This window comes from Erpetoichthys calabaricus, chromosome 13 (assembly GCF_900747795.2).
Source record: "Erpetoichthys calabaricus chromosome 13, fErpCal1.3, whole genome shotgun sequence".
In the NCBI taxonomy this organism is placed as follows: Eukaryota; Metazoa; Chordata; class Cladistia; order Polypteriformes; family Polypteridae; genus Erpetoichthys; species Erpetoichthys calabaricus.
This window is the reverse complement of record NC_041406.2, coordinates 111,883,245-111,955,333: the sequence shown is the minus strand read 5'-3', so window position 1 is coordinate 111,955,333 and position 72,089 is coordinate 111,883,245. Positions and strand designations below refer to the sequence as shown.

Here is a 72,089-nt window from a genome sequence, read left to right as displayed (position 1 = left end):
CTAAAAGTCTTGCAAACAGCACAGAACTGGTGTTTAAAGAAACTGACAGTAAGAAGACAACACTTTCCATTGTGCCACAAGGCCAGTTTATATATATTACTAGTCATTTAGCCTGTTAAAATAACGGGCGCTAGAACAGTAGTGCATAAACATTAGTAGGAACAGTCCATATTAAATGGCAAGGGACTTTGACCTCATTCTTTTTGTTGGTCGTATTTTTCTTTCTTTCAGCCTTTCTTTTGTTGATGTTTACTTGCTGAGCTGAAAGTTCTTCGTGGGCTGCCGCTGTGTATTGTATGTCTTTAATTTTCTGTGACAGTAATACTGTCTTGTACGTCCGCTGGCTTGTACGTCCGTAATATACCTTTAATTTTCTCTGGTGGTTATACAGGCTTGCGTGTCGGTAATATGCCTTTAATCTCCTCTGACAGTAATAATGGCTTGTATGTGGCTGTAATATGTGTCACTGTATTGTGTACCTTTAATTTCATCTCGCAGTAATACTGGTTTGTATTTCCGTAAAACGCCTCTAACTTTCTCTGACAGTAATATCGCGCATCGCACCGTGCCCCGCGCATGCGCACTTCACCAGAAGACACACACACACGGACACCTGGACGCACACAGGGATTTTATTAAAGAGGATTACTGGAATTGTTATAATATAAACCTTAAGAATGAGGAAACATTGACTGATAAAATGAAATAGCTTTATTTGAATAAGTACATGGACATATTTGTTTCAGGGAAGAAAATTTACAAAATTATACCTTTAATGTTAAAAACCTTTCAAGAATAGTGTAAAAAGCATTTCTTTTAATTATTTATGTCACTTTAACCACATCATGGACAATTTGTACACACAGTAAGGATTTAAACTTTGTAATAATAATCTTGCGCTTTGATACCATCCATCATTTATACGTTTCATCAAACTATACTGACTACAAGAGTATACTATTTCTGAAACTACAATTATTTTTTAAAACTTTGTATATACCTTTTCATTCTTTCTTATTTTATGTTGAGTTCTTGTTTGTTTTGTAAGTTGTCTTGTTATTATGCTTGCTGTAAATGAGGCAATATGAATTACATAAAACAGTCAAGGAATGAACAACACAGAATTCATATCAATGCTGCAAAGGAGGTTTGGCTGGAATATCTTTACATTATATTTAGCTTGCATGTGTTTTACAATACTCTTTATTGCAATTTCATTTTGTTATTTATTTGTTAGCTTAATACATTGCCAAGCAAATAAGCGGTCACTAACATACTAACTATTGTAACTAATTTACGCTAAAAATAACAAACTCTGCCAAAAACAAGTATCTCATATCAAAAGTCAAAGGGAATGTGGCTTCCCACCTCCTCCATTGAAGAGCAAGGTGGCAGTAATACATGTTTGTTGGCTCCAGTTGGAGGTCTTTCAAATATGAACTTTTCTCATAATTTTTTTAACATGATTAAATGGAGCTTTGCTGGCTCCACAGGGAAAAATGTGGCTAACACCACTAACACCAACAAATTGCATTACAGTAGGTGAGATCCTGATACATCATCTGGCATTTTATTTATTTTACATTACTATATGATATAGTGATTTACTTTATTTTCTTACACTTAAGTTGTATGAAACAATTTCAGGAGGGCACACAATTTGTTTTTTATTTGCAATTGCTGGGAAAATAACCATTTCTTCTTCTAAGCCTGTAATAAAATTGAAGCCATCGACTTCAGTCTCCCAGGATGGCAGCAGCTCCGGACTGTGCAGACACATTAGTGCACTCACTCTGAAGCATTCAGCTGCAAATTCTTGGAAAAGAGAAAATTCCTTCTCACCCAGGTTTTGAGACTGGCAAATATCCTGTAAAAATGATACACATTAAAGCTTTATTGGGTGAAATTCTACCTCTACCAAGGCACTTGACCATGTTGATTATTTAGCAAAATGTATACATACAAGGCCTTGAATTTAATAGGATGAACTTACTTTGTTTTTCCTTACAAAGCTTAAAATAGTTAACATCATACTTTTCTGGGAATTTATTGCTTACTATAATAGGTATTAGTGAGAGCAAAGGATATATACAGAATGACAATAAACACTTTCAAAATCAGACTACAGTTTCATATTTTATGCCTCATAGTGCTGAATAATTTTACAATGACATGTTTGAAAGTCACGGTCTCAAACCTCAAATATTAACAAATGGGTTGTCAAATATTATATGTAGAAAATAAATTTATCAGCATATAATGCTCTTTCTAAGTAAATACAACCTCTGCCTACATTACACTGGGTGATCTGACATGAATATCCATCTGCTTGATACACAGATACAAAGACACAATATAAAACAATTGCCAAATTAAAAAATGGAACATAAAGGTAACAGGGAATCCCCATTTAAGTGCCATGTCAAACATAATTGGCCAAAATTAAAGTCAAGGATCTTCAAAAAACTAAACTTTCAAAGCCTGGAAATTAGCACCACAAGCAACCTTGTGTCCTCTGGTTCACAGCTGCTGCTATCTGACATTGTGGTGTTTGCTCAGATAATTGCAAAGTGAAAGCAAAACAGAGGAACACAATTTAAACACATAGCGTTCATCTTTGAATCCTTGTTGCTTTAAATTCAGGCGCTGTTTACTTTCACTTTCCCAATAAAAGTAGGGTTTACATCTCAAATAGGTCTTCATGATTGGTAGTTATACTAAAGTCATAAAAAAGAGTTTTTTGGTAGTGAAAAGTAAGGAATATTGCTATCTAAAGCCTTTTGTGCAGCTGTGTAAAACATGTAATTCGTACCACACCTGTAAAATCAATTCTATTTGTGTCTTTCATTTACATGACTGTGGAGTCTGTTTTGCAATAATGAGACAAGCTGCATACATTAATACCTCACCCCATGTCAATAATTGGTTCCAAAATTGACAACTTAATTAAAAAAAAAGGCTTAATATGAAAAAACCTCTAAAAATGATTTAGACCCCCTATAAACACCTAATAAGCATTTCCCTTAAATGCATAAACTTTATTAATGCTAAATGAAAGAAAAAAACAAAAAAAAATTTACATGAGTGATGTTGATGTTGCTCGCTGGGGATGACATGGAAGTTGGAGGAGGAGAAGTAGACATGGTATACTGTTTTGTTTAATTAACTATATATAACCTACCGGAGCCTAAATTATAACCTACATTAGCCCTTATTATGCTGTAACTAATATAACTTGGAAATAATCACTGCAAATGAATCATGCTAATATTTCCTTTCCATCTGGACTAAAGGATAGGATATTCAGAATAATTTTATAATTCATAAATAATACATTTTTGGACAATGTGCAATTTAAACCATCTAAATAAATATCCCTATCAGATATATATGAAGAAGTTTTTTTCAGTCTATTCTTTGCTATTTCAATGGCTAACCTATACATATTTTCAATCTAATTAATGAGTTCTCCTCTTCAGGTAAAATCTGCGGAGTGCTAATTACACACAAAAACTGAACCAGGATTTTATTTTTTTGTTTTTTATTGTTTTATTGTTTGTGTAATTTTGGTATGTTTGGTAACATAGCAGTCTAAACCATATGTGTTCATTTTTCCCAAATATTATCGCAACCCCCAGAAGGTGGGTGTGTTGTGGTTGTTGGCTGTTATTTCTGTTTCACAAAACTGTTCAATAAACTTAATGAAATAATTTACTATGCATGGACAAGTTATTATTAACAGTTTTTTTTTCCTTAGAAATTAATCAATGAGTTGTTTCTGCTTTATAGAAATACAGTATATTAATAAGCTGGAAGGAAATATGATAAATTACAATCAATATGCAATTCATTTTTATTAAAAATCTTAATCATTTGATTAATCACAATTACATTTTTTAATTGAGCAGCAACCTTAATGAAAACACTTCCAGACAAGAAAAAATCCCCCACAAAACTCACCTTAACTGATTCCATTAAGAAATTCATGTTGCAGCTCAATACTTTCATTTGTAGAAATTTTTGGTTTTCATGGACCTAAATATAAGATAGAATAATTACATTTTAGTCTGATTTGATGCAAATGCAGGTAACACATGAGAAAGCTGCCTTCATTATTCATTTTTGTCTAATAAATATAGATTTTATTTGAAATGTGTGGACAGGCTAAATATGTAACTGTTTTAATGCTGAACTATCAACATTTCTTTGTTCAGCTATTCTCCTTTCTCCAAATATTTAATTGTTTGGTGACTTTAATATTCACGTTAACACTCCAGGAAGTTCTTTTGTTGCTGACTTTATTATTTTTAGAGTGTGATGGTATTACTCAGCATATTACTTTCCCTACTCATTGTAAAGGACACACACTTGATCTGGTGTGCTCCTCTGGGTCAACTCCCTCTAATTTTACTACTTTTGATTTTCCAGTCTCTGATCATAAAGCTATTACTTTAAATATCTCGACTCAATTATCTAAGACATATTAAGTCATACTCATATTATTTCTTTTTGTAATCTAAAAAATCATCAACCATCTGTTCTTGGTTCTCTGATTCGTAAGAATTCTTTCCCTGATCCTCATTCTTTTACCATTGAATTAACTGCATATTATAATTAAAAATTAATATATAATATAATAAAATAACAGATAATACATTAAAAATGAATGCATGCGTTTGTATTTAGCCGACTAGATTACTGCAATGCTCTCCTGTCAGGATTACCTAAAAAGCATGTAAATCGGCTACAGCTTATCCAGAATACAGCAGCAACAATTTTAACCAAAAGGAAAAAATATGAGCATATATCCCCAATACCAATATCTTTACATTGGCTGTCAGGGTCCTTTAGAATCGATTTTAAAATACTTCTACTTGTATATAAGGCTTTAAACAATCTTGTCACTACCCACATCTCAGAATGCCTGTTTTCTTATGTACCAAATCACAATCTTAGATCTGCATATTCTGATTTGCTTGTTATTCCTAGATCTAAGTATAAAAGAACTGGTGAGGCAGCTTTCTATTCTTATACACCTACAATTTGGAATAAGTTACCAATAGAAATATGCCATGCTAAATCTGTGGAATATTTTAAAAAAGCTTCTAAAAGCCCTTTTTTAATCTGGATATCCAGTAATTATATCATAATATAGTGATGTGATTATAAGTTTAGCACTTTGATGCATTAATAAGTACCCAGTATTAATCCATTGCTTTTTTATGATTTTTGTCTCCCATGCTGTGTGGTGCCGCTATGCGCCACCCACTCCTGCTCAAAGTGCTCTATTCTGCAGTCACCTGGGGTACTGGAGTAAATAACGAGGACTTGGAAACCTTATTATCGACTCTAGTAAAACGGTATCAACTGTGCCCAGGGGAGGGTGGGTGACCAGCTGGCCTAGGCCATTCTGATTTTGATGATGCAGAAACTGATTACCATCACACCTAACTATTTGATTTCTCATTTCTGTCTTCTGACCGTGGCCCTCAAGAGGTTTATTTTTCTAATGTGGCTATTGTAAGAGTTGTTATAGTAGGTTTTGTTATTAACTTTAATGTCACTGTTCTCTGTGCCCACTGTTATGGACTCATTCATACAGGCAGACCAAGTATGGTACACAGGGGCACAGCATCTTCATTTAGAATTGCCGAGTCAAGCACAGGACTAGAGAGCCAAAAACAACTGGAGAATTGAATAGTCAGCCTAAAGACAGACTAGTATATTTCTGTCTTCTGTCAGCACACTCTCCTTGTTGGGAGAATGAGAACTGTATGTAGGCATTGTGCTATTCCTGTATTTTTGAAGGTGGGGTTTGAGTCCTTTCCTGTCCTTGTTTGGATCCAGAGAAGAACCTGCACATGGAGCAACCAGAATATAAGGATGGACCTACGGCCAACACTTTGAAGCTGCCGGGTGGAAGATTATGTCTTCCGTCCGGTGAAAATCCTTTCAGCGTGGCGACGAAAGATGGCAGACTGCATTGATCAAGACACCCACATGCTTGAGAGTCTGTCATAAGCTTCCCGTTTGTGATATCCGCGTGAAACCGTCAGTAAAGAGCTAAATTATCCTTTATACTTCTCGTGTAATCTTGTAACCGTCATATTGCATGATGGGGGGGGGGGGGATACTGTAATACCTTTTTATTTATAATTATTTAAATTCAGGTTAATTAAAACGCTGCAACTGAAAAGAACACATTTCCAGAGAGCTAATGCCTCCTAAGGAAACAAGAGTTTTTCGTTTCCTCTCCTCCGTGTCAGCTGGTCAAACAATCACTTCAAGAATCAAGAATTTCACATACATCCTAAATCAACTGAAACCACTATAGACTGTTTTATTTAATTTTGCATCTTTTTATTAAGTTTAATAGCTGTGGAACGAGCCTCGGACACAGACAGGAGGACATGTTTTAAGCACCCCCACACGTTCATTTACAATAATATTTACAGTCTTAAGTGCCGTACAACCCACAGACTCCCTCAAAGTCCAGGCCAAACCACACTATGCCTTTCTTCAGACCGCCTCCTTCTCTCTCCAGTACCACAGACCTTGTCCTTCTTCCACCCGACTCCAGCCACTGTCTGAAGGGAGGCAGCCCCTTTTATGCACGCCCGGATGGGCTCCAGGTGCTTCCCGACACTCCTCCGCCAACACTTATCCAAGTAAATGTGGTATATCTTTGTTTTTGTTGATAAATCTGTGGAAAGCACCTTGAGTTCCATGTAATATATGATAAGGCGCTATCTAAAAAATGTTATTATTATTATTGTTGCTATTATTATTATTGTTTATCACGGTGTTTAGATAATCTAGCTCCTGTTAAAACATGGAGAGTTTCGTTTAAACATAGGGCACCTTAGTATGCATCTTATGAAAAATGCTGAGTGTCGATTGGAACGCATGTTTAAACGAACTGGCCTGACTGTATATGCTCAAGCATACTGTATGAAGAAAATCTTATTAAATATAAAGATGCACTATCAGCTGCCAGGTCTGCTTATTATTCTACTATCATTAGTACTGGTCAAGGAAATCACAAGGCTCTTTGTTCAACGATTAATAAGTTTCGAAATTCTCATTGTATTTCCTCCTGTTTAGAGTTTCTTCAGAGGTTTGTAGTTCTGTTTTTATTTTTTTTTTTTTCAATATAAACTTAATTCCATTCATTATTAATTCCGCACTACATTTGGAAAAAGATGATCCGCTGTGGTATCCCCTAATGGGAGCAGCAGAAAGAAGAAGAAACATGCTGGTAGTAATCCCAACAATTTCAGCAATTATTGTCCAATTTCCCATCTTCCCTCTCTTGCCAGAATTCAAGAACATATTGCTGCCTCCCAACTACAAGATCATTTGAACATTAATAAATACTTTAAACCTTTTCATTCTGCCGTCTGTTCTAAACAAAGCACAGAAACAGCCTTGGTTAGATTAATAAATGATCTGCTTCTCTTCTGATTCCAGATAACTGAGTATTTTTATCCTTCTTGATCTTAGTTCGACATGTAACACTATTTCTCACATATTACTATTGGAATGCCTGACTTCAATGATTATAACTGGTACAGCTTATTCATGGGTTCAGTCTTATTTAACTAATAGAGTTCAGTTTATTCAACTGAATAACTGTATTTCTCACATTTCACTTGAAATCCTTTTTGTGGGCTGTAAAGCTGCCCTCTCAAAATGTGGAAATGTTAACATCTGTATCAATGACACACCTATTCCTTTACGTCATCGACCTTTAATGATGCATTTGACAGTACTGTCTCTTTTCAATCTCACATTAAGACTATATATCATGCTACCTTTTATCACCTTCATAATAAATCAAGACTTTGTTCCCTCACTTTCCTACTCTGTGGTCAAGATACTAATTCGTGCATTTGTCACATCAAGGCTAGACTACTGCAATGTGTTATTGTCTTAAATCTTGAATAACCTTTCAAGCAAGCTACAATAAGTTCAAGGTTCTTCTGCACGTTTATTTAGTCAAACTAAGGCTAATAATCACATTACACTTAATTATATACAAAGATCATTGGCTTCCATTTAAATACCGTATCGACTTTAAGATTCTTTTCTTCATTTACAAAGCAGTTCAAGATCTGGCTCCCACTTTTCTAAAAGATCTTCTTAAAGCTTATTCACTGACCCACTCACTGTACTCTTCTACTTCTAGCCTTTTTCTTATCCTTATATCTTCCATGGAAGGTTGCACTTTCAGTTATGTTGCACCTCGGCTCTGGAGCTCCCTCCCTCATTATATCCGGACTCTTGATTCTGTTTCTTTATTTTAAAAAACATCTTCAAAACTGCCTTTACAGAATTTCCTTCTCAGTTCCACATATTGTACCTTTCTAAATTGTTCTGATTTCTTGCTGTTTTAAAGTATTCTTTTATAGATGTGTGTTTTATTCTTTGGTTTATTTATGTAATTGTACAATTTTTTGGTTGTATCTTGCAATATGTTCTTGAGTGTCTAGAAAGGTGCAATTAAACAAAGTGTATTATTATATTTACTTGTTATTATATGTAAAAGAAGTGTGGTATTGCATGAGGAAGTCGGGAGTGGCAGAGAAGTATGTAAGAGTTGTACAGGATATGTACGAGGGAAGTGTGACCGTGGTGAGGCCTGTGGTAGGAGTGAAGGATGCATTCAAGGTAGAGGTGGAATTACATCAGGGATTGGCTTTGAGCCCTTTATTATTTGCAATGGTGATGGACAGGTTGACAGACATTAGACAGGAGTCCCCGTGGACTATGATGTTTGCTGATGACATTGTGATCTGTAGTGATAGTATGGAGCAGGATGAGGAGACCCTGGAGAGGTGGACATATACTCTAGAAAGGAAATGTGTGTAAATGAGAGGGAGGTCAGTGAAATGGTGAGGATGCAGGGAGCAGAGTTTTCGAAGGTGGATGAGTTTAAATACTTGGGATTAACAGTACAGAGTAATGGGATTAGTGGAAGAGAGGTGAAAAAGAGAGTGCAGGCAGGGTGGAATGAGTGGAGAAGAGTGTCAGGAGTGATTTGTGACAGACGGATATCAGCAAGAATGAAAAGGAAAGTCTACAGGACGGTAGTGAGACCAGCTATGTTACATGGTTTGGAGACGGTGGCACTGACCAGAAAGCAGGAGACAGAGCTGGAGGTAAAGTTAAAGATGCTACGATTTGCACTGGGTGTGACAAGGATGGATAGGATTAGAAATGAGTACATTAGAGGATCAGCTCAAGTTGGACAGTTGGGAGACAAAGTCAGAGAGGCGAGATTGCGTTGGTTTGGACATGTGCAGTGGAGAGATGCTGGGTATATTGGGAGAAGGATGTTAAAGGTAGAGCTGCCAGGCAAGAGAAAAAGAGGAAGGCCTAAGAGAAGGATTATGGATGTGGTGAGAGAGGACATGCAGGTGATGGGTGTAACAGAACAAGATGCAGAGGACAGAAAGATATGGAAAAAGATGATCCGCTGTTTGCGACCCCTAATGGGAACAGCAGAGAAAAAAGAATTATATGTAAAAGAAGTCAGAAATTCTGAGGTGGGAACTGCAAGATTCTCTCTGCAGAGTGTGGACATTCTTCTACCATTTTCATTTACCTTCTGTCGAGATACATTTGTTATATTGACTATCACTAATGTACCTTTTCAAGAACACCTCTAGCTTCAGATCCTTTTGATTCCTTACTACAGTCCAAAACAAGGGAAGCCATGATGTTCTCTATTCTTTCCTTCATAACATTTTGTGACTTTTCAAAAGAGCTCTGAAGAAAAAGAGAAAATAATTTTGAATTATACTGTATTATAATCTTGTTTCTCTTATATGTAAAGGTTTTAAAGAATAAACACATACATTTTATTACTGAGCATTTAAAGTTATGGCAATACTCATCAAGAGATTCTGACCATCTTTCCCTTTATTGAATATGCTAAATCTCACAGCAATTTTTAAGTCAATAAATATCCAAATACATGCAATTTTGTGATATGGTGGGAAAACTGAAATATACAGAGAACAAATCAGACACATGTGAAGAACAAGCCATCTAAGACAATAACCAAGTCAGGGTTTGAACATGGTGTCTTGGAGCTGTGAGGCAATCCAGTCCCTACAAATAAAGTGCTACTTTTAAATGAGTGATCCTACACAAAGATTAATACTGTCTTTTAATTCAGACAAAAATGTGAATTATTTGTTATTGGATTTGAGTGTTTTGGATGCCTGGTTAAATCCAAATCAGCTCTCAGGTTAGCCTACTACTTAGGTGGGAAGCAAAAACTACTCATTTGGCAGGTTTTTTTTTCCATGGCACTTTCTCACTAATGTTACATTTGTCAGGATCTCTATAGAATCAATATGGAAACCAAACATCCTTGACATGTGTACCCCACACAGAGCACCCAACCCACTAGACCATACCTAAGCCAATACAGCACTTTTATGTAAAGGTTACCCACAGGGGGATCAGTTTTGTGGTGGATCTCATATAATTCCTCTTCTCTGGAAATGAACAAGTTCTTTTGAATTTTGTTAAAGTATATGCATACATATCTTAGTGTACCTCAGCATTTTACAGAGGAGATACATTGGTAGAAATGCTTTAATTGTTCATTGCCTAATATGTCAAGGAGAGGTGGTATGTTTCCTTCATCATTTCTCTAACAAAAGGGTCCTGTGTATATGTTAATTGGGCAGTGGATATAATTGTTAACAATAAAACTTTGTGAGACTGTTGACAGGAATTTATGTTAACTGCATTAGTAGACTGGATGTATGATGATCATTATATTGATGAACCTGAGCTTAAAATTTATATTGATTAGAAGATGGATTTGACATATTGGCAATGTCTGTTAAACACTCATATTCACCTGCAACACTACTAAAAAGATTGGGTGTATATAGGTTTATAGGGTCATTATTGTTATGTGGGTAGAGTAAAGTGAAATTCTTACCTGAATGTGCTAATCAACATGGTGCTGGAGGGTCGCTACTCTATAATGCAATGATTAGTGAGTGATAACTACATTACCTCAAAATTCGTCTTGCTCACCCAATCAATCTCAGAACATGTTGGTAGATAGAGCTACTATTGAATATGCACTTATTGTGATCTATGCATTAGAAGTTCTCTGGTTGTTTAATTTCACTGATAAGAACCACAACATTTTAAAATGAGTTTTCTGTGTTGAGATTGCCTGTGTTCTTAATTTCACAATGTCAGACTATTAACTCTTTTCAGCACTACAGTAAGATTGTTGTATCTAAAACTGATGCTATTAGTTGAACAAATCAAAACCAGTGCCTAACAGAGATATGATTTTTACACTAGCACAATCTAAAGTTAGCCACAAATCAAGCAGAAAAGATCCCAGAAATCTTGAAATTAAATAATGAAAAATAAAAGTCAGCATAATGAACTGTTCAAGACAAACCAATGCCTTGACTCATATGTCAGATTGACTTGGACATTCCATGAGTGCTTACAACAGAAAGCACAAAAACCTACATCAGATACATCACTTAAGTCAAAGAACATGATCTGCTGAAAAGATTAGGGCAGTGCAATCTATCCCAAATTAAGAACAGCTCAAAAGTTCTGATGCATTTAATGTGAATTTAATCTTAAAGTGAAAAGTGATAAATGAAGATGAATTTTTATAACCAGATTAATTTTGACTTAATATGAAGTCCTCTAATAAAAAGTGGTACATAAGTAACCTATATGTTTTTATGTATGTACAGAATACATCAGCTTTCTTATAATATCCTCTATATTTTTGAATCAAGTACACTCCTCATCTCATGAATATTGATATATGTTTTACTTCACACTAAAACCCAAATATCCAGTGTTCTGGAGATATCAGCTTTTCCTGCCACCCCTGTATGACCATGCCACTCTTAGCTCAAGTCTGAAATTATAAGCAAAATATTTTTATCATTTGTATGCATGCCGAAATTGGTCAAATTATGTTAAAAAGTGAAGCTTTTCAAAAACTTATATAGATACAAAAATCCAGCCTTTTATATTTAGTTTACCAATCAGTTGCTAAATCTGTTTAGAGAAACTAAAAGCTTAAAACTGACCTTCATAATAGTAGCACCCAGTCTATTGATCTGCACTGGTTTCCTTTCCTTAAACTGTAAAACTCTGTCTTTCAGGTGGGGCCAGCTCTCCTTCTTCAGCCTTCGGTACATATTTAGGAGCTCTGACTCTCGACAAGGGTCAAAAATGTTTTCTGAAAGATGTCCACTGTAGTTCATTTGTTCAGAAACTGCAGTCTTCAACCTATAGAAATTGTAGTTATTTTACCAATGGATTTTACAAGCATGTGCCCAACATTAAAAAATTACATTAAGAAGAGACATTCACATATTGAATTACGTAGGTAAATCAAGTCAAATCAAGTAAGATTTATTTATAAAAGCACATTTATAAACAGAAGTTGTACCAAAGTGTAGTACAAATGAACATATAAGACTACCGTAAAGCAAACAATTATGTAAAACAGTTTGTTAATGACTATTTCATTTCCATCCATTACCCACAGTGAAAGGTGGAAGAGAAAATGTGTACTTTTAACTGAGTGTTAAAAACCTCAATAGAAGGAGAAAATCTGCTGTGGAATGGCAGATCGTTCCAAAGCCTAGGAGCAACAACTGAAAAAGCCCTGTCACCCTTAGACTTCAGCCGAGATCTTGGGACTGCAAGGTGTAGCTAAGCAGAAGACCTCAAAGCCCTCATCGCTGAGAGGGGATGTGTGACGATGCGGGTTCTGCTCCTTGCTCCCATCTTGCTTCTGGGAGCCCTTGAACCAGACACCGTCGGTAATGTCACTGATGAGCTGGACAGTGAGGCACAACAAAGCAAGGGAATGGTGCAAAAAGTGCTTTTATTTAAAACCAACAAAACAGAGCAGTGTTCAAATAAATAGTGCAGTGCTTTAAATATAAGTCATTAAATAAATAATCCATAAAACAAGTGAAAGGGTGGAGGTTAAAATCCAATAGAAAAAAAAATCCTTTAAAACCCGAGGTTAAAATAATGGCTGGAAGCAGTCTCTTTAAAAACACAGCCCGGTGCCTTCTTTTACTGGTGACTCCCCTGCTTCTCCCATCCAGGCTATGCACCAGGGGAGTCACCCTACCCGCAGCTGACTTTCTTCACTCGACTGGTCTGGTGGCCTCCCGATCCCTGGCTTCATTCAGCCCCTGTCAGACCGAGACTTGGCTTCCCCCAACCGCCAGTATGCTCAAGCTGGGGATTCCACGCCAAATCTCCGACTCCCGCTGCCTTCACTGCGGCAAGCGAACCCTCTCCCAGATACTACTGTTCCAAACAAGCGCTCAGCAGGAGCGACCACTACCGTCGGCCCTCAGGTGTCGGCCAGACACCCACTTGGGCTCGCCTCTCCCAGCTGCCTGCACACATCCGGTAGTCTGCACGCACTCATTCTTCTTTTCTCTCACACACACCGGCTCCTTCACTTCCAGCTGCCTTCTTCCTTAACCTCCATTTCTTTCATTTTTCTTCCCCTCCTAGCCTCCTCGCGTTTCTATTTATCACAGGGATGTGGATCAGGTGTGGCAATCAGCAGCTCCCGGCAACAATTACAGATGCAGACGACTCCTCACCTGTGCACTTAAGTGAGGACCATCCGCATCACAAATTCCCCCGAAAACCGCTTCCAGCCACACTACACGCCCCCTCTCTAAGCCGTGAAGGCGGCAGTTATTAATTTAAAAAGTGACCTTTTTGACTTAAGCTGTGGACCCGCTACACCACAGGATGAAGGAGATTGCAGATGTATTTTGTGAAGCCATGCAAGGCCTTAAAAACAAACAATACAATTTTAAAATTAATCCGAAATCTCACTGGTAGCCATTATGAATTTTTGCTGTCAGTGAGCCTAAGTGAGTGCCAGTTTCATTAGCGAAAGAAGTAGGACCAAAGATAATGAGGAAATTTTGTACCATCCAAAGATTAATGTCATCAATACACGCCATCAGCTTTTTAATATAAAGTAAAAATGATTCAAAAAACTTTTATTGAGTATTCAAGAATGCTATCATGTATGTAGGTCCCTACTACCAGACACAAATCCAGGTTATTCTACAGTGTAACAGTTTTTCTGCAGACAGTACAAAATGAATGTGAAAAACTAAAAAACAAGGATCTTAGCCATACCAGCAGTCAGCATGGTGCTTTAGTTGTTTTGCATAAAATCATGTTTCTGTTCAGACAAACATAGCAAATTCAATGCCCTGTAAAAAGGGACAGACAAACGAAGTCGGATGCCTACTTCACTTCTAAAGGAAATATGAAAAAGGGAACGCAGATAAATCCCGCATCAAGACGAAGCTACTGGCACCTTCCCAGATGGGGCTGTGAGATTCCTGTGTTTCACCACGGAGGTAAATGTGAAGTGCGGAAAAAGTTCTGGAAGGACACCGTGAGTACCTGTAGAGTTGTGTACTGCATATGAGCTCCAACAGGGCCGCTGAGAGAAAATCCGGATCCCGGTGCAAAGAAGGTGTGTGGGCCCTTATACAAAATTCTACACACATGTATGTGTGTATATTATTATTAATATCTAACAATCGTAGATTGCATTGATACATTTAAATGGATGGATGGATGGATATATTTATAATAGTAAAAGACGTTTATAATAGCATTTATTGTCTGCTTAACAAAGGTGCTTTCCTGGTGAAACTCTGAATTACATAATCAAAATTAATCAATTTTGGCTGATGACTTTTTTCTCACTGCACCTGGAACCCCCTTTACGTCGTAAACTGTTGACCGCTGCTAAGTACCCTGTGACCCACGTGCCTTATATAATACGCTACCATGGCTGTCCATTTGTCTGTCTAGGATTTTAAATCACCTGTAGCTCGTAAACCATTTGATTTATTGACCTGAAATTTGGTACACATATACTACATGACCTCTACTGTCCACTTTTGGGGTGATGATTTTTATTACTCTTTTTATTTTTATTTTATTTTATTGTAGAATCAACTCTCTGCAATGGGCAGCAGCATTCTCACCCCTACCACCTTCGCCGTCACTTCCCCTACCTCTTCATATCTTAAATCATTCTTGAGGCAGATGAAATACATAAGTGCCATCTTAAGTGAAACATTAAGAAAAATGTACTAATTGCAACACAAACACTGACTTAATCAGTTTTAACGCGAAAAGAGGCCGACGGAAGAAGAGAAGAAGCAGGCCGCTAGAGTGGAGAAAATGAGCATGAAGCAGCAAGCGCATCAACCTTTGAGCAAATGAATGCTAAAGGTACAGAGAAAGAGGATGAAAACTATAAGTCAAGTGTATTCACTGCACGTTACTGATAATGTATATATCTCGGTATGTATGTATGTATATATATAATTTTATAATTTTTTTTTTTTTTTTTTTTCTTGAATTCTATGTGCGAACCGTGCCTGTGCGGTAACTCGAACAAAGTAACTGAGTTAAGTTAAACTGTGATAATATCCCTTGAGTGGTGTGTTTAATAAATGTGTTTTCTTTCTTTTTTTTTTTTTTGTTTCCTATCCATGTGTGGAGTTACTTACATTGTGGTTATACAATACAATACAGTTTATTTTTGTATAGCCCAAAATCACACAGGAAGTGCTGCAATGGGCTTTAACAGGCCCTGCCTCTTGACAGCCCCCCAGCCTTGACTCTCTAAGAAGACAAGGAAAAACTCCCAAAAAAACCTAGTAGGGAAAAATGGAAGAAACCTTGGGAAAGGCAGTTCAAAGAGAGACCCCTTTCCAGGTAGATTGGGCGTGCAGTGGGTGTCAAAAGAAGGGGGTCAATACAATACAATACAATACACAGAACAGAACAAATCCTCAATAAAAAAATAAAAAAATTTTTAGTACGGAGCAGTAGATGATATCACATAATAAGATTTAGATTATTGGTTGCATTCAAATAAGTGATTATATATGTGTGTGTATGTGTGCATAAAAGGGGAAGGGGCATTTTGTGTAATTAATAAAAGGGTGAGTGTTTACAAATCATTACTTTGAAATATTGTAATAGCAGGGATAAATATAATTGTTTCATTGGACCCATTGGTTATTAAAATTTATTGGAATGTGTTTAATGTGGATCCCACCAGTGAAATTTCATCCTATGACATAGGTAACATACCAGTTCAACGGTGAGAGGGCTACATACTGTATATATTTTACATAACCTTATTAATATTGGCAAACACTTTATTCAATTCCTTGTTTATTACTTTTTCTCAGTTTACTAACTTATTTGAAATTAATTTCCCAAATCAATCTTAGAAAGATACCTACTGCTACTTTATACAGAATCCTAAGCTGTAAAACGCATCAAGGAAAATCTTTTTTGGGAGAGTTCTTGTTAAAAGTGCAAAGAATCCATCTAACAAGTCAAATGTTTCTGTTTGTGTTTGTTATTATTAACTATGGCTTATTTGACCACTGGCTCTACATGCATTCTCTTGCATGCCATGCACAAGGTAACATTTTGTCCTTTTTTTGTCACGAACAAAAGCCCAGGGGAAGAATGTTCAACTCAGTGTGAAAATTGTTCCACATTGTTGCTTTGTGCAGGAATTCAAATGAACAGACTTCCAGTAAGTAATGCATCTCATGAAACAGGTAAAGAGAATTAGTAAATAAACTGGTGAAGCAAATCTGATTTAACTGAATTGCATTATTGATTATTAAATAAAGTAATGTTTGTTTAATACAGAATTCTGTAAAATAAGAAGTACTGCAAAGAGTAATATGATACAAGCAATTGTGTAATTGGAATAAATGAACTTTTTGCAATACTTCTTTTAAAAAAATGAGTGTCTGTCATCTTCTTTTACCAGTTTATTTCTACTAAGAAATTCATTGGGGGTGTTGCTCCCTATCCAGGGTCCACCATTCTCGAGATGGCAGTGCAGGGACACAAATAAGGGTTTCTGGAATTATAAACGGAGATCTCCTTTCATCCAGTGGATGGTCTGGCTGCCAAATGTGGAGGAACTTCTTGCACTACAGTGGCTATCTCTCAGTTGTTTGTCACCCACTCCTCTGGTTGTACTTGCATATCCCTAAGCAAATCTAGATCCGGCAGGCAGAATTTGCTGCTTCTAATTACAGCAAGTTGTGTTCACGTTGTAGTGCTACTCTTTTAGGAAAGATAGCAGCTGGTAAGAACAAATGTTGCCATAATCAAGATTATGCTAAGTGGAGAGGCAAGTACAACCAGAGGAGTATGCACCTTCAAAAAAACTAAGAGAAATTTCTTCCCACAAATGGCATCCATGAAGGCTTTAGAATGGATGAAAAATAACTGTCCACCTAAGTTTTGTAATTGGTTCCTGTGTTTTAAACTTGTGTGTGGCCATATGTTATCATGTTGAAGGAGAAGAGGCACAAATTGCACATCACCACCTGATGTTATTTTGAAAGCCAGTTGTGGGGTACTGAAATAGGTGATGTGAACACTGCAAGGTGAACACACATGCACACACAGCTCATTTTAAATAATCCACCTAAAATGAATGTCTTTGGCATTCCATTTTGTGGAAGGAAACCAGTGCACCTGGAGGAAACTCACATGGACACAGGAGGACATGCTAACTCCACCCCAACTTCCTTGTTGCAAAGCAGTGCTACCTCAACAGCATCATGTTGCCCAAAATGAATAATTTACAAACAAAATGTATTTAAAAAGAATAAAAAATATATTTAACATTTACACTAACCTTTTTGATAAATGTTCAATTTTTTTTTCCTTTTCTTCTAATTCCAAGGTGGCATGCTGTAGCTCCATGTTGTATTTTGTACACTTCCCGCAGCCATCATTTTGTCTTCATAATGAAGGAAATAAAACAAGATTTAACAAAGAAAATGTTAATTGTTAGCCTATGAGTGATTTGATGTAAACTTTAATTATTTGATTCAATTTATTCTTGTATAGGACATATTAGTTTCTTGTACAGCAACTGTGTACTTATTTATGAATATACAATTTAAAATCAAACAGAAAAATATTTAATAAAAAATGTATCATCTCAAAATATTGTGCACTTAAACTAAGTTTAATAGTTGGAATAAGTGGGAATAAATTGGGGAGAAATTAGTGTATAAAAGAAAAAGGCAAAACAAAAAACTGTTTTTAAGCTTAAGCTTAAAAAATAAATGTGGTACTTTTATATTCATGGTTGTTTTTTCACAATTGTGTCATACATTATTTTGCCTGAGGATCTGTTACAGAAAAGAGGATTGGTGTGCAATACTACCCACAGAAAGTGCACACAGAGACCTCTGAGTAGATGTGGTACACTTGGAGAAGTGTCAGCAAAAACTGTAGTGATTTCTATTACAAATCAAAATATGTCTGAACATCCTTCTCAAACACGGGATCGCTAATGTCACACATTGTGGCTTTGAGCTAGCAGTGTGCACTGACCATTGTGGTTTTAGCTAACAGCAGCTTTCACAAGAAAATCTGAGATGTGAAAAGTGCATCTAATTGTGTGTTCATAAAGTACTCTGACCCTTTCACTTTCTGCACACTTTATTGTGTTGTAGATTTTAACTGGAAAAAATTGCCATTTTTTCCCATCCATCTACACTCAACATCCTGTAATGACAAAATGAAAACGTTTTCAGAAATGTTTACAAATTTATTAGAAATTAAAAACTGAAATCTTTCATTTCTATAAGTGTTCAGACCCTTTGCTCTTGACACTCCAATTGTGTGTCAGATGCATCCTGTTTGCCTTAATTATCCTTGACATCTGTCTAGAATTTGATTGATGTCCACCTGTGACAAACTGAATTGGTTACACATTGTTTAGAAAGGCACACACCTATTATATAAGGACCCATAACTCACACAGCATGTCAGGACAACAAATAAACCATGAAGTCCAATGAACACTCAATAGACCTCGGAAATAAAATTGTGATGAAGCATAAATGAGAGCATTGATATAAAACTTATTTCTAAAGCTTAGAGCATTCCCAGGTGCACAGTGGCCCCAATGGGTGTGTAATGGAAGATGTCTGGAATCTCTGGGACTCTTTGTAGAGTTGACCATCCAGCCACACAGAGTAACCAGGAAAGAAGAGCCCTGGTCAGGGAGGTGATGATGAACCCGATGGCCATTTCAGGAGTCCTCTGCTGAGATGGGAGAACCTGTCAGAGGAATGACCATCTCAGCAGCATTCCATTAATCAGGGGTTTATGGTAGAGTGGCTAGATAGAAGCCACTCTTGAGTAAAAGGCATTTGCCAGCCCTCATGGAGTTTACCAAATAGCATTTAAAGGATACTTGGAGCACAATGAAAAAGATTCTCTTGTGTGATGACACAAAAATTTAACTCTTTGGTTTTAACTTCAAGCACTATGTCTGGTGAACACCCAGCAGTGAACATCACTTGCCTAATGCCATAGCTAAGGTGAATCATTTTAGAAGTATCATGCTGTGGGGATCCTTCTCAGTAGCAGGGACAGGAAGACTGGTCAGAATTGAGGAAAGGATGAATGCAGCCAAATTCAGAGATCCTTAAAGAAAACCTGCTCCAGAGAGCATGCAACCTCAGACTGTTCACCTTTCAGCACATCAATGATCAGAAGCATACAGCCAAATCAATGCCTGAGTGGCTTTGGGACAAGTCTCTGACTCTCCTTGACTGGCCCAGGAAAAGCCCAGACTTAACCCTATAGGACATCTGTGAAGAGACCTGGAGATGTCCATTAACAGACATTTCCCATCCAATCTAACAGAACTTGAAAGGAGATGCCCTGAAAAATGAGTTAAACTGCCCAGATCCAAGTGTGCATAGCTTGTAAAGACTTACTCAAGTAGACTCAAACCTGGAATTGCTAACAAAACAGTTTCTACAAAGTACTGAATTAAGGGTCTGAATAAGAAAATTCGTTTTTGATTTTTAATAAATTTGAAAACCTTTCTATAAATACTTGTTTTCACTTTGTCATTATGAGTTGTTGAGTGCAGAGTGAAGGGCAAAGATGGAAAATGTATCCATTAAAATTAAGCCTACAGCACAAAAAAGTGTGCAGTAAGTGAAAAATGTTTTCTGAATCCGCTGTCGGTTGTCATGCTGAAACAGAAATAAGTAACTACCATAAAAGAGGAATTCTAAAGAACCACAGGTAGGGAAATTTAATTGATACGTATTCACCTTTTCTAAGCAAAAATGATTAAGCTTATAGTTCTAAACGCAAACAGTAATGACATAAACATATGAAATGACATGGTATTATGATTAGAGTACTGTATCTGTTGGTAACAGCGAAAACAGGAGGCAGTGTACCCTTTACACGTGGCACTCATCATTGTCCAGCATTACTAGTATATCACTTCTTGAAGATGTTCCTGCAGTTGGTGGTGTCAGTTCTTTTTAACTGTCTTTTTAAAGACAATATGATTTATTAGAAACCAGTAGGTGTACCCTGCGCAACCTGTTTATGGGGTACCAATTGGCATTAACTAGGACGTGGTAGCAACTAAATTTTGACACAAACCATAACCTGTGGTATTCCACTGTACAAACGGGGAATGTGTTAAAAATTTGGTGGAGATAAATGCAGCTGTGTGTATTTTCATACTGGACAAACACAAGCAGTGCTTCTTGGAGTGGTGTCACTAAATTTTGGGATGAAACATTGCCTGAAGTTTTTTGCCTATACAAATGGGGAATCTGTACAAAATGAAGCGGTGTAGATTTGCATACTGTACTATACAAACACACACACAAACACACATTTGGCTTTTATACAAAATTTGATACAAAAGGAAACAGCACAAGTTAAACTCCCCAAGGGTCTGTACACACACACACTATATCCCTGTCTTTCCTTAAACAGTTTTTCCCATGTTATGTTCAATTAATGAGAATCAAATTATTGTATTCTTACTAATCTACATTTCTGTTTCTGAATTTGGTTGGAGGTCTCATGAAGTTTGGTAGTGTATAGCTGCACAGTTAAGAGCTTGGAGTTTTGGCATGTTGCTGTATTACTCAAGACACTACTGTTGAAGTTGCAGACTAATTCTTCATTTTCCCAACTCATTTTAAAATTTTAGTGACAGTTAAAATGAAAAAAATCCAGTTTTAAGCTACATCTTTAAATGAACAACATGCTCAGAGCTTTGGACAAGAAGTCAGGAGAGGAGCTATAAGTAGAAATATGTAATGAAAATCAATAACCCAAGCATTCATTCAAGAAGGTAGTAGGTAAAAACACTCAAAGCAGGCAAATGTATTCAAATGGTAGGTGGGTATGAGAGAGAGGCAACATCATAGTCAAAAAAGACAAAGTGGCACTAAGGTTAATGCCTGAGCAAAGAAGAAAAACCCAGTGCTCCCTTTTATTTCTCATATGACTGCAGACCAATTATTATTGCAAGGCAATAAGAAACTATAGAAAGTGGGGGTGAGGAAAATCTGAATATGAATATAGGAGATACGGAAGTGTCTAGGGGCGGCACGGTGGCGCAGTGGGTAGCGCTGCTGCCTCGCAGTTGGGTGATCTGGGGACCTGGGTTCGCTTCCCGGGTCCTCCCTGCGTGGAGTTTGCATGTTCTCCCCGTGTCTGCGTGGGTTTCCTCCGGGCGCTCCGGTTTCCTCCCACAGTCCAAAGACATGCAGGTTGGGTGGATTGGCGATTCTAAATTGGCCCTAGTGTGTGCTTGGTGTGTGGGTGTGTTTGTGTGTGTCCTGCGGTGGGTTGGCACCCTGCCCAGGATTGTTTCCTGCCTTGTGCCCTGTGTTGGCTGGGATTGGCTCCAGCAGACCCCCGTGACCCTGTGTTCGGATTCAGCGGGTTGGAAAATGGATGGATGGATGGATGGATGGAAGTGTCTAGTTCCAATCCTTACACTAAACTGCACTCTTTCCACCTGCAATAACATTAAAGATGTCTTCAATAGTAACTTGAAATTACTTTTTTCAACATCAACAGGGCATGTTACCACATTAGGTACTGTAAACAAAAAAATGCTTGAAATTACATGCCTGTCTGTTAAACTAGGATATCCTGACTTCATTTGTATCAGAACATTTATAAATATAGATGATCTCATAAAACATTTAAAGTTTTATTTTGTTTTCTACGTCTTATTCTACAAACCAGATATTTACAAAAACTTAACAAAAAATTAAAAATTTTGGTATCTTTGAGTGGTTCTTTATGGTGCCGGGATGTTGCAAGAATATACCAGTTATTTGCATGTAGATTTGTGTAATTGAAATGGTTTCTAGATATGTTAAGTAGATTTCTTCAGCCTGCCATTTTACACTGAACAAGAGCACATGAAGGCTCCACTACTTTGTGCAAGTAAAGCATCTCCAGCTTGAATTTGACTTTCAGTGGAGACTCAAAACTCGTCTTTATGAACTGAGTATTTTCAGCAACTACAGCACTGAACTTTGGTTTGGTTCCTGTGTTTCTGTCAAGTCACAGAATATAATTGAATTTTAGTTTTGTACCCCTTCTATTTCAGTTGATTTACTCTAATATATACAGTATAGTGTTATACCATTTTTTCAGAAATCACATTACATGACATGAAAACTCTGCAAATGTAAATATAAAACTAGTAGCATGCAGAAAATTATAATGCAAAATGCCAAATTCAAATAAAAAAATAAAAAAAAACTAAAAAAAATAGCTAAAAACGCACCCAAAAACTAAAGGAACAAACTTGTGTCAGACATGAGCACCTAGTGGCCCACAACAAGGCTTGAAAAAAGGTAATAGCACTTCTGAGCGAGAGAGTTACTACCTGCTCTTGTTTTATGTCCAGGACTGATCACCCACAACAGCACTGATGCCAGTTCCTTCCCCAGCAACCCTGAAGTCCCGCCTCTTCCTCCCAAGACAATTTATAAAGAGCCTCATTACCAGAAGTCAGCAATCAGTAATGGAACCCACATCTACGTGTTACATCAGGCACCAGCAGTGACCTAATCTGAGTAAAGACCTGTGTGGGTTATAATTTTTGTTCACAGCTGTTCAGTGTTTATTATTTCTTTCATTATATGTGGCATACCTTCAGTAACCACAACCCTTTTTCCGTGTCTCTTCATATTTCTTCAAACTGGATTTCCTTAAGAATGTCCCAGTCTCCAAACAGAGAATTGCAAAACAAATTAAAAACTGAAGCATAGGAATATTTAATGGGCAGGAAAATCTGCCAAGACACTTGAATAAATGGCAGCTCTTTACAAGGCTGCGCTAATTAAAGAAGAGTCTGCAATAAATTTATAGTTCTCTGATGGATTAGTGATGACAAGAGGACTTGCAAGATGTAAGCAAGTACAGCAGTAGCATTGTGATCCAAGAAGTAACTCAACGAAGTCCTGTAGAATCGTTATTTTAAAACATTAAGAACCACATTGGATACTTTCTGCAGAATGCTGATTTACGTTGTAGATCAACTGTTACTATGCAAGTCAGAGTTAAAAGCTGCAAATTGACACCTTGCTGCATTTAAACACCTGGTGTCACTTTTAGCTGCCTGGAAAGACAGATTTTTATTTTGAATATTTTTTTTAGCATTAAACAAATGACACATTTTCTGTTATGAGCACATAAATATGTTTTTCAACAACTTGTCTACTGGCTTTGTCAGACATCGATAAATTTCATCAGCTGGCCAATGACAGTAGGAGGGTATTGGTGACCAATGGCCTTCTTTCTCTCTCCTAATGTACTGTATAGCAATGAATTTTTAGCACAACAACACATTACAGAACCATACCTGCTAAATTCATGCCATACTACATGACCCAGTGAAGTTCCATACACATAAGATGTTGCTTTTAAATGCAGAAAGCTCTCTGCGGATACTAAATGTTTCATTTTGTTGCATATATTCATTTAGTGAAAACAATCCTTTCTTTTAGTTTATTTATATAGATTAAAAAAACAACTATGAGTTGACTTTGAAAATTAATGAAAGGACTTCATGTGTCTGAAGGACAAAATTTTGATTTTTTTTTTAGATTTACAATAAAATCATGTTAAAATAATATCAGAATCAGGTAAATCTTTTACAATACACATTATTTACCATATAGCCTCTACAAAAGTGGGATTAAGTTGTCCTGTTAATGGCCTGTTAAACTGCATATTTGTTGTTTGTTAGTGGCCTTGAGGCCTTGAGGCTTTTGGTTAAGAGTTGGATGTGTCATTTTCATTATGTACAAAGACCCTTCTTCTTTCATTTTTATTTCTAACTTTCATGAGAGCAGCAAAGGTCATTGTGCTTTTCATCTCTCTTAATTAGGAATTGTAATAGTATTTTGTTTTGAGAGAAATGAAAAAGTTTTCTTCTTTCTTCCTCTCACAGTCTAAACACATGCCACCGGATTAAAGGGGCAAGATTATCATTCAAGATGCACTACATACATACTTCTATTTATTTATCCATCCATCCATTTTCCAACCCGCTGAATCCGAACACAGGGGTCTGCTGGAGCCAATCCCAGCCAACACAGGGCACAAGGCAGGGAACCAACCCACTGCAGGACACACCCACACACCAAGCACACACTAGGGACAATTTAGAATCACCAATCCACCTAACCTGCATGTCTTTGGACTGTGGGAGGAAACCAGATTACCCGGAAGAAACCCACGCAGACACGGGGAGAACATGCAAACTCCACGCAGGGAGGACCCGGGAAGCGAACCCGGGTCTCCTAACTGCGAGGCAGCAGCGCTACCACTGCGCCACCCCTATTTATTTATTATAACCTTATTATCTTAATTTATTTATATAAGTTTCTGCATCCAAGTATTTGAGTATGCTCTTGCAGTTTATGACACAATAAACATCTAGTCTAATCTAATCTAAGGTGTTGCAGTTTTGTCTCTTTATGGATGTTGAATTAAACTAACCTTAGGCATATTCATTTTATTAAAAGCAGCATTTCATTTTCATCAGCCTACCCACATGGCTAATGTGAGCAATCTCTCTCTCAATTTTTAGAGCATATTCAATTACAGAGAAAGCACACTTTCAGAGAGATACTGATTTTATTGATGCAGCTTTGCGCAAGTCTCATATCTCATAGTAACAGAAAGCTTTACTGCTGGGTATTGCCAATAGATGTAGTTCACTCCACGGTTGGCTTTTCTCTCTTACAGACTGGTGCTTGTGGCCACAGCCCCTCTGCAGCTCGATAGCACTGAGGAAGACACCTTAGAATTCTTTTAATTTCTGGGAAGAGACGACCTTTAAAAGACTTCAGTATCTTTTCTTTCAGGTTCAAGCATAAATGTGTTTATAAGGACTTCTCTTTTTGTGCTGCTCTAAATTCCAATACACGACACTAAGATCACTGCCCGATACACAACATGTTGTCACTACAGTACCTCAATTCCATTTCTTTGCCTGTTTTGGACGGACCATATACTTTATATCACTGTCAATGGCTTCTAGAAGACTGCAGAAAGTGTAAGACGGAAATAAAAATCAAAGGTATACAGGAATAAAATTCACTGCACATGCTATGAGGTAACAAAATATTTGCTCTTCAAGTCAAGCAAATGTATTAAAAAAAGAAACCTGTAAGAAAACTAAATATTATTAAAAAGGAAATTAAGAGTGGTAAACTAGAGGAGTACTGGAGGTAAGACAGATTATTCCTTAAAATTCATTTTGAACTATATAAAAAAATATCACATACATAATTCTAATTAGAGCATTAAAATGGTCAAATTCTAAACTCATATTAGATAGACATAATTTATAAATAAAAAGAAAATCTACTTATATTCTAAAAACATAGATGGTAACAATTAAGGAAAACCAGTTAATAGCAAATTGAAAGAAGGAACATACTTAAGAAGGTCCCAATCTATCATATAAGAGACTTTTTACTAATGCATATTTTCATTTAATTTTGATGAAATTATTATATTTAACTCTTGGGTACCTTTTCTCTTGTATTTCAAGTTTTCGCTTCAGGCCATCTCTTTCCAGTGTCAATTGTTGTAGCTTATTCTGGTGGTCTTTATGGAGTTGCTTGTTGAGGTCTTGACTTATTATGAAAGAAAATGTATCCAATGAACAAAAGTGCATTTACAATTTCATGTCATGCTTATTGAATTGTAAAGAAAAGCAAGTTTTATTTACACATAAAACACATTTAATACAATAACGTAGTATATTAATAGTACAGTTCCAATAATAATAGAGATTTAAATTGAAGAAGCATCCATCAATTAGTTTACTTTAGCCACTAAATTCAGTCCAAAGTTGTCGTATGCTGGCCTATACTAGCAGCATCAGGTTCAAGGCAAGAACTACATGTGGATGAGGCACCATTCCATCACTGGGCAACTCCCCCACCTGAACACTAACTTACATTGTATACAATGAAATTTAACGTTAACTTAACACAGACATCTTGCACATCAAAGTGGAATTGTGGAGCAGCAGAAAAATCCACTGCCAAGAGAACATGCAGACCACACAGAACTTGATCCTCCTGGAGCTGTGTGGCAACTCCCAAAGGAAAAAGACAACACGTGCTTCTGTATGCCATTTCATAATAATTGTTTATTTATTTTTTTGCTATGTAAATATCCACTCTATATAGAATAAGTTCATACTTGTAATGATATACTATGATAAGCTTTTAAAGAATAGGTTTGGTATTTTTCAATCAAAATTATTTCTTTACAATCATAGTATTTATTAGTATGCCACATAACATTATGTTATAAAGTGAAGCATATGTTATAAATTTTTAAAAATCACAAGCTTGTTCTTACGTTTGATAATAAAATCAATGGGTACTGGGTTCCTTTTCTAATGAAAAGCCTTAATACTTTCTGAATACATCCACTTTGAAGTATCAACAGGTTTCAATTTAAGGAAATGTGTTTTCTGAACCATACTTGTAACAACAAAGGTAAGCTGGAAATAATACATTTTATCAGAAATTCTTGGTACAATTTTTTTGAGGTAAGGATATGTTTCTTGCTTGTTTGTATTCTTACAGTGGCCATTGTGGGTGAGTTATAACAACCCAATGCTGAACCCAGCCACCACAACAGCCCATTATGTTCTCTGTTGTTATTCTACAAAGCCCACAGAGCGAGATGCACAACAAGTGGCAGTGTGGGGAAAAAAGCACATAAGAGTCTTATTGTTTTTTGTACACATAACAATAAATCTGAACTGAACCGATTACGCTGCACTGTATTTGTAATAAAAGCCTTGCATTTTTGAAATGGTTTTTCTTGCTCACACATGATAAAAACAAAAAACTCAGAAAATAAAAATGGCCGTGCGTGTGTGAAAGAACAGACTGGAGCACCTCAAATCAGTTGCTGATTATTTTTAATGTGTGAAAATGCTCTTGTTGAGGATATGGTGTTTTTGAGTGAGAACAATTACAGACTCTGATAACAATCAGTCTGTAAATACACAGGGAGAAGATGCATACTCTTTGTACAACCCTGGCACTGTGAGGTAGTAATAACGGCTCTACACTACCACTCTGCCTATGTTAAAACATTTGTATGTGTGTGTGTTTGATATGTGAAGGACTGGCACCCTGACCAGGTGTTGTTCATTCATTGCCTCCGATACTTGCTGGCATTGGCTCCAGCTGTCCTATAACCCAGCTCTTGAGAAGCAGATTAAAAAGATGAATGAATTATTATTATTATTATTAGTAGTAGTAGTAGTAGTAGTAGTAGTAGTATTCAAAGTATTTTCTGGGATTGTCCCATTGCTACTACCTATATTGGGCCTAGGTCATGACTGATAGCATCTGAAGAATAATTGAGGAACTAATGCATCCCATTGCACACATATGGTCTTTATTATTGGGAAATACAGTTACACTGCTTTATATAATTATACAAAAGAATACATTTAAAAATTGATCAAAAGTGTACTACGTTGGTAAATAATGTTTGGGCTTATTTGAGGATGATTTTCCTCAAGTACTGATACATTGCTGAACTATATTGTACTGTATTATATTTCTGATTAAGAATTTTTTTTAAATTGTCAAATCAAATCCACAAACTTTACTTAGATACTCAACGGATAATGTTGTGTCACACAGGAGGACTTTGGAGACACCTTCAAGGTTATTGTGAGGTACAAGAGGGGCGTTGTTGCTAACTTCTGTTTTTCCCTCAAACACAGCTCTGAAGAGCAGCACAAGGGAGGTGCCAGACCACGCCTCCGGTGTAGTCAAGGAGGCCCCACCTCTTCTGGGGGCGACCACTATATATTTGATCAAGTTAACAGAAGTGACTTCTCATTTTGGGACCTGTATGCAAGAAAAAGAGTACTTCTTGACAATATGTAGATTTCTTATGCTTTCATCTCTTTCTTGCTTCACGTTTTGAAGTTCTTTCTTGTATTTCTCACAATCTTCTATTAAACTAAGTTCTCTTTGTTAGAAAAAAGTTATATTCAAAGTTAAAAACTGATTATAAACCACAATACAGTAGTAATTGTGTTCTTCTGCTTTAAGTACTTGTTTGTTTAAGCACTAAAGCAGTTCTAAAATAATTCCCCAAAGAGCCAGATGGTATTAACATTTAAGAATACAGAGAATGAAAAAACTGCGGTGGGTTGGCACCCTGCCTGGGATTGGTTCCTGCCTTGTGCCCTGTGTTGGCTGGGATTGGCTCCAGCAGACCCCCATGACCCTGTGTTCGGATTCAGCAGGCTGGAAAATGGAAAATTTAAACTGTATATGTTAAAGTTGGGATCAAGAAAATATAAATTTTCTAACTCTCAAGGTGCCTTTTCTGAATTTTGATTTCAATGCTATATTTTTTTTAATTTTCTGGACATAAGAATCTGACATTTTCATGGGTACAATTTAACAAATCTGGTACATAACTTAAATAACATATGAAAAAGCCTTAAATAACCTGAATCAAGAAAATGAGACAAGAGTCTAGTGGAAAAGTACTACTAACCAATTTTGACTTCCCTTCACTGGGTTCCAGTTCGTTTTCGAATCCATTTTAAGATCCTTGTATTTGTTTTTAAATCCTTTAATGGTTGTGCCCCATTTTATTTGCACCCTTATGTACCGTCTTGCTCTCTCAGGTCAGAAGACCAGATGCTTTTACTTGTCCCTAAGACGTGATGCAAACTCCGAGGTGATCGGACTTTTTCAGTTGCAGCTCCAAAACTCTGGAACGATTTGCCATCGCACTTTAGGCAGGCTCCTTCACTTGCTGTCTTTAAATCTTATGTAAGAAATCAGTGGAAAAATCCTTGAAAGGATGAATTGTTGTGTTTACTATTGTAGCTCTGAGGTGGCACTGAAAGTGTAAGTTATTCTTAATAAAACTCCTATATATGGATGTTAAAAATTAACTTTAAACCACAAAAAAGTAGTATTGCTTTAAGTACTTTCTTGTCTAAGCACTAAAGCAGTACTGAAATAATTCTCGAAAGAACCTGAAGATATTGATGTTAAAAATATAGAATGACAAAATAACGGAATTTAAACAGGTGTGTGCTTGGGGAACAGCTTAAGGCAGGGGTTTCCAACTCTGGTCCTGGTGGGCCGCAGTGGCTGCTGGTTTTCATTCTAACCCTTTTCCTAATAAACAAGCAGTTTTCACTGCTTTCCCCTTCATTTTAATAGCCCTGTTTTTAAGGATTCAGTCCTCTGAATTGTTTTGTTTCTTCAATAAATGGCAGCCTAACAGAAATGAGATGTGAAACGAGCCAACAGATGACCAACTAAATTGTAATGTCAAACTTCAGCCAATTTCACTCCAACCAGTTTCTTAATGAGAAGCCAATTCTCTTTGTCAATTAAAGCCAGTTATTGAAAAGCATGACTTGTTGCTGCCCTCATTCTGCCAGAGCAGACTGTTGATGTTCTGTTTTTTCTAAGACCACCATCAAGATCTTTTGGAGACCTGAGCAGACCAACATAACCGAGAGCTTCATCTTTCTTTATTTTCAGGTTAGTTGGTCATGTGGCGGCTTGCTTTGTGTCTCATTGGCTGCTCATTAAGGAAAAACAAACAATTAAGGGGTCTGAGTCACATCAATTAAAACTAAGGCAAAACAAGTCAATCAGCAGCAAAAACAACTTACTAATTAAGAAGACGGTTAGAATGAAAACCTACAGCCACTGCGGCCCACCAGGACTGGAGTTGGACACCCCTGACTTAAGGGCTTATGTAATTGTAATTTTCTGCTGAGACATGAGGGGGAGCTCTACAATAACAATCTCTATTCTTCTTTCCCCTCTACAGTAAGGAAGACTGATGTATTTCCTCTATTGATGTCACTTTTTGAACGACTAGGTGTAGACATTGTCGAGTCCGTAGAACCCCCCACTGCTAGAGGCCACAAATATATTTTGATAATCATGGACAATGCAATCTGATTTCCTAAAGCCATCCCCCCCTTGAGAGTTGCTAATTCAAAAAATATTGTATGGGAACTTTTTTCGCATGGGATGGCATCCCTAAAGAAGTCCTGACAGACCCAACATTAAGCATTTAAAAACCTCAGTGTACCACTCACAAACTGATGGTTTAGTAGAGCAATTCAATGAGACACTCAAACAAATGCTCAGTAAGTTGATCAGCAAGGATGTAAGGAACTGGGACCAGTTAATTCCTCTCATAATGTTTGCCTACTGGGAGGCTCCTCAAGCCTCCTTGGGCTTCTCCCCTTTTGAATTATACATAACTTAAAATTCAAGTTAGTTACCACTCACCTCTTTCTGAAAATATCTAGATTTTTCTTGCTTTCATCACTTTTTTGCCTTAAGTCTTGAAGTTCTTCTTCATATTTGTCACATTTTTCTATCAAAGTATGTTCTCTTAGTTGGAAAAAAGTTATATTGAATGTTAAAAACTCCATTTAAAAATAGATTATAAGCCACAAAACAGTAATAATTGTATTCTGCTGCTTTAAGTACTTGTTTGTCTAAGCACTAAAGCAGTACTTAAATAATTCTACAAAGAACCAGAAGATATTGCCTTTAACAATACAGAGAATGACAAAATAACAGAATGTAAATTGCATGTATTAAAGTGTATCTTTTAGAAAAATACCAATTTTCCAACTTTCAGGGTGCATTCTCTCAAATTCAGTTTCAAAGCTATAGAATTATTTTTTTATTTTCTGGACATAAGAATCTGATATTTTCGTGGGTGCAATTTAATAAATCTGCTAAATAATTTAAATAACATGTGAGAAAGCCTTAAGTAACTTGAGTCAAGAAAATGAGACAAGAATCTAGTGGAGAAGTACTACTATATTAGAATTTTGTTTTCACTGACACAGTGGTGGGCCTATAGTTTTGAGGCCTGGAAGCTTGAACTGTTATGAAGGGCCATTGACAACCGGTAACTAGGTCTGGGTGACCTTTGTTATTTTCTTCATTGTGGTTGTTCCACGACAGATCACCACAAATTTTTTGCAAAATTAAGCATTGCATATAAAGGATTTAAAACCCATTTCTCATTCAATAGTCACCCAAAATTTTAAGCAATCTGGATTAAAATCTTTGGAAAATCCTTGAACAGATGGGTTGTTGTGTTTACTATTGTGGCTCTGAGGTGGCCCTGAAAGTGGTACAACCTTTTAATAGTGCAATTCCTAGTATTAAGCATAGTCCATCTGAGGAGGTAATACTCCCTGAGGTACACATATGGTCTTCTCTTTATTGGGAAATAATGTTATACAGTTTTATATAATTATACAAAAAAATGAATAACTCCATTTAAACCTGATCAAAAGTTTACTACAGTGATAAATGTGTTTGGGCTTATTTGAGGACCTTTTTCTTTTGATACTAATATAGTTCTGAATCATCTATCCTTCTTCTACACCTGCTTATGCAGAGTAGTGTTGTAGGGGAGGTGCAGCCTATCCTAGCAAGCAATTGGGAGAAGACAGGAACAATCCATGGAGAGGGTTTTGTCAATTGCAGTGAAAACACACACATACCCATTTGGGATGAATATTTTGAACATAGAAATGCAAATCTAACTAACCTATATACCTTGGACTGTGGGAATAAAAACCCATATAGACACGGGATGAACATCGAAATTCCAACCAGGGAGCACCGAGGACATGAATTCTCATCTCCTTCTTGCAAAGCAGTAGTGCTACCACTGTGCCACCATGATGGCAGGTACTGAACTACTATTCTATATTTAAATACTGGATTGTATTTCTGATTGAGAATATTTTTTTAATTGTCGAATTAAGTACACAAACATTAGTCAGTCAACAGATAATGTTATGTCACACACAAGCACTTAGGATACACCTTCATGTCTTGTGATTTTTGAGAGGGGGTGCTGTTGCTAACTTCTCTTTTTCCTCCATACACAGCTCCGAAGAGCAGCACAGGGGAGGTGCCAGACCAGTCCTTCGGGGTACTCAATATATTCAATCAAGTCACTGGAAGTGAATCAACATTTCAGGACCTGCATACAAAGAGAGACAGAGTTTCTGTACTCCACGCAAGCACAACTACCTTTTTATTCAGGACAGTGGCCATTTATATATTATTTTCTTTCATTTCCCAACCAACACTTAAATAAGGATTATCAGGGAGGTGCTCTGACCCTTGATCGGTGGTCCTTCCAGTTTGTGACAATTGTTTCTGTGCAAATGGCACAAGTGGAGTTATCACAATCTACAGAAAATAATATATTTTTGTAAGTTATTCTTAATAAAACTCTTATATATTATTTAAAATTCAAGCTAGTTCTCACTCACCTGTTCCTGAGAATATCTATGTTTCTCATGGTTTCATCTTTTTCTTCCTTCATGACTTGAAGTTCTTTTTTGTATTTCTCACAATTTTCTATGACATTACGTTCTCTTTGTTTGAAGGAAAAACGTACTGGATGTTAAAATTTGAGTATAAACCACAAAAAAGTAGTAATTGTGTTGCTTTAAGTACTTGTTTGTCTAAGTGCTAAAGCAGTACTAAAATAATTCTCGAAAGAGCCTGAACATATTGATTCTAAAAATACAAAATGACAAAATAATAGATAAAATCCTCAGGGTACCACCCGCAAACTAATGGTTTAGTAGAGCAATTCAACGAGACACTCAAACAAATGCTCAGTAAGGTGGTCAGCAAGGATGGAAGGAACTGGGACCAGTTAATTCCTCTCATAATGTTTGCCTACTGGGAGGCTCCTCAAGCCTCCTTGGGCTTCTCCCCTTTTGAATTATTCATAACTTAAAATTCAAGTTAGTTCACACTCACCTCTTTCTGAGAATATCTAGATTTTTCATGCTTTCATCTCTTTTTTGCCATAAGTCTTGAAGTTCTTCTTCGTATTTGTCACATTTTTCTCTCAAAGTATGTTCTCTTAGTTGGAAAAAAAGTTATATTGAATGTTAAAAACATCATTTAAAAATAGATTATAAGCCACAAAACAGTAATAATTGTATTCTGCTGCTTTAAGTACTTGTTTGTCTAAGCACTAAAGCAGTACTTAAATAATTCTGCAAAGAACCAGAAGATATTGCCTTTAACAATACAGAGAATGACAAAATAACAGAATGTAAATTGCATTTATTAAAGTGTATCTTTTAGAAAAATACCAATTTTCCAACTTTCAGGGTGCATTTTCTCAAATTCAGTTTCAAAGCTATATAATTATTTTTTTTATTTTCTGGACATAAGAATCTGATATTTTCGTGGGTGCAATTTAATAAATCTGCTAAATAATTTAAATAACATATGAGAAAGCCTTAAATAACTTGAGTCAAGAAAATGAGACAAGAATCTAGTGGAGAAGTACTACTATATTAGAATTTTGTTTTCACTGACACAGTGGTGGGCCTATAGTTTTGAGGCCTGGAAGCTTGAACTGTTATGAAGGGCCATTGACAACCGGTAACTAGGTCTGGGTGACCTTTGTTATTTTCTTCATTGTGGTTGTTCCACGACAGATCACCACAAATTTTTTGCAAAATTAAGCATTGCATATAAAGGATTTAAAACCCATTTCTCATACATTAGACACCCAAAGTTTTAAGCAATCTGGATTAAAATCAGTGGAAGAATCCTTGAACAGATGGGTTGTTGTGTTTACTATTGTGGCTCTGAGGTGGCCCTGAAAGTGGTACAACCTTTCAATTGTGCAATTCCTCGTATTAAGCATAGTCCATCTGAGGAGGTAATACTCCCTGAGGTACACATATGTCTTCTCTTTACTGGGAAATAATGTTATACAGTTTTATATAATTATACAAAAAATGAATAACTCCATTTAAACCTGATCAAAAGTTTACTACAGTGATAAATGTGTTTGGGCTTATTTGAGGACCTTTTTCTTTTGATACTAATATAGTTCTGAATCATCTATCCTTCTTCTACACCTGCTTATGCAGAGTAGTGTTGTAGGGGAGGTGCAGCCTATCCTAGCAAGCAATTGGGAGAAGACAGGAACAATCCATGGAGAGGGTTTTGTCAATTGCAGTGTAAACACACACATACCCATTTGGGATGAATATTTTGAACATAGAAATGCAAATCTAACTAACCTATATACCTTGGACTGTGGGAATAAAAACCCATACGGACACGGGATGAACATCGAAATTCCAACCGGGGAGCACCGAGGACATGAATTCTCGTCTCCTTCTTGCAAAGCAGTAGTGCTACCACTGTGCCACCATGATGGCAGGTACTGAACTACTATTTTATATTTAAATACTGGATTGTATTTCTGATTGAGAATATTTTTTTAATTGTTGAATTAAATACACAAACATTACTCAGATAGTCAACAGATAATGTTATGTTACACACAAGCACTTAGGATACACCTTCCCAAGTCTTGTGATTTTTGAGAGGGGGTGCTGTTGCTAACTTCTCTTTTTCCTCCATACACAGCTCCGAAGAGCAGCACAGGGGAGGTGCCAGACCAGTCGTTCGGGGTACTCAATATATTCAATCAAGTCACTGGAAGTGAATCAACATTTCAGGACCTGCATACAAAGAGAGACAGAGTTTCTGTACTCCACGCAAGCACAACTACCTTTTTATTCAGGACAGTGGCTATTTATGTATTATTTTCTTTCATTTCCCAACCAACACTTAAATAAGGATTATCAGGGAGGTGCCCTGACCCTTGATCGGTGGTCCTTCCAGTTTGTGACAATTGTTTCTGTGCAAATGGCACAAGTGGAGTTATCACAATCTACAGAAAATAATATATTTTTGTAAGTTATTCTTAATAAAACTCTTATATATTATTTAAAATTCAAGCTAGTTCTCACTCACCTGTTCCTGAGAATATCTATGTTTCTCATGGTTTCATCTTTTTCTTCCTTCATGACTTGAAGTTCTTTTTTGTATTTCTCACAATTTTCTATGACATTATGTTCTCTTTGTTTGAAGGAAAAATGTACTGGATGTTAAAATTTGAGTATAAACCACAAAAAAGTAGTAATTGTGTTGCTTTAAGTACTTGTTTGTCTAAGTGCTAAAGCAGTACTAAAATAATTCTCGAAAGAGCCTGAACATATTGATTCTAAAAATACAAAATGACAAAATAATAGATAAAATCCTCAGGGTACCACCTGCAAACTAATGGTTTAGTAGAGCAATTCAACGAGACACTCAAACAAATGCTCAGTAAGGTGGTCAGCAAGGATGTAAGGAACTGGGACCAGTTAATTCCTCTCATACTGTTTGCCTACTGGGAGGCTCTTCAAGCCTCCTTGGGCTTCTCCACTTTTGAATTATTCATAACTTAAAATTCAAGTTAGTTCACACTCACCTCTTTCTGAGAATATCTACATTTTTCTTCCTTTCATCTCTTTTTTGCCTTAAGTCTTGAAGTTCTTCTTCGTATTTGTCACATTTTTCTGTCAAAGTAAGTTCTCTTAGTTGGAAAAAAGTTATATTGAATGTTAAAAACATCATTTAAAATATATATATATATATTTATTTATTTTCTGGACATAAGAATCTGATATTTTTGTTGGTAAAATTTAATAAATCTGGTACATAACTAGCATGTAAGAAAGCCTTAAATAACTTGTTAAAATTAGACAAGAATCTAGAGGAAATTACTAATATACTGAATTTTTCTTTTCACAGACACAGTGGCAGACCTACAGTTTTGGGGCCCTAAAGCTTTAATTGTTATGAAGACCTCATCTCAACCAGCAATGATGTCAGGCTAACCATTGTTACTTTCTTTGGTAGGGTAGATCCACAACAGATCATCACAAATTTTTTGAAAATTTAACCAGTACATGTAGAGGTTTTAAACCCCCTTTCTCATACAGTAGACACCTAAAAGTTTTAAGCAATATGGACTAAAATCACTTTTAGATTATGGACCCTGAAGCTTAAGATTCATTAGTTTCATAGTAAATCCACCCCTAAACAGACATGATAATCGACAGCAGCACAACCTAGGAATGCAAGTCATATTTTAATCAGCAAACTGTGACTTTGATATTAATATTAATAACATTATCAGTCTGCAGCTGTTGCCACTCCTGGTGTTCATTCCATGACCATCCTATGAGCTAGGGGTACCTTTCACACAAATAAGACAGGCCATCCCCTGGTGGTGTCCGATTTGCTGCACTGGTATGATAGTTTCCGTGGCTACTACCAATTTGCATCACACACCCACACAAAATAACTTTAGAGTCTCCAGTTAAAATAACTGGCATTTCTTTTGGAATTTGGAAATAAACCCTTTGCACACACGGGAGTAATGTGCCGACCACAAAGAGAAAACAGCTGGACATAGAATTCTGTCCTTTTATTCTGGATTCAGGAATATTTGTATACAAATATCACAAATCATTTGGTATACAAGTATGCTTCTTGGAGTTTAAAAATACAAAAAATAAATAATAATAACATTCAGAAGCTTTCATAATCCAATTTTAGGGTCTTGAAGACTTCAGTCTGGCGGCAACAGGCTCTCTGCATACTTGACCAGTCTATCAGAAGTCCTTTCCACAGGGCCAATATAGAATGACAAGTTAGCCCAACATGCATCATGAGGACATGTGAGAAACAATTAAGTGTAAATAACATGTACATCATAATAAGTAAGACATCTTACTACATGAAAACTGACCCCTTTGAAATGAGAGAATAATTACTGAAGTGAAATGGGCATTGGGACACAACTCTGGACTAACATTCCCCTTATGAATTTGCATTTTTAATGACATATAAATGAAATGCAAAATATAAGTTGCCAGTTTTTTTTATTACCCCACTTACTTACTGTACATATTATTCTAGAGAATATGATGTCATTGGTAAATGCCAGTGTAAAAATTAAATACCTGCTTCTGTACTCTTCTTGTATTTTTTTTTCTTTTTCTTGTTCTTTGTCAAATTGCTCTTTAAGTTTTTCACATTTTTGGCAGCTGCTGCAACAACAATTTGACAGAGATTTGTCCAGTTAAAACAATTTGACTTCTTATGGAATAAACAGCATACTTAAAAATAAATCTCCCTCTCTTTCTTTTTATATACTCTGTTGGGCCCTTGAGCAATGACCTTAACCTGCAATTGCTTTGTCCTGGGTATGACGTTAACCTGCATCCAGCCCTGCAAACAGGATTGGCACTCTAGCCACCATACAAAAAACCTCACACTGTTCCAGGGTAGGGGCTGAGGTGTAATCCGCTGCATTTGGTGGTCCCAATCCAGGTGGTTCATCATGTGGTGAGTGCGGCAACACAATATCAGTACATGCTTCCGACCTTTTTCTCTCTCTCTCTCTCTCTCTAATATATATATATATATATATATATATATATATATATATATATATATATATATATATATATAGAATTGGTTAAATATATTTAAAAAATGTTTTTGTAATTACATTTCATTCCAGCAAGTAATGAATTATTCATCTAAATTTAGGGAAATTTTGGTGACATTCTGTTGAATTCTGGTGGTTGAAGTGGCTCCCCATTCACTATATAAAGCGCCTTGACTAGTGGACAGCTGGAAAAGTGAAGAGTGGACACAAGTACAGAAGTCTCACTGAGGGCTACAGGAATCACTTGATTGGAGTGATTGCCTCTAAAGTTTGTGCATCAAATTATTAGGTTAAGGGTCCAATCATTTTTGTCTATGCCATTTTCATTTGCATTATTATTTGAATTATTCTGTTGACCCACAACTCTAAAGGAAAGTCTGATTTTTGTTAAATACAAAATAAACAATGATGGGTGCCAATTTCTTTTGTCAGTTTCAAGTTATTTCAGAGACAATTGTGAGTTCTTCTTTTTTGTGGAAGGGTATCACCAAATTTGTCTCCATCTGTAAGTCTCTGAATAGGAATTTAATTTGTGGATTATACTTTAATAGAAAACAATCAGATAAAAGAATTTATGCAGTAAAATAAATAAAAATGCTTACCTAAACACAATACAGTTACTATTCTCGTTGAGGTTTTCATTAGTAATAAAATATTTTTTGTTACAGCTACAAATAATTTATTCTATCCTTTGAATTTATTTTGCTTTGCTAAATTTTGTTGCTTGTCCATGTCCTGGAAGATTCAGAGTTTTCTGAAATTGTCTCATTTGGCTTCAGCATGTAACATTGTATGATCAAATCCTGCATAATGCATGTATATTTTGCTAATATATCATTAATACTTATTTCTGGAAACTGAGTGTACAAGATAAACATGAAAGACTCTATCCCATAGTACTGTGCCTTTACAATGAAGATCTGCCTCTTCTTTTCATTTGTCTCTCCCCATCATTCACTGGTCAAGAATCCTGTCTTCAGTTCAAAAGCATATGCTGAGTTTTGCAGACATATTAATAATATTTCAGAAAAAAATCCATCAGTTAAATGAGAACTTTTTTTCCATGGATGCTTTTCACATCATTTGCCATTGTATAAATTGGTCACTATTGTGCCCCATTCAATCAGAATCTTTGACATGCACTTTGTCTTTTTAAAGATAGGATTAGCATGTTTTTCTCACCCACCACAACAAACTACATGTAACATATAAAAAAACATCATTTTTGCATTGAGTACTCCTTTAAAAAAATTGCTAAACATTACCTGGTTGGGAGTAGCTGTTGCCATTTAACGTTCAGTGTTATTTTCATCTCTGTTTTCTTTGATGAGCACTAATTGTCAGTATTTAGATACAATCAAAAGAGCAAACACCACACAAAACATGACTTAAAACGAAAATGACAGACTTAAGAATTTAAATCTGGGCCGAAATATTTCTCTCTCTTATAAAAGAAAATTTGGAGACGAGACTATTGCCAAGAGATTTTTTCAAGTTCCGCCCTCCTCTCAACCATTTACAGTTAACGGCCCATGGTCCTCTCACCTCTCATTTGTGTGAATGCTTTTGACAGACACAGTTCCTGTGCTCTCAGCTATTGTAAATTTTTACGTTTTCCTCACTTTAAATTCCCAATAAAAGAAACTTATTATTTCCAAATCTTATTGAAGAATTTCATCCCAAAGGGTTATCAACAAAAGAAATGAGTACATGGGCAATCCTAGCACAGAGAAATAATGAAGTCAAATGAATTAACACAACAATTGTCAATCGGTTACATTGCAAATTGGTTAAATGTTGTCACACACGTGCGCATGGGAGGCAGCTAAAGGGCTTGAGTGACGGCAGTTCTGAAGCATGCTGGGATGTGGCTGAGTGCACTGACTTTTTTTCTCTCTTGCCTGCAGACCTTTCCCAGGAGATTCCATCTGGCTCTCTTGACGTCATTTCCGGGACCGAGCCAATGGAAGGAAACCTTACTGGCTCCGGCCCCTCTGATGTCGCGTCTGGACTCGAACCAATGGATAAAGAACATGAGCCTGATCCTTATGACTTCAGTTCCTGTTTTCCCCTTTAAAACCCTGCCCTTTTTCCTAATTCCTCAGTCTTGTTCTGGACTCAAATGTATGCACATCAGTGCTGTTTATTGCTAAGAAAACAACTTTGCAATTAGGATACCATATTATACGGGTGGCTGCCCCAAACCTTTATCTGTGTATGTTTCATTTTTGTGACAATGTATATCAATAGACTGTGCTGAAACAGTTGGTAGTCATGGTGCGGAAGATGAAAAAATCAACTTACAATATCCCGTAGGATATCTAAAACCGTTAACACCTTCTGGACTTCCACCGACTGAATTACTGTTGAAAGAAGGATGTATCGTAATGTTATTGCGTAAATTATGTATGAGTGATGGGCTACGCAATAGGACAAGATTAGTTGTATTCAAAATTGGTTGAACAATTCTGACTTGTAAAACTTTAACAGGCGACAAGAAAGGTAATGTAGTACAACTTCCTTGGATTACATTAGACACCAAAGGAGATCTTGATATGCCATTCGTAATAAAACGTTTACAGTTTCCTGTTAGAAAAGCTTTTGTTATGACAATTAACAAATCACAGGGACAAACATTCGAAATAGTCAGTTTATTTAATAGAGAGAAAGAAACAATATTCACTCACAGGCATTTATACATTGCAATGTCACGATGTAACTCCAAACACGGAATCAAAATTCAATGCGATATTGATGAAAAGTTAATTCCAAATATTGTTTTTACTGAAATTTTACAGTAAAAGTGTAAGTTTAAAAAGTATTTGCATGTTAATTTCAAAGCCAAACAGAAGAAAAACGTATAACGCAACAAATATCTCTAACGCAACATGAAACATGATTTCCTTTCAATTTATTACATTTTACTATTTTTTTACTATGGTTAATTACTCACTTTAATGTAATGTAAAATAGTTAGGTCTATTAAGAATATGTAACAGTTCCCATGAAAATAACGATCTGTTTAAATTGTACATCTGCTTCCCCATACGTGAGCGGCAGAGCTGCGAAGTGGCTAGTGTGTAGCGCCCACCCAGGTGTTGCCGCACAAAGTGAGCACGGGGCAGAGCCCCCTAGTATTATAAATGTAAACCTCACACAATCTTGCTTTATAAATGTAAAATAAGTGAAGAAAAAAAGACCGGGTAATTAAACAAAATTAATTAAAAGTAAAAACATCAACATCATCAAAGATCACTGTCCTGTTCTGGGCTTCTGAAACATGGCCATACTGAGCATACTGGCAGGTGAGGGAGTTGGATTTTAGTCTTGGGCAACGTCACACTAATGCTGATGAACTCTCTCTTGATGCTGATGCCCTGTTCCAAGGTTACGGAAGTGGGTGCCAAAGCAGCCATAGTAGGGATTAGTACTGTAGAAACAACACTAATGGACCCACATGTTGGTTACTCTTCACCTAACACAGTTTCAGAGGAAATAACTGTTGAGACTGTTAATAGTGACCCCAAGACCCTGATACCAATATTTATGTTATGTCCTGATACCTCTGACATTAGGGCCCCGCATCAAGCTGACCCTGATATTAAAATTGCACCAAAGTAGGTGCAGGTGACCTCAACATGGAAGACTGAGCACGGCCTCTCAGTGTTTCAGTAAACTTCGGACTGAATTTAACCGTCTCTCAGTCACCAAGGGATTGTTGTAACGCACAGTCATTTCTTCCCTAACTGGGAATTGGGAGTGAGTTAGACAAACCTATTATTGGAGCACTATGTTTGAGAATATTAAAAACTGGTGTGAGCAATGTAAAGCATGTCAGATGTGCCAATCTCCTGTGTCACCTCTTTGAGCTCCTATGAGGAGAACACATTCAACTCACCCATTTGAGAAGGTAACTGCTGATGGACCTTCCAGTCACAACACGTACTGATACAAGAGGACTATTTTAGTAAGTCTGTCATCTTGTATGCTTTACCTAATCAGACTGCACAGAAGGTTACACAGCGCCCATTCAAAGACTATGTCCTGGTACATAGTGTACCAGAGTCCTTACACTGAGTCCAGCGCCATAGGTTTGAACCAAAAGTACTGTAGTTCAAAGTCTCTGAAATCTCCTTGGAATAAGAAAAAAGCAGCATCACCCCTCATCATCCAGTCTAATGAAATGATAGAGCACTATAATAGGAGTTTAATTGATCAGTTAGCTAAGACTCTACTGGGCTATGGAGGTGAACTATGGAATGATTTTTTAAAACATGTGGCCTTTGCCTATGATATCTCACTGTATTCCAGTACATGTTTCTTTCCCTTCTTTCTCACTTATGGACATGAGTCATGGGTTGCTGCTGACACGCTGATACTTATCTCAATTTTACAATCATTGTTGGCTGGATCACACATACAGTATGTTTCCGAATCAGTGTAAAAATTGGAAGCTGCCTTCTCTCATACCTAAATGAGGGTCATGGAGGCTCAAGAGGAATGTAATCTTTACCATGATGAAGGGGTTCATCATCAGACTTATAGAGTGGTCACAATGATGTGGCTCAGTAACCTTGTGAAAAGCTGCATGCAACTGGCACCCCATAAGAAATTACCTTATCAACTCACACAGGTGATTGACACAGGTGGAAAACCAGGGTTACTTTATCTCATTGCAAATTGAGTGGATCCTGACAAAAGGGAACTGGTGGTACATTACAAAAGGTTAAACCCTGACACATCACCAGGATCCCAAACAGCATAAAAGCATGTGCGGCTACCAACCTTACTTTATCTCAGCCAGCTTAAGTTACCTTGTGATGAAGAAGGTATTTTGGATCAAGCAAAACAAACCGATTTCTTCACTGAGAAACTGTACTGGTTAAAGAGTCAAACTGTTCCTGAACAGTCTATGACTAGAACTGGGAGGATTGCAAAGTCTCCTTGCTCTCTTAAGGTCTTTGTTCACTTTTGAAATGGTTGTTGCTTTTGAGGGTTTTGCAAAATAATTTTAACTGAAATAAAAAAGCACTGCCTCATAGTTTTTGTCCCGTTTTTATGAGGATCTATCTATCTTTCTATATGTTACAAAGTTTTACTGTCAAATAATGCAAAGAGTACGCGACACGTGTTTCGCCCTTATTTGGGCTCATCAGGCTTACACACTTGTCTGCACCCGCCTCGGGGAACGAACCTCGGACGTCAGAGGGCACCCGTGGTGGATGTTTGCCGACTGGCAGATAAACCACATGCGTTACCTGGTAGGTAACCACCCATACAATCAGATCGGGACTCAGACAACGGATGCTATGAATGCTTCGATCTCCAGGCTGTCAAATAAACGAACCACACAGCGCAGTGTAAAGAGGCTTCGCTTCTGACGCTGACGTCCGAGGTTCGCGTACTCTGCATTATTTGACAGTAAAATTTTGTAACATTATATGATCTGCTTCTCGCAACTAAGAGGGCACTCGTGGCTGATGTTTGCCGACTGGCAGACCAACCACATGCGTTACCTGGTAGGTACATACAATCGGATCGGGACTCAGACAACGGATGCTATGAATATGTATACATATGAGGATTCGTATTCTTCCAGCTTGGAATAAGCGCTCAAAAAGAATGCTGTATTTATACTAACTTATGGTAAAATCAGAATACTTTATTATATTGTCGAGCATACCTAGCGAGCCCTCTGACACTTTGCAGTACTCTTGATTGGGTATCACGCACAACAATTTGCTGCAGAAAATATTTTTCTCTAGCGTTCTAATGAGAAGACTTACCTCGTATCGCTAAGGATGTTGTTGCTTTCCTCAGTCTTATTTTTGTTGCCTCCAAAACAGAACAAACTGGATAGAAATGCTCCCATATCGGCTTGCTGCTATAGGTGAGAAGTAAAGTGTGATCAGGTCCCTTCGTTTTCGTGTTATATATCTGACAGGACCACACAGTTATATGTGCGTATGATTTATGATTAACTTTTATGACTCTTTTCAGATTGCTCTGAATTCTTTGTATACACTTGGACATTGCCGCTATCTAATCAGTTGCTTTTTCACCTGCTGGGCGAGACCAATGCGCAGCCAGTGTGCAGTTCAACGAGCCAATAAAAGAGAGTAGAAGAACAGCGCAAACACGGGACTTGAACATCAGCGCCGGACAGCAAACATGTCAGCACCATCTCTGCTTATAGCCGTTGACTTCGGAACTGCATACAGTGGCTACTGCTTCAGCGTCGATGCGAATCATGAAGCAACACTGACAAACAAGACATATCAGACAGATACTGTTGTTCTTTTCAACGAAAACCAAGAATTTGTGGGGTTCGGAGAGAAAGCTCTGGCTGTCTACACAAAAATGCAGTCCAGTCAAGCCTGCCGTTTCTATTTCTTCCAGAATTTTAAAATGGAGCTGTACACTCAGGTGGGAGAATACTTACAGTTTCAAATGCATAAAGATTTTTTTGTTAATTGAGGACGTAAAGTCATTGATTGCAATTAACTGTAACTCCAAACTGCCTGTATCACTATATTGGGTCAATATGCTTTTTAGTCTCAGTTTCAATTAAATACTTATTAAACAGTGCTATGAAGTATTTCTGTTAATAAAAGAGGTCATTCATTCACCTGATGCTCACTGCTCTAGTTATAACAACTTTTAGGATGAAACATGCTGAATAATATGAACAAAGTAGAAGAGCTGACATAATATGAAAACTGAGTACAGTGCATCAGACTGAGACTGAAAATTAGGAGTGGCAGATTAAATAGATTGTATCATTATATGCTTACTTGTCATGTTCTTTGGCCGATTGCCAACAGTTACAGGTAATGAGGTCAGCAAAGGGGAATACAGATCATGCAGAAAGCGAATGCCTGGGGGTTAGAGAGTTTACTAATGCCCTCTCGAACATCTTGAAGTGATTGTATATGATTTGATCCCAGGTATTGAGTTTCAATGTGAAAGTTTATACTTATCTGCGGTGGGTTGGCACCCTGCCCAGGATTGGTTCCCTGCCTTGTGCCCTGTGTTGGCTGGGATTGGCTCCAGCAGACCCCCGTGACCCTGTGTTCGGATTCAGCGGGTTAGAAGATGGATGGATGGATGGAAGTTTATACTTATTTATATTTATACAAGGGCGGCACGGTGGCGCAGTGGGTAGCGCTGCTGCCTCGCAGTTGGGAGATCTGGGGACCTGGGTTCGCTTCCCGGGTCCTCCCTGCGTGGAGTTTGCATGTTCTCCCCGTGTCTGCGTGGGTTTCCTCCGGGCGCTCCGGTTTCCTCCCACAGTCCAAAGACATGCAGGTTAGGTGGATTGGCGATTCTAAATTGGCCCTAGTGTGTGCTTGGTGTGTGGGTGTGTTTGTGTGTGTCCTGCGGTGGGTTGGCACCCTGCCCAGGATTGGTTCCTGCCTTGTGCCCTGTGTTGGCTGGGATTGGCTCCAGCAGACCCCCGTGACCCTGTGTTCGGATTCAGCGGGTTGGAAAATGGATGGATGGATATTTATACAATGTGTTAACAAAGTGTTGCTTATAGAACGTTTTAAAAAATAATGTTACAGTTGTAAATAAATGCACAGAAAAGCTATTGCATAACGGCTTAACTGAGAACACATTGTCCTCATATTCAGGAGGATTTTTGCCAGGTTCTCATGATTTTCACACCCCCAGAGTTATAGTTGTTTCGTTCACTGGTGCCTTGAGTGCCTAGTACAGTTGACAGAGGTCTAATCCAGAGTTGCCTCCTGTTTTGCACCTAGTTCAGCAGGTACATGGTTTTTTGAGGATTAGTTACTGATCCCTCTAAAATAATAAAATAATTGATGACATCCCATGGCAGTTACAGTATGTGCAGTTGTGTGATGATGGGTTTAAAAATGACTGGGTTTATTTAATGTCTGACTTGTGAGATTTAAAGCAGCTGGAATTTGTAAATTAATATAGCAAGAATGACTGCTGTGATTCCGTGGCTGGTTAAATAAAGCACATATTATATTGTAGCAGACATAAGTGTTGGTATGTTAGTGCTTGCCATGCCTCGTCCCAGCATTTGACACCAAACCCCAACAGTCGCAGTCCAAGGCCTCTCATCAACCAAGCTGTAGAAGGGCATCTTTAGCTCAACAGCTAATATCGCTCTTACCTTGATGGAGCAGAATTCACTACACCATAAGCAGCCTCCACATCAAATTCAGTTTTTTTTCTTTTTAATTTTTGTAATAAATATTGTAGTAATCATTTTAACACTTAATCCAGTGTAGGTTGTGTTCTGGTCTTCACTTGGTAATGCTGTGCTGGCATAGGCTCTGTCTTCTCATGGTGCTGTAATGTCTCAGAAAATAAACAGATGGAGTGACCTCTTCCTACTCTATTTTTCACTGAGAGTGAACATGAAAGGGTTTTTTTGCAGTCATTTTCTTTTTGTGTTTTTCAGGAACATAGCTTACCTTGGTTTCATTTAATTTTTCATTGGCTATTCAAACACCTTCTTATTCAAAGTCATGGAAGTTGTGAAAAAATGTTAATCTAAATGAAAAGAGCCCTAATTAAAAGTTACTTCCAAACTTCAACAACAGTCAGGGACCAGTATTCTGAATTAAGAGAAAGCTAAAAGTGGTGTAATCTGGGCTTCTGAGAAAGGTGCAATAAATGATATCCTTCAAATGCTTATTTTGATTCATTTTTACCCAGTAGTGTATGTTTCCATGTAACTAAAATTCAGTGCGTAACAATGACAGCAAATTCACAAAGTGAGATACATGTTTTCTATTCATCTCCCTAAAGCTCATTGGAGCAAAACTCACCACCTCACCAATGTGTTCACATTTTCATCATGTTTGTCTTCACTGAGTGCTGTAATGTGGGTCAAAAGTACTGACCCAGCTTCAGCCTCATCTCAAATCATATCCACACCTTGTACAGTCTGTACCCATTCCCCCCAGCCTTTCACTCTTGTGGCACTGAATTAGGTAAAGTGGTTTTGAGAATGTTGTGTATTGTTATATAATAAAAGGAAATGTCATTTTTGTAAAAGCTGTTTTCCTTGTTATGGACCATTGTAAATGTATGACATTTATTTTATTAGCAAATGAAAAGTATTATTTGTTTTAGAACATTACAGAAAATCTAATGATCTCTGCAAAGGATGGCAAGCAGCTTCCAGCCATTAAGGTCTTCTCTGAGAGCTTGCGTTACCTGAAAGAGCATGCCTTGAGTACCGTGAAAGCAAATGTTCCTGATTTCCAGTTTGTTCCTCAAGATATAACCTGGGTGCTGACAGTACCTGCCATCTGGAATAATGCAGCAAAAGAGTTCATGAGGCGGGCTGCCAAAGAGGTATCATTAAGAAATTGCTTTTGCTCCATTAAACAAACAAATTCTGTAGTTGTACTTATTTTTTAACCAGTGCAGAGCAATCCAGAAGAGGTATAGCTGTTCCACAGAGTGCACTATATCAAGTGGAAAAAACTGGCTGGAAGATACTGAAACTGAGGACCACATGGAATCATGAAGCCAGACCACTCATTTAAAATGAGACATAATGAGTTTATTTATTATTACCATTATACTTACATCCATTTTCTATACTAGCTTAGTCGACCTTTGGGGTCACCTGAACATGGAGTCTGTTCTGCCAGTATTGTTTACAATGTACGAGTCAATGTTGAATGCAACATTAATTCATCACAAAGAACAGTCATAAACACAGTGAACTGAACTCAGAGTGCCCAAATAATCAAGCATGTCATAGGCTGGAGAAAGTACCTGCAAAGAAATCTATGGAAATGACTCGCTCCAGACAATCTCCTGACCTCTGACCACACCACCCTTAATAATGCTATTGTAATTTTTATTGTTTTTCAACACCACTTACCCAAGATCATCCCTTAGACCCTTATTTGTGAGTATAGTCTTGTACATCCTTATCACAAATTGGACAGTTTTAAAAGTTACTGATTACAAGTAGGGAAGCACAGTGGCACAGTGGTGGCGCTGCTGCCTCGCAGTAAGGAGACCTGGGTTCTCTTCCCGGGTCCTCCCTGCATGGAGTTTGCATGTTCTCCCTGTGTCTGCATGGCTTTCCTTCAGGAGCTTCCACAGTCCAAAGACATGCAGGTTAGGTGCATTGGCGATCCTAAATTGTCCCTAGTGTGTGCTTGGTGTGTGTGTGTGTGTGTGTGTGTGTGTGTCCTGCGGTGCCCAGGTTTGTTCCTGCCTTGAGCCCTGTGCTGGCAGGGATTGGCTCCAGCAGACCCCCGTGACTCTGTGTTAGGATATAGCGGGTTGGAGAATGACTGACTGACTGATTACAGGTATCTAAAAACAAAAATGACCAATATATTTTGTTTTATACTGTATGATATTGTAAAGCCAGGTATAACAACATCTAGTTATGTAGCACATTTTCATACAAAAATGGTAGCTTAAAGTGTTTTACAAAAAGTAAAATACAAAATTTAAATTACATAGCTAAAACAAACAAAATAGACAAACAAGTATACTGTATATAAATCAATTAAGATCAAAAAACAGAAGGGTGAAATTAGCACAATATGAGCACATTTTTACACTGGTTGTGTTTTGAACCAGGGCTGAAGGCTCCCCAGTGGTCAGGAGTTTGGAATCAAAAGGGATTTGTGACACCTTTCACTATCAAAGAACATATAGAAAGATAGCTGGATTAATAACAATTCTATTTAATGTGGTCACGTTGATTTAGATTCTACCTGGACTTATAAACCATATGATGAAATACACTGTGAAAGGTACTAAAATAAAAAAAAATAATGATTGATTAATAATGCAGATGTCTTTACATTTTTGATTTTGTGGGCAGGCAGGACTGATTGAAGACATTCTCTCAGAAAATTTGATCCTTGCACTGGAGCCTGAAGCTGCATCTTTGTGGTGTAAACAGCTGCCCAGCACTGGCTTCATAGAAGAACATCTTGAGGGATCAGATGAGTTGAAGGTTCAACAGAAACCAGGAACACGTTATGTTGTTGTGGACTGTGGAGGTGAGGTTCTACCCTTGTGGTGTTCTGCTTTTCTTATATCTTATCAGCATAGCTTTAGTACAGATCTTAACTGGAATAACTAACTAAATAAAATTCCTTACAGAATATAAAACATCCGAATTTGAGAAGTATGCCATTTATCACTCACTGTAAAAATTGAAACAAGTCTTTCAAATCAAGTTTATGTAATTTTCAGGAAACATACCGCTAGATTCTGAGTGTCTAATCTGTAGCTAATAGGGTTGTCTGAAACTCTGGAAGAAGAAAATTGTGGCGCTGTGAGAAAATGCCATACAGGATTATCTGAGAACATGTTCTCCAATCAATAGAGAAGAGAACTAAGGTTCTGCCTTGGAGGGCTGGGTCTTTGAAGGCAAATGCTGACTAAGGGGTCCAAAGACACCCAGTGATGGTACAAGGAGTTCCAGTCTGTTGCAGATGCGGGGCTGACCCTTTCCAGTAAGCAATTCAAAGGACGAGGATAAAGTAAGAGCTACCTCAATTATCAGGAACTCGATGAGTTTAGAATCAGGTAGAGAGTTTACTGCAAGAGCTGGATTGGCAGGAGGAAAAGGTCAAGGGAGTGTTTGGTGCTGTGTGGCGGTTGGCAAGTGGGTGAGCCGCCTCACCTGATACACAGAGTGCAAGACCTATTTAGGTCTTATTTACCTGAAGGTTTTGTTATTTTAGATTTTTTATTTTGCACTATTCCCCACAATTCTGCTTACCTTGTCTTTAATAAAGATGCCATTTTTGTTAATTTCAGGACTTTTGGTGTTTTAATTGGCCAGAGTGCACCCCTACTGTCCACCATATATATAATGTTTTAAACTTTTTTATATTTTAGTACACATTTTTCTACATCATATATATAGTGCTATCCTATATCATTAAAAGCTATGGTCTGATCATCTGTGACATGATTACTCACAAACGATGGGGGCTAGAACCTTGATCTTGGTCTTAATAAAAAACTTATGACCTGATACATTCTGGAAATTTCAAAAGTTTTAGGTAGCAGCACCCTTGGTCATGTGTTTTTTTAAGTCAAAGTGAGGGCACAAGATGCTGAACCATATTGATAATCAAGATATAATACTCAATAGAGAGAAGTTGAGCAGGAGACAAATGCGGTGGCTCATAGGCATACAAGACAAAGTCCTCTGATACAGAATGCATGAATGGCCTAAGGACAGAAATCCCTGGCTACAATTAAGAAGATCATCAAATCTTGCCTTTTGCAGTAACTATTTACAAAACACAAGGAGTAGCAACATCTCCTTATCTTTTATGTAGCTTTAATTTGCCTTTAATTTTAGGAATGTCAGTCCACGTGTTTTAGTAGTTAATCTTGTTATTATAACAATTGTGATGCCACCATTTAAAGGCTTAATTTTGTTTTTCTTTCAGGTGGTACAGTTGACATCACTGTACATGAGGTACTGGAGGATGGTTCCCTGAATGAGCTTCAGAAGGCTTCTGGAGGAGGCTGGGGAAGCTTTTCCGTGGATGAAAAATTCCAAAACTTCCTGAGAGAGCTTTTTGGCCCAGTCGTGTGGGATATATATGAATTAGAATATCCAAGTGAGCTACTAAAGATGATGCACAACTTTAGCATTCAGAAATGCACTGAAAACAATGACATATACATTATCTGTCCATATAATTTAGCAAAACTAGCCTCAGCGGTACAAGAAATATCTAGCTTCTTTAATCAGGTGGAGGGAGTTTATTGGAGTGAAGGAAATATTAAACTAACTTACAGCAAACTGGCTAGCTTTTTTGATGAAAGTATAAAAAATATTGTGAGGATGATAAAAGAAATTCTGGACACACCAGAAATCGACATTAATTTTATTCTGTTGGTGGGTGGCTATGCCTCCAATGGTCGGTTAAGAGAAGTAGTCCGGAAGGAATTTAGCAGTCAGTGCAAAATCCTGTGTCCCTGTGAATCCCAGCAGGCCATTGCAAAGGGTGCAATTATGTTTGGGACTGACCCAAAGATCATTCGTTCCCGAGTTAGTCCCATGACCTATGGAGTTTCTGTCTGTAAACCATTTGATCCTAACAAGCATAACCCTAACATGATAAGTGTGAACAAAACAGGAGGTGACTGTTACTGTACTGGCTTGTTTCAGAGGCTTGTAGAAAAGGATCAGCCTGTCAACTTTGATGATGTGTCTGAGTTTATGTTCTTCCCAGTAAACGTTGACCAGACTGAGGCCTGTTTTGATTTTTTTGCTACAGACCAGTCAGATGCAATGTATATTAATGATCAGGGAGTACAGAAAGTGGGTTCCTTTGTTTTGCCCATGCCTGACATTACTTTGGGTAGATATCGAGAAATAAAGATGGAAGTCAGGTTTGGTTTATCAGAAATAAAGGCTAATGCCACTGACTTGTCTTCTGGAGAGTCAGGAAAAACTGAAATAAAATTCATTTTGAAATAAACCAATGCATCATTGTCCTGAGTTACAGTCAATAAAATAATAAAACATTTACATAGAGTCGTGTCACTGGATCTTAAAAAAATGACAAATATATAGTAGTATATTAATACTAATCTTGTTCCTCTTCTTATGCAAAGAATGCTCATGCTTAATGTCACCTTTTAAACTGCTGTTATAATAATAGTTCAATTTTTTTAGAAAATGTCAGAAGAATTTGCACCTTATCTGTCTCAAATGTTACAGCTTTTTTGTAAAATAAAAATACTTTACAAAGCAAAGTACATGTCTTGTGAGCAGCAAAAAATGATTCTACCATAATATTATAAATAAACTTTTATCTATAAAAAAATATCTAATATATTACAGATAAATACATTTTATTGACAATTTTATATTGTTTTCATTGATTTATCTACAACTCAGGAGGTTCTCTAGTAGTGTACAGTAAAATCTTAGTGTGTGCAGATGTTTCTGACTTAAGGGTAAATTATTTATCCTTGTCTTATGATCTGCCTAGAAGCTGGTACAAGATATCTTAGCATTTAGGAATGCAGGAGGACCAGAGGAAGAAAGGTTAGTCGAAAAGTAAAGTTTTTAACTGAAAATTCAAAAACCACAAAGTTTCCCTGGTAGTCAAAAGGGGATCACATGCCGGCAACTAAATCTCTTCATAAAAACTCTTTTAAAATATCCACAATCTTGGATGTTAAATGACCTGTGGCGCCCGTTTATAAACTTCCAGTACCACTTCCCTTAACAACCAGAATTTGCATCCTGATAACAGAATGACCTAAATTAAAGTGCTCATTAACAAAACAAGATGTCATTGCATTAAAATAAAAATATCACAATAATAAAATATGCTTAATCTCAGAAGCCAAAAACAAAGAAAATGCATTGTGGCCTGCAGGGAGCGCACAAGATCCCCACTCCAGACACAGAAAGACACAAGACATAAGTTCAGGAGCACACATAGCTTTTATTCAGCTGTGGGAAATGCATTCCAATCGTTTTCCACCTATGCACAGCACAATAAAGCACCACAGTGCAATAAATAAGCCCTCAGCACTTTGTCTTCAGTCTCCTTTCTTCCTCTGACTCTGCCTCTGTCTCTCTTCTTCCACCTCCAGCAAGCTTTGTCCTCCACCTCCCGACTCTGGCTCTTGGAGCGGTGGCAGGTAGCTCCTTTTCAGTAAAGTACTTCTGTTGTCCCAAAAGCTTGGCCCGGGATCACCTCTGGGCAAGGCTGTAGCCCCGCGTAGTAGGGTTCCACAGTCCCCACAGCACCCCCCGGTGGCACCCACAGCAACACAACAGGACTGAGTCACAGAACTCCAATTTCCATGATGTCCTGTTGGAAACTGTGGCACTGCCACAACCTAGGAGGGCTGCCATCTAGCACTCTGGGGGAGGTAATGCCTAAGTGTCCCAGCCATTTAAGGCTGCTTACCATCCCTTACAGTGTCCCTCCCTCAGCTGAACCTTGTAGGGCAAGGTATCCCCTCCCGCGAGGGCTGTCCTTTTCCAGGGTTGCTCACAGCATCGACAAGTCCATGGCTGCATTGTGCAATATAAAAACAAGGCGACAGGGAGACGCTCATGGCCATATATGGACAACTCCTCCAACCATGTCTTGGCCAACAGCACTCATAACACCATTGCCCCCCCTTGTGGAGCGTGTGATCTGCGAGATTGAAAGACCTGCAAGATTGAAAGCAGGACGGGAATCCCATCCTCCCCCCATGCTCAGCTGAGGTTGATTCAGCTCTCTGCGTCAGTGGAGCAGAGATGTCTGGCACAGATGAGCACATGGGCTCATGCAAGGCAGTGTCATGAGACCTGACTCTCCATTCTGCTCTGGGATATGGTGGCAATCTATGTCTGTCTATGGGACAGAGAGGGACACTGTGCTGTCTGTAACCCCTTTGTTATCCATGTGACCATTGTTGGTTTGGTGGAGGTCTGGACAGCTCAGACGGTAGCACTAATAAGCCTCTCCGTCTCATCCAACCCTCGGTCTCTATCCCACACTACGAGCATCTTCATTAATGCATTCTCTATGAGAGGCACTCTAACTGGATGATCGGTCATTGCACCCTTTTCAATTGTAGTAACCAACGCTACTTGTCTCCTTTTTGAACCCTCCGGAAACAATTTGCATTGGATTCCATTATTTTGTACAGTAAAGGTTACATTTACTTGTTCCACCGAATATATCAGTGTGGAGATTCCAACCCCAGGCCTCTTCAGGCACTCATCTGCCATCTTCATCAGCACCTCAGCTGTCCTCTCCAGCCTTTCAAGTATGCTCTTCAAACTGTTTGGTATCTGCAATAAAGAGTGCTCTGGCTGAAGCACCCCTCTCCAGCTCCCATACGTCAAACAGTTGTTTCAATCAAGCCAGGTGACATGGGTCTCTCCGGCACATGCTCAGTTGAGTGCCCCAAAATGGGAAATGGAGTTCTGGGGGCTAAAAATGTGTCCTGACTATGTTCCACTTGTACCAGTTTATCAACAGACCTCCCAGCCACCCCCCATGATTCCTTGTCTTCAATGGAGGCAATGTATCCATTGCTCACCTCTCACATCCCCTTTGGCTGATTCCCAACCATCAGATTGGTCAGCAGGCAGTACAAGGACCATCTTTTATTTCCATAATCCTTCGGGCCAGCATTATGACCCTCTGAGAGAAGTAACAGAGCAAGGTCCTTATCGCTCAATAGCTCCATGTCCACACCACCATCGTCACTCTCGGGGATGTATATCTGCCAATGGATAGGGGCCTGGGACTTCCCCATCTATGAGACACGAGCACGGCAAACAAGATGAGCACTCCCAGCACATATCGTTCCTGTGTCCAGCACGTACCTCTTCTTGGGCCCCATCCTCCAGTATTTTCTTCTCTTGGGAGGTATCATGTTGTTTCCTGTGACAGGTCCCTCACCGACAACAATGGCATGCTACTGGCTCCTCGTTGTCTTCCTGGACTGCCTGTTCTCTCTCCTTTCCATCTCAAGTGGGTGAGGTCTTCGGCGAGCTTCTTTGAGCAGTAGTGCTGAGTCTGCGCATGCTATTGCACTTCTGTGTGTTTGTGCGGTTCACACTGCTGTGTCTGGATTTGCCACACTGTTTCACCGAGATTTGCCACAAGAAGTTGCCAATGCGGGTCCCTGCAAGCAGATGGTCAAATGATCCTGCTGACTACTTCAGCTGTTATGTGCAGGGGGAGGACAAGCTCCCCAATTCCGACATAGACAGATACAAGGCACAAATCCAGCAACACACGTGCCCTGGGCATGCTCAGGTAAGGCTGCTGGCCATCCCTCACAACATGTACAGAAGTGATCCCAAACAGTCAAAACTAGGTGCGGGGGGAGGTGACTCTTGGATTTTTTGGAATTAGGCTATTGTCTCATCTTGTTCATCCTCGTGATGTGGTATTCCTCATGATAAGGGGTGTGGTGGATGTTGGGGGGGGGGGCTTTTATTTTTCTACAGTCTCTTTGAGAGTGGGGGTGTTTAATACTCTTTTGGAGTCTCTCTATTAAATTAATCTAAATCATAAAATCTTTTCACAGTAAGGCCAAGAGTTATATATAGAATTATGACAATTGCCTCTCAGAGTCAATACTTGACTCCTTGGGCTGACAACGAGGTATGTGCACCTTTAATGGGTGTCAGTCCTAGAATTTTTCCTCTGTTGCTCTGCCACTCTGGATATGTGACTACATCTCAACATGTATATTGATTAATTGTGGCTTCTAAATTCTTTGTCCTGGGTATGACGTTAAACTGCATCCGGCCCTGCAAGCGGTCCTCCAACTTGCAGGGAAATCATGGCGGTTGGTGGCAGGATTAGCACTCCGGCCACCGTAAAAGAAACTTCACAAAGCTCCGAGACTACAGAAAGGACTCCTTTTTGCTCTCCGCGGGAGTAGCTCTGCTGCAGCCATCCATAGGAAGGCTGTTCGCATCATGAAGGGGATGGGAGAAAGCCCTTGGGAGCCCCATCCCTGGAAGAGTTGAAACCGTTGGAGAGCCAATAGGGTCAGGTCTGTTGGAGATCGGACCTGGTGTGGTGCTGAGGCGTCGCCTACTGCACGGCAGCACACAGGTCCCAATTTGAGGCGGCCCATACGGGTGGGCGCATGGAATGTCTTATTTCTCCGGCAAGATGATCATCTTCCTCTGCTGTCGGAGGAGCTGCGTAAACTCTGCATTTCAGTGGCGACACTCTCTGAGGTGCGCAGACCAGGGACTGGCCAGATCTCTGTAGGTGGATACACCTTTTATTGGTCTTATTGGTCTGATGGCTGTTGTACTCAGGGAGTAGCTGTTGCTGTAGCAGATTGGCTTCTTCCAATGGTGACCAATGTCACTCCTTTCAACGAGCATATTATGGGACTCGGGTTATGGCACTCCTTGGGTGTCTTGTCTGTTGTCTCAGTGTATGCTCCGACTGCAGTGAGCGATGTCTTGGCGAGGGAGACATTTTATTCGCAGCTTCGCTCGGTGGTTGATGGGTGCCCACGGGGTGACACTCCTCTGGTCTTGGGTGACTTCAATGTAGCCAGTGGCACTGACACGGCTGAATATGAGGATTGTCTCAGTCCCCGTGGGTCTGGTGAAGTGGTGAAAGTGGCTCCATGTTCATTGGCTTTGCAAAAGGTCAGGGGCTGCGAATCTCTGGATCCTGGTTCCAGCGCCCTGAACCGCATCGTTGCACTTGGTACTCCAATACTGGTGGTACAGTGAAGGAGATCAATCACATCCTTGTGGGCAGACGCTGGAGGCTCTTGCAAAACTGCAGGGTCTACAGAAGTGCCCAGTTTATGAATTCTGGCCATAGACTTGTTGTTGCTACCCTTAGGATCCAGCTTAGGTCTAGCAGGTTACCACCTGCTAGGAAAATGAGCCTGGACTTGGCCAGACTCCAAGACCAGGCTGTTTCTAATGAGTTTGCACGCAGTTTGTGTGAGGAACTTTCAGATTTGGGTACAACTGCCGATCCTAATATGATGTGGGAGACCTTCTGTGACAAGACTCTGAAGGTTGCTGAGGGTTATGTTGGTATTACCAGTGTTCCCAGAAGGAGGTGTTTCATCTTGCAGGGCACCCTGGATATCATTGAGAGGAGTCGCAGAGCACGGCTCAATGGCAATTCTGGTCTATACCGGGAACTGAGAAGGATGGCTGCGAGGGCTCTGAGGGCAGATAAAGAGGTGTTTGTTAGAGGAATCTGTAAGCAAGTGACACACCATCTGTGGTCTAGCGACCCACATCCTGCTTACAGAGGAATCGAAGCATTATGCACATCTGAATCTGTTCCTCGGAGAGTCGCAGTCAGGGCAGCTGATGGAACGGTCCTTATGGATGACACTGCAGTTGTGACCCTCTGGGATGGCTACTTTGAGCAGTTGTTCAAAGCTGATCCTCTGGCTAGGACGTTGGATATCTCTGGGTCCATGGTTCTTGAGGCTAATCCTCCAATTAGCTGTGAACCACCCAATCTCACTGAGATTGCACAGGTGGTGAACCAGCTGAGGGGGGGGAAAGGCTGCAGGGATCTGTGGTATCTGGTGAACTTCTCCAGGCTGGTGGTAAGGCTGTCCTCCTGGCATTGCAAGCAATCTTTGCTTCCATTTGGGAGACTGGCATCATCCCAACTGACTGGAAAACGGGACTAGTCGTCCCTATCTGGAAAGGGAAGGGTGATCGCCTGGATTGCAGCAACTACAGGGGGATAACACTGCTTGGGTTGCTAGGGTCGTCCTCAATAGGATCCGTGATCACTTGCTCACCTACCAGCGACCGGAACAGTCTTGTTTTACACCTAAGAAGTCTACCATCGACCACATCCTGGCACTGAGGGTTCTCATAGAGCGCAAATGTGAATATCGGCAGAGTTTTCTTGCAGTCTTTGTCGATTTTCACAAAGCGTTCGACTCAGTTGATCGAGTTGCCCTGTGGGACATCCTGAGGGCTCGTGGGATCCCCTCGAGGTTGCTGGATATCATGGCTGACCTGTACACTGGTACTGTGAGTGCTGTGCAGAGTGGAGGTGGGACCTCTGTGTTTTTCCCAGTTGATTCTGGTGTCCATCAGGGGTGTGTTCTTGCTCCTACTCTGTTCAATGCTTGTATGGACTGGGTGTTGGGCAAGGTCGTAGGGTCCATCGGCTGTGTCGCATCTGTTGGTGAAGAAAGATTCATGGATCTTGACTTTGCTGACGATGCTGTGATCTTCGCAGAGTCAATGGAGGCTCTGATCAGGGCGCTCGAGAGACTGAGCAAAGACTCTGAGTGTCTGGGCTTGCAAGTGTCCTGGATAAAAACCAAGATCCAGGCCTTTAATGACCTCTTGGGCACAGCCATCAGCAGTGTGTTTGTTTGCGGAGAGAGTGTTGACCTTGTTGAGAGGTTTACTTACCTTGGCAATGACATTCATATCTCTGGTGACTCTTCCTGTGAAGTCAGTAAACGAATTGGAAGAGCATGGGGGGCCATGAGGTCGCTGGAAAGGGGTGTGTGGCGCTCCTGATATCTATGCAAAGGGACGAAGGTCCAAGTCTTTAGAGTCCTGGTGCTTCCTGTCTTACTATATGGTTGTGAGACATGGATGCTATCCAGTGACCTCAGAAGAAGACTGGACTCCTTTGGTACTGTGTCTCTCCGGAAAATCCATGGGTACCTATGGTTTGACTTTGTGCCAAATGAGCGGTTGCTCATGGAGTCCCGAATGAGGCACATTACCTGCATTGTGGGGGAGCGTCAGTTACGGCATTACGGCCATGTGGAGCGTTTCCTTGAGGGTGATCATAAGATCCTCATTGTTGGGGACCCAAGTGGCTGGACTAGGCCAAGGGGTCGCCCACGTAACACCTGGCTGCGGCATATAGAGGGTCATTTCCGGAGGATAGGACTGGACCGTGTGTCTGCCTGGGGGTTGCCAACCGGGATCCTGAACTGTTTCAATGTGTAGTGGGTGCGGCAACACACCGTACCAGTACATGCTCCCCAACTTGACTTGACTTGACTAAATTCTCTCATTAGCATTAATTGTGGGACAGTGCATGATTGTGTCTCTGCAGTGCACTGGCAATAGACTGGCCAGAGTAGCATTTGCATTATTCCTCATCCTTCAAGGATAGGCTCCATGCAAACATACTGTACAATGCCATAAATTGTTTTCTTTGTACCTCTTTTTTTCATGTATGTTTGCAGTTGTTCACCTCCTGGTCCTCCCTGGTTAAGTTTGCAAACATTCAGGGTGTCAGAACAGTCAGGTGATGTGATCAAATGTCAAAACACATCAAGACTACAATTTCCATCCAAAGACACACTATTAGATTGATTGTTAACTAAATCTACACTGTTTTTAAGAATTTGTGGCAATACTCTGTAGATGCTCTATGATAGACTGGCATCCCATCCAGGCTTGATTATTTTCATGTGTTTTTGTGTGGTGCTAGGATAGGGTTCAGGCTTCCATGAAGCAGGTTTGGAGAATGGCTTAATAAATTACTAATAACATGTAATTTATAATTCATGTTTGAATTTTACAACATACTGCATATCTTAAGAATATACACTACTCAGAAAAATTAAGGGAACACTTAATCATCACAGTCTAACACCAAGTCAGTTAAGCTTCAGGAATGTCAATCTATCCAGTTAAGAAGCATAACAACAGATGCACTGGAGAGGCAACAGTAAGACAATCCACAAAAAGGGAATGGTTTTGTAAGTGTTGGCCACAGACAATTCCGCTCTTTATCCTTCCTGACCGATTCTTCTTTAGTTTTGTATTTTGTTAGTCTCCTCATCACTACTGGTTGCATGAAGCAGTACCTGTAGCTGATTTGGGTTGCACAGGTAGTCCAACTCCTCCAGGATGGCACATCCATAACTGTAGTAACAAGAAGGTCTGCTGTGTCTTCCAGCACAGTCTCAAGAGCATGGAAGAGATACCAGGATACCAGTATGTGTGTGTGTGTGTGTGTGTGTGTAAGTGTTTCTGTGTATGTGTGTGAATGTTTTTATCCTGTGATTGGCTGGCGCCTTGTTGAGGGAATGTCCCTACCTTGCACTGTATGATCAGTTCCAGTTTAACCTCTGACCCTGCCCTAGATCAACACATTACGAAAATGGATGGATAGGTGGATGAGAGTATTAAATTTAAAATATATCAGACTGGTGCTTTATGGATATTCTTCCATTCATTATGTACAGAAACGTAAAATAATGAATTTTTTGGTGTGGTAGTTGCTTCTTGCAATTAAAGTGGTATATAGGGTGGTCTAGATCTAATTATGCAACTTTTAATGCAATGCAGGAAAACAATGCAAAACAAAAGAATTATTTGAAATACCTTGTAATAAATGAATGCAGGGCAGGCGCTGCCATCTATCTGCAACAAAAAGAATTTTTTGTGAATTCTCTATGTAATAAACTTAATAAGTTATAGCGTAATGAAAATTGAATAATTAGATCTGGACCACTCTGAAAGAAAGCATTAGGTTAAACAGGAATATAATTCTGAAGGCTCTATTCTGTGCTCCCTTTATGTTTTCCTCACTTTCCATATCATGTGTAGTCAGCACTAGTACCTACTTGTATTAACTAGCTCTTAACAGAAAAGACACACCACAGTGATGAAACAAAAAAAGAAAAGAGAATTAATGCACAACATAAATGTGTCCCAAAATGCTAAAACAATGTGAAAAATGCTCTGACACAAATGGATATAGTGATTCAAAATAATTCTACTAAAAATATTATCAAAAGGAAATCATATGAGCAGATGATTTTGTCATGCTTCCAGACAATCTTTTATGGCCACTGTGATTTGATGCTCTAACAATCAAAGTTTGTGCTTCGTAAAATTATACAAACATACTACTTGATCCGATTTCAACCAAAATGATTATTTCAGTCAGATAGCTTCATATTTTGCTCTACAATACCCATGATATTAAAAGGTTGTAGCTGGGGAATTAAATGACTGTGAGGCATCTACATCATGTAGTTACAAGTTACACACCTGGCATTAAGAGGTTATTATCATACACAAGTCTGAACAGACAGTAACCACTGGGGGGCGGTAGATCCGGTTTATTCTCTACAGCACAACAAAGCAGTCCAGAATCAGAATCAGAATCAGCTTTATTGGTCAAGTATATGTACACATACAAGGAATTGGACTCCGGTTTTACCTAGTATTGTCCCTGATGCTGTGAGATTGACTTAAGTGTTCATGAGAGTGATGGCCTGAGGAAAGAAACTGTTCACATGTCTGGTAGTTTTGGCGTACAGTGCTCTGTAGCGCCTACCAGAGGGAAGAAGTTGAAAAAGGTTGTAACCAGGGTGTGATGGGTCTGCAATGATGTTTTCTGCCCGTTTCCTGACTCGAGATCTGTATAAGTCTTGAATGGAGGGCACATCAACACCAATGATTTTTTCTGCAATCCTGACTGTCCGTTGAAGTCTGTTCCTGTCCTGTTTTGTGGCTGAGCCAAACCAGACTGTGATAGATGAACAGAGAACAGACTGGATTACTGCAGAGTAAAATTGGTCCATGATCTGTTACTTATTTTCAGGTAAGCATACCCAATGTTTAACAAGAAGATAGAGGTATTATTACGGGATTTCATTATAATGTATTGTTTTTTTATTAACTTGGGGTTCCATTTGGCATGTAATTTCAGTTGGTCATAGAGGACTGGCGGCATGTTAATTTCATTTCTAAGTATATCACAAAATTCTGAAAACAAAACCTCCAAATATTTGCCCAGTGTGAGCACTTTCTATAATTCAAAAGCAGTTTAGTTTATTTATGCTGCTAACATTTTAGTTAATAAATTCTTTATTAGTTTGATCGCTCTGACAGACAACAGTTACTCAATCCACGAATGCCAGCACCCATTCAAATTTGCTTCTTAAAGTTTGTTGCACAGGTTTAGCCTCCTAATGAACGTCGTGCTCTGACTGAGTGGCATTGGGATAAAATCCACTTGACACCTCCGGGAAGGTAACACCGCACAAAGCATGTTTACTAGTTGTGGACCGTTTGATCGGCGCGTTGATATTTATTCTAGTCAGTAAGTGATAGATTGTCAGTGTCGTTTAGCTAGCAATGTCACAACACAGAATGTAAGACTGAGGTACTGTCTCCTGCGGAGGAGTATAAATATCTCAAGGTCTTCTTCACGAGTGACGGATGAAGGGGTCGACTGGCGGATCGGAGTAGACTGCGGACGTTGTACCAGTCAGTCTTGGTGAAGAGGCCGCCGAGCCCATAGGCAAAGCTGTCGATTACCGATCGATCTAAATTCCTACCTTCACCTACGGCCATGAACTGTGCGTATTGACCGAAGCACTAGATTGCAGATACGAGCGGCGGAAATGAGTTTCAGGGTGTCTGGGCTCAGCCTTCGAGAAGGGGTGAGGTGCGCAGATGAGGTGGTTCAGACATCTGATAGGATGGATACCTTCTGGACACCAGTCTGGGGAGATGTTTCAGGCATGTCCGACCAGGACGGGACATCGGGGAAGACCAAGGCTGGGTGGGAATGATTTGGTGTCCCCCTGGGGGATATTCATAGCAGGTGGTAGGGAAAAGAGAAGTCTGGCCGTCTTTGCTTATGCTTCCCCAATGACCCAGACCAGATTTGCTGCAGAAAATCAAAGGATGGATGGATAATTTTATCGCGGAAAAAAGTGAAGGATTTTTTCACAATCTGCAGTGATCAGGTCAGATGCAGGCTGGTTTATTAACCACAGACATACAACATGGATTGCTGTGCTCTTATGGCTAACACACACAAACACGTCAAACACACACTGGGGCTAACGTAGTGTCGCCAGTTCACCTAGCCTATATATCTTTGGACATTGGGAGGAAACTGGAGCACCCGGAGCAAACCCACGTAGGCACGGATGTCACATTTTAAAATGCTGATATCAGAATTAGGAAACTAAATATCATCTTTTAAACCGCAGATATCTCGTTGTTATCAAATTTCAAAAACATATCAGCAATATGAATTTTGATATCAAGAAAGACGATTAAATTCCGAAAAGGTTTCTCATTTCGTATATTGTCGACAATACTAGCGGCTGATGACAGGCTGCCTTCTCCATCGCCTCTAAGTCCTAATGGATAGTCTTAGCAGCCTATCGGGTTCTAGTACTGGTTGGCGCGGTCCCTCACCCTCTTCTCCCATTGGGTGCAGTCAGGCTCAGTTTAAAACGAGTGGAAAACTGGCTCACATGTGCGGGGGTCATCGCGTTCGGCTCTTCACACGGACCGGTCAGTACCAAACGTTTGGAGTTATTTCATGTTTTTGCTATGAACGTTAGCGGTTTTATACGATGATTAAAGTTTAGTTGAGGAGAGGCGGCAAGGACCTACTAACTTTTCTAATTTTTAAACCTAATCCAGAAGCAAGAAGAATTCGGTTCACGTCAGCAACGCCAAACAGGTAATTGTTGTTGTTATTATTATTTGTATTGTTTTGTATTATTACAGTAAATTAATCTAATGAAATTCTCCATCATCGCCTGTGCTACTGTGGTTGTTGAAACTAAAAGAAGCGGCTCATCCGAATAATAAGGTGACACGGAAGATATGATGACAGCCCACGCAGAGCTGCAACTGAACATAAAAATGTAAAACTGGAACAAGTGGACGAATGTCAAGTCTTCTAACTGGCACGTACTGTTTCAGTTACTTGGACGTATGTGATGTTCATGGCAGGGATGCCGTTTAGTTTTGAAGTGAGGTATCTGCGTATTCATTGTGTTACTAATAGTACTAGGGTGTTGTACCGTGTTAGCCATTATGAATGTAGAGAAAAGCCAAGCAAAATGACACCTTTTATTGGCTAACTAGAAAGATTACAATATGCAAGCTTTCGAGGCAACTCAGGCCCCTTCTTGCCTGAGTTGCCTCGAAAGCTTGCATATTGTAATCTTTCTAGTTAGCCAATAAAAGGTGTCATTTTGCTTGGCTTTTGTGTTACTAAGGAAGGCTTCTTTTTGGTAACGAAGCCGAGGTAGCGGTCTTAAATGTTGCATTATAATAGTGATTTTGAGTTATAATAGTGCCCAGAAGACAGGTGTGTGTCAGTGGACAGGTCGAGCAGTTAGATCTCGAGTTGTGTTTTTGAAGTGATCTTTCCAGATTCCAGTAAACCCTGCTCTGTTGTACGAGACACTTAAGGTTGGTTTCTACCCATACTTCTCAAGTTGGCATACGAGGGCAGATGCCGAAGTCACTTATTGACTTAAAAACTGTAATTCATTTATTTTCCCAATGTACGAGTCCAAATGACATGCGACATCTCCCGTTTTGAGATCCCACAAAAGGGCCAGTCCCCATGAACTGGGACTCTTCGATTCAGCTGACCGCTCGTCTTTGGATTTGTGAGGCACACCATGAAGTTACGGGATAACGTGCAGGCTGCACACGGATCACACGGTGTGTTCGAGTCAAGAGCCTCGGAGCTCTGCCTCCTTCGAGATGCCCTGGACTTGTTTCTATTCAAGTTGCTTCGCCACGTTAGGAGCCTTAAATAACGGGACTGTTTAGAATGTTAATATGTCTAAGTGATTGTTTTATTTGAATGGGTCTCATGGATGGGAAACAATGTTAATCATGCCGCACGTTCATGATGATGATATATTAAAATAAAATACAATTTTATAGCCTCTTTTTCAAGCTATAGTGCCTTTCTTGTCCTGTACCAGACCGAATTAAATGTGATTTACGTGATTTTTGCAGTAGCAGTTGGGAGCATTAATTGCACTGTACTGTTAGGTTCTTCGAGACACTGGCACGCACGCGCGCGCTCACAGGCAGGTGTGTTGGTTCTACGGGCCAATGTCTCGTCCTGCATTACATGTTACCGAGGTGCCTTCATGCACCCCATAGCACTCCGGGCTGAGGTGCAGTATACAGTAGAACCCCTAATGGCACAGGCTGCTCATTACAAAAGCCAGGGAGTATTAAGGGTATTTGCCGTTTTTAACACGTAACGTTTTTTCTTGTTCGTCTTCTTCTGAACGTAAGCAGCATTACACCACAATACATAATGCTTGCAATTAAACCGGACACAAGACAAAACCAAAAAAAAGAAGAGGGTTACAGAAGCCCTTTGCACTGTTTCCTTTCCCCAAACCAGGGCTCATCGAAAAACTTTTTGCTGTTATTTTTTACTCCTGTATCATGAAAAAGGGAATTGGGTTCAAATTTTGAAGCGTGTTGGGCGCGCAGAAGGGCGCAAGCGGTTAGTACCTTCAGGACAGCAAGAAAATAACCATCGAGCTAAGGACTAATAAAAAATAGCCATGTTTCGTAATTGAGGAGGAATTAGGGTGTAGGAATGATATATTTTTTACATTATTTATTTTATTAATTTGTTTTATTTAAAAAAAATAACATTATACAATCAAACAGATAGAATTTGTACATACACCAAATAATTTCAAAATTAATCTAGAAAAACAAAGAGAAATTTTTAAATATAAAAGAAGACAAAAATGAAACAAAACAAGAACAAAAATTCAGCCCCCATTCAAGAGAGAGAGGATAGCCCAGAACAGAGGAAAAAAAACGTATTTTCCCCTACACAATATGTATGCTTATTCTAAGATTTTTTTAAATGAAATCCTGCCATTTTTTAAAGACATTTTGGAAATGTCCTCTAGGCAAGAATACGATTTTTTTCCCAATATCCAACAATAAATAACATCAGTTTCTCAGTTGTACGGGGTGGGTTGGGGGTCTTCCAGTTAAGCAAGATCATTCTGCATGCTAGTAGTGTGGTATAGGCTGGTACAATCCATTTGTCCCCTCTGCTGTAAGCTCACCTTTGGGTCCTCCAAATATAGCTCATAATGGGTTAGGAAGGATTGTGACCCCAATGTTGTCTGATAAACATTCACAGAGTTTTCGTCCAAAATTATGTTAATTTGACGCATTCCCAAAACAAATGTTCCGGTGCTGCTAGATGTAGATGGCAGTGCTAAGAGGTTGGATCTTGCCTTGGGTACATTTTGGACAGTTTTGAACAAGGAAAGTGTCATCAATGAAAGATTATAAGTTGAATTCCTGAGTGCATGGCAGATATACAGTAAAGATCATATGCTGTGTATGGCAGAGTTGCACTCCTTTTGTGAGGTGTTGCTTGAAAAGTCCTTGTTTTGTTTTGGTAGAGTGCTGTGTGACTCTGCTTTCCCCTTTTGTAATATTACAGGTGTTAAGTAACTGCAATACTTAAATTACATCGATTTATTTTTTAATTAAAAGGGGAGCTAGTAGAAATTTGGATTCTGATGTCAATATAATGCAAGTTCTGTTTGATGTTGGAGCTTTTGTAGGCTGGCTTGAATGAGTCTGTCCTTCTTGATTTGAGGTAGAGCTAGGTGGGTCACAATCAGACATATGAGCAAGTAAAGGATGCACTCTGTTCTCATAAATCAACCCCAGAATTGGAAATGTCAAACCGTTTTCAGCAACTTGTAGAACTTTACAGTGACTCTGTAAACTCTGAGGTGGTAGGGAGGTACATGGTGGGCTTAGTGTGTAGAGGTATTGAAATGCAGGGGAGGCCAGTGATGTGAAAGGTGAATGCTGGCGTCAAAAGTCAGACAAACGGCAGCCTCTGCTTTCATTTGGGAGTGGACTTGATAGAACTGTGGAGCGCAGGGTACGGACTGGCTTGAAAATCGCTGCTTTATGGATTCAGAATTGTTGGATGCCGACAGGATGGATTTATGGGCATCTGTTATTGGTGTTGGAAAGCCAGGAATTCGCAGCCAACATGTCTGTGGTGAAGGAGAACTTGGAAGGACAGACCTCAAGATTCCATGGAGGGGTCTGAGCTCTCACTAAACAAGGCACGTCTGGTTTTAATTGGGTGTGTGTTTGTGGGTTGAAGTGTGTGACATTTTTAGGAGGGGTTGACTAAAATGCATTGCGGCTTTATGCTTGTCGTTTAACATGGTCTTTCTGGGGCAGTAGCATGGGGCCCTGATCAGCAGGGAGCCCCCAAAAACAGCTTTTGTACCAAACCTGTTGGGTTTGGTGGCAACCATTTTCATGGTGAATTTCCTAAAAATTCACCATTCAGCCAGTTTAGGCACCATTTCTTTTTACCCCAGTGCTCCTGATGCTCTGTGATGCTGCATGTGTCGAGCATTTCTGGTTGGTGGATAGATTATTATGGCAATGACCAACAACTGCTCCAGGACAACAAATAAATAATGCATTGTGCCAAGATGGTAAACTGCATCTTTTTCTTGTGTCCATTGTGATGAACGGCTGGCACGCCCAAAGAGTGGAAGGATTAGGGAGCACAACTTCTTTGGGACACTGCCTCCCCCAGGATGCTAGATGGCGATTTCCCTGCAGCATAGCGGTGCCTCGGATTTCCGCAGGGCACCATGGGATATGGAGTTTGGCTTCACAGCCCTGCTGGGTACCGCCAGGAGACGCTGCAGGGAGACAAGGTGATTTTTGCTTCCTGTATAGCCCGGAAGTACTCCCAAGTCACAGGGACGGAAGCCCCGAAGTACTTCCAGGCTGAAGAAAACTCATGCCCTCCATTTGACCCGGAAGTGCTTCCGTTCTTCCTCTCACGTGACTTACCAGGGTCAAGGACTATATAAAGGACTGTTGGGAACTCAGCAAGCGAGCCGGAGTTGGGAGGGGGTTGACAGAGCAGAAGTGTGGAGGAGAGAATTATTGTGTATTATTGTTGTAATTTAATATTATTACTTGCCTGTGCATGGTGATTGGGGTGCATAGAGGCACTATTACAGAAAAGGAAGAAATTAAGTTACCTGAGAAGCGACAGTGCCCTCTAGTGTCACACCATATAATGAAAAGAGTTACAGCGGTACCTCTGGTCATGACCATAATTCGTTCCAAAACTCTATAGGCAACCCGATTTGGTCACGACCCGAACGTAATTTCCCCATAAGATTATATGTAAATACAATTAATCCTTTCCAGACCGTACGAACTGTATGTAAATACAGTTTTATATATTTTAGCACAAAAATAGTTAATTATACCACAGAATGCACAGTTGAATAGTAATCTAAATGTAAAAACATTGAATAACAATGAGAAAACCTTGAACAACAGAGAAAACTAACATTGTAAGAGTTTGCGCTAGACCCTTACGAACCACTCGCTGTAAACTTTTAAGCACAGGGGAAAAAAATAAAATGCCACTTCTCTTGCGAAACTTTTCAAACCACCCTCTACTGGCTTTAAATCCCTCACCTGCGCCGCTCGAAGAAGGATTTTTTTTTTTCAGCAAATTGCCATGAATCTTCCTGGCTTTCACGCATGTGATCGCCTCGCTTACGCTATCCCCTGCACGTTGCTTTTCGTTCAACCACACTAGCAATAGTTTTTCCACCTCTTCCAGCACTTGAGGCCTCTGCTTGGTTAACATTATAACTCCTTTTGCAACATCAGCTGCTTTGTTAGGCCCTGTATACGCAAACAAAACAAAATGGGAAACGGAGAATAGCAAATCATTGATGCATACGAATGCGCGTAGGGAAACTGGTCGCCAGTGTTTTTGTTCACCACCAGAGTGTGCGGTCGTGAACAGATGCAAAATTTTGACAAACTTTTTGATCGTAACCCGATTTGCACGTGTTCGGAAACGTTCGTGACTAGAGGTTCTACTGTATTTGTAGATTCCTTTAAGTTCAAATATGTTGGAAAAATTAGCAAAGAATACTAATGGTAACGTTAACACTGATCAGTCCCTGCAGTCTGGCAATAGTGATAGCAGCCCTGGAGATGCTTAGAGACATGAAGGATTCATAGTATAGTGCTGCGCTATTGGGCTTGTGTTTTTTAATCGTTGTATTTTTTTGCACTTACTGCTGATTTGTAGCCATTTGTTTTGTGGTTATGTTATCTGGGTTTGTTTGAGGCAGGGTGGCACAACAGTTTGCAGATTTCCCACTTCAGAGGGTTCATAAGCACCAAAGGCACTTCATCCACTGCAGGTCTTTTACAGAATCTTGGTGTAGTAGGTGGGACCTCATTAGATTTTGGGGATCCAGTTTGTTGTCGGGTCATTCAGTGAGATAGCATTTTGATGGTTTATTTCTAGAAGGGAAACTTGGATGGCATTTTAAAGAGATTTGCTTTATGCATTTGATATGCTGTTTTTTTTTCCTAGTTTATTAGCTGCTGCTTTTATGCTGTTACTGTTACACTGTTTTTTATTATTGTGCTAATTAGCTGATATTTTAGGTGATGTTGTTCTAATTTTTTATGATGAATTTCATGTTCGATTGTGTCAGAGGCCCTGGTAATGTTTGCTCTTTCTTATTTTATAAACATGCATATTTTAACATCACTGTTGAGTATTTTTGTTAGTATTTAACTTGATTGATGTGTTTTTTTCCTCACTTCATTTACATTGTGCATTCAGTTTCCCCATAGCACTCATTGTGATATGGATTTAGAATGGGCAGTTATAAATTATATTTTATCTTTTGGTGTTTTTCATTTATTGACAAAGGTCTTGCTCAGGATGGGTTAGTTAATTCTACACCAACCTCTCTACACTAGAGAGAATAAAAAGCAAACTTTTAGGACATCTTCCCAAACGTAGATGTTACCCTCAGGCTTTTCATGGTGTTGTCGGTCACAAATGCCAGTGTGGAGTGATTGTCCTCCAAGCTCAGGCTGGAGAAGAAAGGGCTCAGACCCCCATGACAGACTAAATCATTTGACTCCAATGTCCACTGAGAGTGGCCTGCTTTGGAAATGGTGATCTGGTTGAGGACTTTGATGTCATTTTCTAAGCCGCTTAATCCAGACAAGGGTCTCTGGGATATGCTGGAGTTTATTCCAGGTAGTACTTTGCTGCACCAAAATCCAGAAAAGTCCAGTAGTGTAAAGCAAGTGTGGACGAAAGGTCGAGACAACAGCAGGCAAACACCAATTCAAATAAGCAGAGTTCTTTTATTCTTTACATTTCTTGATGAGCAGAGGGTGCTTGCCTTTACAGAGCCTAAGTGCAAAAGCCCCATCATAGGGGGGTGAGTTGTATTTTTATAACAGAGATCTTCAAAGAAACAGTTTTAGAAAAAAATAAGCTCAGTTTCATCCAAAGGTCACAGAACATTCTTACACAATTTGTTGATTACAACGGAAAGCAGAAATTCTAATCTTTTCTTATATTTTTAATTAAGCTTATCAGAAAACTTGTCATACGTTTGGCATCTTAATTGGACGATAACCAGACACTGCTGAGACAAGCCAGGAAGTAGTCAAAAACTGTATTCTACGCTGGCAGCCCTACTCTATGTAAGCACGCTTATTTATCTGTTGTAATAATACAGATGCAGATGCAGATGCATCATACAGAAGCTAGCAATAGATTTTAAATTCCATTCCACACAAGCCTTGTGTTCCTATGTAGTGTTTGACATTTGAGCATTTGTAGGCAATTGCAGTTCGGTGTGTGGTGGGCTGTTCAAACCTTGGTTTGTGATGGTTGCTTGTCATCTGTGCAGCGAGTGCTAATGAAGATCTCTGCTTTGATGGAGCACACATCTCATTTCACAGAATTAAGCACATATTTTTGCAGTTGATTTTAAAGCTAAGCCTATGTAGTTGTCACTGAATTTATTTGGTGTGATTCTGAGACCTTGATATGTGGAGCACTCTGTGTTTTGAGTAGTGGGACCCCCACAAATGCACTCCAGCTCTTATTCGAGTATCTGAAAGGTTTATTGTATTTGTTTCCTTTGGGTTTGTTAGTATCCTTAAGAAGACATGTTCTGTAGTTTCTCATATTTATGACTTGATCTTGTATGGCCTTCTGCCTCTCCAAACATCTCGCTGCAGATTACCCAGCTGTTTGACACCCTCATATACCCATCAGGCTGGATAGTTCATGAGGATGTCTGCCAAGTGATGCAGTTCTGTCTGTCCTCTAATGGTGACTATGGTGTGGAGGTTCAGTGGGTTGGAGTTTGTGTCTGCAGGAGCTTGTGCTTTGTGTAGTCTTGATGTCTGCTGTTTGGTGGGGGAAGAAGTCTCTTAAATTATGAATCTTTTTTGTGTAAATTAGTGATACCTGAGACCCCCTTCCTCCCTCAGTTCTATGGCTGATTTGGGGGGGCTGCTGGTGATGCTTGTTGCGGGGCCCATTAGGGGAGAAGCAGGGGAGCCGCCAGTAAGGAATAAGTAAGCACCAGATGTTTAAAGAAAGACTGCCTCCATTGTTTTTAACCTCGTTTTGAAAGAATTTTTCTAGTGTGTTTTTAACCTCCACAGTTCACTTGTTTTTATGGACTATTTATTTAATGACTTATTTGAGAGACACTTGCACTATTTATTTGAACTCTTTTATTTTGTTGATTTTTAATAAAAGCACTTAGCTCTTTTTGCACCATCCCCTTGCTTCATGGTTGATGTCTTCACTGCCTAGCTCATCGGTGACATTACCGACGGTGTCGGGTTCGAGAGCTCCCAGAAGTAAGATGGGAGCATGGAGCAGAACCCACATTGTCACAGTAGGATTCTGTTTGTTTTTGTAATCCAGCTGGAGTATTGCAGAGTCCATTAAGAGTTCATACAGTCCCGGTGTTGCCTTAATCAACCTTTTAGTTTAGTTTTTTATTGTTATCTTTGTGTGTTGATTTAGTTTGTTATGCAAATATTAATTTTGTATTGTGTAGACAGACAGCTGATAGGTCTGTTTGTGGGGTCTGTGGTGTCTTTTCACTTGGGTTTCATGTGTGTGATTCCTTCATTTATTCTCCTTGGTGGCACGAAAGCCGAAGCGAACTGTCCGAACTGAAAGAGATGATCGCTACACTGGCCACTGCCATGGTTACGGCCATGAAGGAGCTTAAGAAAGATAACACAAATGATCTTAAGAAGGTGGCCATTGAGCTCAAGAAGGATAACAAAGATAAGGAAACGCGTTTATTTAAACGTTTTGACGTGAACTTTAAAGCTATGTTGGAGAAATTAGTGGAACACATTGAAGAAACTAATTCCAAACTGAAAAGGCTTGATGATCATATTAATGACGTTTCAGATCAGCTGGAAGACGTTAAGCAGGGACTCACGGCTCGAGTGGAAACAGCGGAACAACTGGCATCTAACGCCGATGAAAAAGCCACAGCTGCGAACTCGGAATGCAAAAAACTTGGAGACAGACTTGCAGCCCTGGAGGATGGGTGCAGAAGAAATAATATAAGAATTGAGGGTATACCTGAGAAACGAGAAAGCTCAAGCCCAGTGAAATTTGCAGTAGAATTACTGTCTAAAATAATTGGAGATGACTTTAAACTCAACATTGAGATAGCCACGGCTTATCGCACAAAGATACCAACCCTAGGATAAACCTAGGTCTTTTATTGTCCGCTTCGAGCGACTAAGATGCAAGCTTGATGTGATGGCACTTCTCAGACACAAGCAAGAGATTATATTCGAAAATAATCTTATTCGTATTTTTCCCGACTTCTCACCATCAACAGCTGCAAAACGCAGATCCTACATCGACATTAAAAGGATGCTACGGAAAGCCGATATCAAATACAGCCTCTTGTATCCTGCCAAACTGAAAGTGGAAGTTCAAGATCGACATTATATTTTCTTCAGCAAAGAAGAAGCTGAAAAAGAACTAAAGAAGCTGTTTCCGACACTTTTTTGAAAGTTAATAAAGAGCCGTATTCTATCAAGGCACGGGAAGGACCTATGATCTGATCTC

The 72,089-nt window shown here is 39.0% G+C and overlaps 3 protein-coding genes across 3 annotated transcripts; 1 reads left to right on the top strand and 2 right to left on the bottom strand.

Moving 5' to 3' along the window:
• Nucleotides 1–1,334: 1,334 nt before the first annotated feature.
• LOC127529998 (uncharacterized) lies at nt 1,335–26,093 on the bottom strand. The gene is made up of 5 exons (XM_051935521.1): nt 25,983–26,093; nt 12,099–12,300; nt 9,652–9,771; nt 3,961–4,035; nt 1,335–1,867 (listed from the first exon to the last, which is right to left on the bottom strand). The coding sequence occupies exons 2-5, from the start codon at nt 12,273–12,275 to the stop codon at nt 1,610–1,612; spliced, it is 630 nt and encodes a 209-aa protein (XP_051791481.1). The 5' UTR covers nt 12,276–12,300; nt 25,983–26,093; the 3' UTR covers nt 1,335–1,609.
• Nucleotides 26,094–28,328: 2,235 nt separating this feature from the next.
• Nucleotides 28,329–43,732, bottom strand: LOC127530011 (RNA polymerase sigma factor RpoD-like). Its single transcript, XM_051935568.1, has 5 exons — nt 43,638–43,732; nt 37,361–37,447; nt 35,821–35,925; nt 30,774–30,878; nt 28,329–28,464 (listed from the first exon to the last, which is right to left on the bottom strand). Exons 1-5 carry the CDS (start codon nt 43,721–43,723, stop codon nt 28,329–28,331), a joined length of 519 nt encoding a protein of 172 aa, XP_051791528.1. The 5' UTR covers nt 43,724–43,732.
• Nucleotides 43,733–43,925: 193 nt separating this feature from the next.
• LOC114664046 (heat shock 70 kDa protein 12A-like) lies at nt 43,926–51,417 on the top strand. Its single transcript, XM_028818028.2, has 4 exons — nt 43,926–44,277; nt 46,966–47,190; nt 48,692–48,872; nt 50,283–51,417. The coding sequence occupies exons 1-4, from the start codon at nt 44,023–44,025 to the stop codon at nt 51,320–51,322; spliced, it is 1,701 nt and encodes a 566-aa protein (XP_028673861.1). The 5' UTR covers nt 43,926–44,022; the 3' UTR covers nt 51,323–51,417.
• The last annotated feature ends 20,672 nt before the right edge of the window (nt 51,418–72,089 follow it).

Bases quoted from the DNA above. Each gene is read 5' to 3' on its own strand.
- LOC127529998 (XM_051935521.1), bottom strand. From the start codon at position 12,275: ATGAACTACAGTGGACATCTTTCAGAAAACATTTTTGACCCTTGTCGA. The intron at 9,772-12,098 runs GTCAGTTTTAAG...CTTTTTCTTCAG, and splicing joins TGGGTGCTACTATTATGAAG to AGCTCTTTTGAAAAGTCACA. The intron at 1,868-3,960 runs GTGAGTTTTGTG...TCATTTTTACAG, and splicing joins TCTTAATGGAATCAGTTAAG to GATATTTGCCAGTCTCAAAA.
- LOC114664046 (XM_028818028.2), top strand. From the start codon at position 44,023: ATGTCAGCACCATCTCTGCTTATAGCCGTTGACTTCGGAACTGCATAC. The intron at 47,191-48,691 runs GTATCATTAAGA...TTTTGTGGGCAG, and splicing joins TGAGGCGGGCTGCCAAAGAG to GCAGGACTGATTGAAGACAT. The intron at 48,873-50,282 runs GTGAGGTTCTAC...TTTTTCTTTCAG, and splicing joins TGTTGTTGTGGACTGTGGAG to GTGGTACAGTTGACATCACT.
- LOC127530011 (XM_051935568.1), bottom strand. From the start codon at position 43,723: ATGGGAGCATTTCTATCCAGTTTGTTCTGTTTTGGAGGCAACAAAAAT. The intron at 30,879-35,820 runs GTGAGTGTGAAC...TTTCCAACTAAG, and splicing joins GTAGATATTCTCAGAAAGAG to AGAACATACTTTGATAGAAA. The intron at 28,465-30,773 runs GTGAGTGGTAAC...TTTCTAACAAAG, and splicing joins CTAGATATTTTCAGAAAGAG to AGAACTTAGTTTAATAGAAG.